The sequence below is a fragment of the Heloderma suspectum genome, chromosome 11 (genome assembly GCF_057233095.1).
Source record: "Heloderma suspectum isolate Gila_16-S chromosome 11, 16-S_ref, whole genome shotgun sequence".
Taxonomy (NCBI): Eukaryota; Metazoa; Chordata; class Lepidosauria; order Squamata; family Helodermatidae; genus Heloderma; species Heloderma suspectum.
Window position 1 is genome coordinate 34169511 of NC_139468.1, and position 72089 is coordinate 34241599.

At 45.5% G+C, this 72089-nt stretch overlaps 1 protein-coding gene across 1 annotated transcript; it reads right to left on the bottom strand.

Annotated features, from left to right (window-relative positions):
• Nucleotides 1–24038: 24038 nt before the first annotated feature.
• Nucleotides 24039–55315, bottom strand: ARRDC4 (arrestin domain containing 4). The gene is made up of 8 exons (XM_084817422.1): nucleotides 55012–55315; nucleotides 42320–42389; nucleotides 40258–40405; nucleotides 27249–27351; nucleotides 26001–26257; nucleotides 25265–25427; nucleotides 24573–24727; nucleotides 24039–24468 (listed from the first exon to the last, which is right to left on the bottom strand). The coding sequence occupies exons 1-8, from the start codon at nucleotides 55301–55303 to the stop codon at nucleotides 24412–24414; spliced, it is 1245 nt and encodes a 414-aa protein (XP_084673548.1). The 5' UTR covers nucleotides 55304–55315; the 3' UTR covers nucleotides 24039–24411.
• Between the last annotated feature and the right edge of the window lie 16774 nt (nucleotides 55316–72089).

The following is a 72089-nucleotide window of genomic DNA, read 5'->3' on the forward strand; positions in this document are numbered from 1 at the left end:
TGTTGTAGGCCGTCCACTGCCCTCGTCTGTGGCCGCGAATGGTGGACCCGGTCTGCGGCCACCATTTCCCTCGCTACTTTAGCTGTGATAGGCTACGCAAGTATTTATGTAGCCTATCATGGCAAACAGCAAGGGCACAAATAGCATCTGCTACACCATTTGCATCCCTGCTCCTTTCGTAATAGGCTATGTAAATATATTCATAGCCTATCACGGCTAACACAGGGACGCAAATGGCGTAGCGAGTGGAGCCCTTCCTCTCATGGAAGACAGACGCTGGGTCTAAGCCAATGTATTTTAGTGTGTTTTGTGAACCACCTGGACAGCTTTGGGCAGTATAGAAATGTAATAAATAAATAAATGAACAACCAACCAACCCCCCCAGTTCATAAAAACCATTACCCTGCACAAAGAAAGCTTGCATGTCAGGGAGAAGGCTACCTTGAAGGCACATGAGACAGCTACCTTGCTGAAGCTAAGCAGGTCTGGGTCTGGTCAAGTGCTTGGAGGGGAGACCACCTGGGAAACGCATGTAGCGTGAGTTCCATGATGGAAGAAAGGTGGGATATAAATGAAATAATAAAATAAATAAGAAATAAATAAATACTCATCAGGATGGGACCACTTTAGTTGTCTCCATGGTTTGGCAGCAGACTCTAAGAACAAAAGTAAAGTTCTGCAGAACTTTCTCAGTCCAGACTAGACTAAAGAGGGGACTACAGCCAACAGATGGCCCTTTCAAGGGAGGAAATCCTGGCTGAAACATTAGGAGAAATCTCCTAATGGTAAAAGCTGTTTGGCAGTTCATCGTGAGGTGTACCTTCACTGGAGCTATTTAAGCAGAGGTTGGATGGTCATACATCAGGGATGCTGTAGTTGGTTGGCTGGCATCAAGAGCAGGCATGGCTGGGCTGGGCAGGTACTGAGGACTCACACCACAGCAGGGGCCTACTGACAAGAGCACCCTGGAGTTGCTCCTCTTCTTCATCGTTGCAACCTGCTTGTTCCCCTGCCTCTCGCTCTGGCCCAGACAATCATGGTGGTAAGGAGGAAGGAGCACGGCTCATCACCAGCTCTCTGCCTGTCAAGCATGCAAGTGGTAGCAATAATGAGAAAGAGGATGAGGAGCAAAAGCAGCTGGTAACACTGACAGTGAGGAGGTAGACTCATTGAGGGAGGGGGGGCATTGAGGGTGTTTTGCCCAAGGGCCCTCAGAAACCTGGAGACAGCACCGTGGTTGCATCCTGCATTGTAGATCCTGCTCTGCGCAGGAAGTTCCATGGGTAATTCAATAGTTGTCCCAGGCCTGAAGAACTTCTTTTATGAGGCAGTTAAAATAACAGAATAAACAAACAAAGCCCATGATTGGACCTTTTATCTATTGCTTTGTCTAATCCCATTATAAAGCTACTTAAGCTCCTGGCAGCAAATTCCATCAATTATGATTAGGTGTTGTATGAAGAAGTAACGTCCTTTTCTGTGTTCTGAAATCACTAGCCATCAATTTTATTGGGTGACCCCCAGTCCAATCTAGCATTGTGAGAGAAGCAGATTTTTTTTTATCACTGTCCGAGAGCTTCGGCTATTGGGCGGTATAGAAAATAAATAAATAAATAAATAAATAAATAAATAAATATCCACTCTTGCCTGCCATTTAGCAGGAGGGAGGGAGGGAGGGAGAGAGGAGGCTCCTTAGTGAATTCAGCAAACCTCGCCCCCTGATTCTCCCCCATTTTTAGCTGAATCACCAGATTTTTAGTTGGGGCTGTCACCAAAGGTGAGGGGGTTAGCATCACTGTTGTAGGCCAAGCCTCTCATAGGTCAAGCCCTGGTCCCTATGCAGTATGGGAAAATGACTTTCCCCCACAAAACACCCATCCACTCTGTGATGTCTGTGAGGATTCTGGAGTGTATTTAGTTCACAAGTGAAGCCGGCAATATGGGTCCCATTTTAATAGTGGAGCCCTGAGCCGCTGCTTAATTCACCTGTGTGGTTGGGCCAGACTGCTTGTTCCGTAACAGAGGGTCCAAACTTGCACTGGGCCAAACATTTCTCCTACTTTCCCCCCCAGTCATTCTCGTTCATTTTGATAGAAAATAAATTGCTTTTGAAAAGAAATTTAACGAAGAAAACTTTGGAGAAATTATCAAGGGTTGGGTTTGGGTTTCTTGGGCTGACCTTACTCTGGAGGTGGCCATGGAGTGTGTGCAAGTGTCCTGTTTTTCATTGTAAAACCATCTCTCCAGCAACCTGTAGCCTGCTGGGCTTCCCACACTTCAATTAAAGCTCAGTTAATTTCTCCCACAGGGCTTTTTCAGATTGGGAAGTGCAGGCTGCCTGGGAGGCCGCAGAGCAATGAAGAGATGTGTGATGGAAAGAAAAAACACAACAGCATCACCTTCAGTTGTCGCACAGGGAATAGGTAAACCCAAGATACCACAAAAACAAACGATAAAACATCATGAGAATGAAGCAGAACAATGGAAGCTTCTTTCATGGGTGGGGAAAAAAAACTTCCAGGAAATTGGAGGACAGATTTTGGCTCACCACTAGCTCCGCCTTTTCCCTGGAGCTGGACACAACGCTGCCCCCCCATACCTGCATTGCTGTGGATGCAAAATGTTGCTGCTGTTGCCACTTGCTGTCGCCACTTGCCACACAGTTGCTGCTGTTGCCACTTGCAGTGACAGGATAAAAAGACAAAAAAAAACCCTCATGAAAAAGAAAGAAGCTTTGCTACAACTCCTGCCAGTGGCGAACCCAACCAGTGAGTAGGGGTGTCCCTTTTGGGGCTCAACAGACTCCCAGGGAGCCCCCACCTTGGCTCACCTTTGCAGGCCAAGTCACAGGGCTTTTCCTGTGATTTTCAGATTTTCAAATATGGAAACTTTTTAATTTTTTTTTTACGTAAATAGAAATGCACGGAAATTGTGGGGCACCATTTGGGTGATTTGTACAAATTTCAGCCACAAATCGCATAATTTACTCAAATGGCACCTGCAATTTGTGCAAGTTATGTCCAGGATTTGCATAACTCGCGTAAGTTTTGCCTTCAGTTTGTACATGTTTCTATTTACATAATCAATCAATCAATCAATCAATCCCCAGGAAAATCCATGAGCTGGCCTGACTCAGTGCAGATTGATCCAGTTCATAGGGAAACGAGTCGAGGTCCGGGGGGGCTGAGTTGATGAAAGCTCACTGAGCTTCACCCCCTCAGATGGATTCTTCCAACATACCTACCAGTGAGAAACTGTTGAGAATTTCTCCCCTGCCCCGGAGAAATTTGGTGAAACTGCCCCCCCCATTTCTATGCCTACAAATTGGGTGGAGAATTTCGAGAGGCCTTTTGAGTTCAGCTCTGGTACAAAGCCTGCCTTTAGAATACCCCTGATTAGGCTGTGTTCATAGAAGAAGCAGGCATTGCCAGCTTCTCACACTGTGGGCTGCCAAAATAAAATAAAATGAATGGGATAGTTGTTCTGATGGGTCTGGAGCGGCCAGAACTTTTTCGCCGAGACCGGAGTTGAGAATTAGCAGCAAACACCTGTTACCATCTGTAATGAGAACACCTTGTGACTAATGTGGCAGCGCTATTTAAAACAAAACATATTTATAAAACACACACACAATTGATAATGAATATGCCTAAAATACATAAGCTGCAATTAGGGAGTTTGCATTTTCCCTCTGAACAGTCTCTGCATGCAGAATTTTTTTTCCACCTTGCATTCAGTGAAGCTCCAGCAAATCGGAGTTGTTGATGAATGCAATTATTGTAAAATTAATCCAGTCAGGATTGAGAGGAAAGTGTTATCAGCAACAGGTGCCTGAAATCCAGGTGGACTCCATTATAAAACGTATCTCCTTGGAAGCATGTGGAGTGATGTGTTAGAAAGAAGTTATTCCATGTGTCCACACATGTATCTCTTCCCCCCTTTCAAATTATGGCTTGAATTCAAAATCACAGCATCCTACAGATGTCAGCCACCAGGCAGCTGAAGAAGTCAAAACCTTACTAACACGTCAAACCCAATTCCCCTCAGCAAGTTTTCAGCCTGTGGGGGCACAGCTAAAGCGTTGGTTTTTTGTCGCCTTGTTTCCCAGAGGATTTCAGAGGCTCTATAAACCCCTAACCTTATTCCCTGTCAGCTCCAGGCAAATTTATTTTTAAATTCCCCCAAGCTTTTCAGATAATGATATGAATCCCACTGTCTGTTTTATGAGGCTTTTGTGATTCTGTGGCTTTCAGTTTATTGTTTTTTATTGTATTTCAGTTTATTCTGTTTATTGTATTTATGTTGTGATTCTTTTTGTGAACCCAAGGGTGGCCCAAGATATCATGCTGCCTCAGGCGAAAACAAGATGGTGCCCTCATTCAAAGTATAGAAGCTGACTCGTCTGGCAGTTGAACCTTACTTCAACACCAGCAATGGGACAGTACCAGTGGAGGCTAGTGGCTCCGATGTCAGTGTGGTTGTGAATCCAATCCGGGTTTCAGTCAGAACTCTAAGGGAGCTATCCAAGGTGCTTTGCTGTCCAGAGGAGGCTGGTGGCTCTGATGTCAGTGGGGAAGTGCATCCGCTCCGGGTTTCAGTCAGAACCAGTCAGAACTCTAAGGGACCTATCCAAGGTGCTTCACTGTCCAGTGGAGGCTGGTGGCTCTGATGTCAATGGGGCAGTGAATCCACTCTGGGTTTCAGTCAGAAACCATCACATCTTGGATAGCTCCTTTAGAGTTCTGACTGGTTCTGACTGAAACCCAGAGTGGAGTCACTGCCCCAATGACACTGGAATCCTAACCCTGATATTGAAGATCACTGGGTGACTTTGGGCTAGTCACTGACTTGCAGTCTAACCTGCCTCACAGGGTTGTTGTGAGGATAAAATAGAAGAGGAGTATCATGTATGCCAGCTTGGAGGACAGGTAATAGATAAACATAATAGATGTAATTGTTGTTGTTGTTGTTGTTGAGTCGTTCAGTCATGTCCGACTCTTCGTGACCCCATGGACCATAGCACGCCAGGCCTTCCTGTCCTGCGTTCTCTCCCGGAGTGTGCTCAAGTTCATATTCATTGCATCGTAGGGATGGACGAAAGGGACTTACCTTGTCCCGCAGCTTGCTTCGCGGTGGGGGGGAGGCACTTCGGTTCTCCCCCCAAAGTTCAGCCAAGGGGGGGGAGGCGCCCCGCCTCACCCGGCCGAAATTCAGGCCGGGGGAGAGGCGCCCCATCCCTTGCCGGCGAAATTCAGGCCGGGGAGAAGCTCTGTCTCCCCGTCCGCGAAAAAAAAAAGTAAAAACAAAAACAAAAACACACACCTGTGATAGGCTACGTAACGATTTGCGTAGCCTATCACGGCTAGATTTCCAGAGTCAGCCATGATAGGCTACGTAAATCGTCACGTAGCCTATCACGGGTGACTTTGGAAAAAAAAAAAGCGCGTATGCAAATGGCGGCGCCCCATGGGCGCCGCCATTTGCATTCCTTATTTTGGCACGTCTAGTCTACGTAAAGCTTTACGTAGACTACGGTGAAAATAAGGGCAACGCAAATAGCATTCCCTTATTTTCGCCGTAGTCTACGTAAATCTTTATGTAGACTAGACGTGCCAAAATAAGGAATGTAAATGGCGGCGCCCCATGGGCGCCGCCATTTCCGTACACGCTTTCCCCCCCCCCCAAAGTCAACCGTGATAGGCTACGTGACGATTTATGTAGCCTATCACGGCTGACTTTGGAAATCTAGCCGTGATAGGCTACGTAAATTGTTACGTAGCCTATCACGGGCTTTTTTTTTTTTTTTACTGTACTTTTTTATTTTGTAATGGTGGTGGCGGCAGCCGGGCGGGAGACCGGCTGCTGCCCCTGCCCCCGCTGAAGCGCCGCTGAAGCGCCGCCGGCACCCGCTGCTGAGAGGGACATTTGCCGAAGCTAAGTCCCATCCCGGGGGGGGGCGGGGGGCCGGCGGACAATTTCCCCAACACTTTCAGGGGGCTGAATGCGTCGGCACTCGGCCTCCCGAAGATTCGTGGAGAAATTCTCCGCCATCCCTATTGCATCGGTGATACTATCTAGCCATCTCATCCTCTGCCGTCCCCTTCTCCTTTTGCCTTCAATCTTTCCCAGCATCAGAGTCTTTTCCAGGGAGTTTTCTCTTCACATTAGATGGCCAAAATATTTGAGCTTCAGCTTCAGTATCTGTCCTTCCAATGAGCAGTCAGGGTTGATTTCCTTTAGGATTGACTGATTTGACCTCCTTGCAGTCCAGGGGACTTGTAAGAGTCTTCTCCAGCACCACAGTTCGAAAGCATCAATTCTTCGGCGCTCAGCCTTCCTTATAGTCCAGCTCTCACAGCCATACATTACTACTGGGAAAACCGTAGCTTTGATTAGACGGACCTTTGTCGGCAAGGTGATGTCCCTGCTTCTAAATGTAATAGATAAACATAATTTTTGCAGATAAATTATTACTTTTGTTCAGAATAACACAAAATCTACAGTTTGGCAATATCTATATTAGGACCAACCAAAGTGCCACAACAGATTGTGCAAGCTTTTGAATTATTTCTCTTGTCTATGTTTAATTAACCTATGATAGATTGTGTTATAATGTATGTGGGGTTGGATCCACATTTAGGCACATGTAATACAGCCGGGGAAAGTGGTCTTCCCCACCCAGTCGTCCTTATGTAAGCCTCTCCAGCCCTATGGAAATGCTACATAGAAAGTTGGGGGACCCTGGAAAATCAGCCAAAGGCACCTTCTGTGAATGGAAGGCAGCCGCAGATCCTGGATCAAACCCAATATGTAGAATCATAGAATCATAGAATAGTAGGGTTGGAAGGGGCCTACAAGGCCATCGAGTCCAACCCCCTGCTCAGTGCAGAAATCCAAGTCAGAGCATCCCTGACAGATGGCTGTCCAGCCTTGTCTTGAATGCCTCCAGTGTGGGAGAGCCCACCGCCTCCATAGGGAATTGGTTTCATTGTCGTGTTGCTCTAACAGTCAGGACGTTTTTCCTGATGTTCAGCCAGAATCTGGCTTCCTGTAACTTGAGCCCATAATTCTGTGTCCTGCAGTCTGGGATGACCAAGAAGAGATCCTGGCTTTCCTCTCTGTGACAACCTTTCAAGTACTGGAAGAGCGCAATCCTATCTCCCCTCAGTCTTCTCTTCTCAAGGCTAAACATGCCCAGTTCTTTCAGTCTCTCCTCATAGGGCTTTGTTTCCAGTCCCCTGATCATCTTTGTTGCCCTCCTCTGAACCCTCTCAGATAAAGATGTTTATGTTTTTCTGTTATAATCTGAAGGTCTGGGGTGGCAGAGACTTCTATCTTGGAAAATAAATACAGGAACAACTGTAAAAATGTAGAAAAATCCATTACACACACACAGCATATTTAGCCAATTGGAAGCTGGGTCTCGGGTAGCCGGCTCAGGTCGACTCAGCCCTCCATCCTTCCGAGGTTGGTAAAATGAGGACCCAGCTTGCTGGGGGAAAGGTAGTCACAACTGGGGAAGGCAATGGCAAACCACCGCACTACAGTCTGCCATGAAAACGCCAGCACAAGTGGTGTCCCTCTAGGGGTCAGTAATGACCCGGTGCTTGCACAGGCGGAACCTTTCCTTTCCTTTTCACTTTTTTTAATGCAAGAATGCCATATATACTCTTTTACTAACTGAGAGATAACATAAATCATTCTTCACTAGCACAGTCAAAATGTGATTATATATAATATCTGCAATGCAGGAAACAAAACAAGGAAAGTGACAACACTCAAGTCCTGCATTTTTCCCTTTGCAGAGGCAACATAGTTAGGGAGGAGTTTTGATGGCTGTTCAGATTTGAGGCCTACAGAGACAAAGGGAAAAAAGGTCACTCTTAGAGGCCTGGAGTTTTCTGTTGGGAGGGGGTAACCCTGAGAGGAATAGTTTCATCTCTCCAGTTAAGTTTCAATTTCATTTCCCCAGTTTAGTTTCATTTCTTCAGGTTTGAAGCAGTACTTTCAGTATGAGGGAGGAAGGTATATAAAGAGAGCGAGAGAGCCAGTAAGAGCAGAGACAGACAGAGCCTGAAGTGAGAGCAGAGTCTGAAGAGTGAGCAGGAAGCAGCAGCTTAGAATAGTCTAAGCTAGGGATGTACGAAAGGCACTTACCTTGTCCCGCAGCTTTTTTTGCGGTGGGGGGGAGGCGCTTCGCTTCTCCCCCTGAAGTTCAGGCGAGGGGGGGGAGGCATCCCGCCCCGCCTGGCCAAAATTCAGGCCGGGGAGAAGCGCCCCATCTCCCCGGCCGTGAAAGAAAAAGTAAAAAAAACAAACAAACCCTGTGATAGGCTACGTAATGATTAACGTAGCCTATCACGGCTAGATTTCCAAAGTCAGCCGTGATAGGCTACGTTAATCATCACGTAGCCTATCACGGGTGACTTTGGAAAAAAAAAAGCGCGTACGCAAATGGCGGCGGCCCATGGGCAACGCCATTTGCATTCCTTATTTTGGCATGTCTAGTCTACATAAAGATTTACATAGACTACGGCAAAAATAAGGGAACGCTATTTTTTATTTTGTAATGGTGGCAGCGGCAGCCGGTCGGGAGACCGGCCACCGTCCCCGCCGAACCGCCGCCGAACCGCTGCCGGGACCCGCCACCGAGAGGGACATTCGCTGAAGGTAAGTCCCATCCGGCGGGGGGCCGACGGAGAATTTCCCCAACACTTTCGGGGGGCCGAATGCCTCGGCGCTCGGCCTCCCGAAGATTCGTGGAGAAATTCTCCGCCATCCCTAGTCTAAGCCCAGCTAGGGTAAAGAAACTTGCATTTTGCAACTTTTCTTTTCAGGCTTTTTGTATCACTCAACTCTATTATGTAAATACCTTAGCTGTGATTTGCTTGTTTTAATTTACTAGTACAATGTTGTGGTTAAACCCTGTGTCTGGTGTGTGAATCACCCCACGTCTACAGCCTAAACCCCACGTTACTGGGGAAGAGATTAAAAGAAGGAAGGTGGGACTCTTCAGGAGGTAAGAGATCCTTAAGAAGTTGCTCAGGGGGTCCAGGTCCTAAGGGGAACCTTGACAATGGGAAAACAGCCCAAGGGAAAGCTGGTCTCCCCTTCTTCAGGAAAGAATAATAGAACTACTCATAATAGGGGAGCTCAGATGACTCCGCCACTCATTTTGCAATTGCACTATGCAGATGTGGAATTTAGTAATGGGTGCAGAATTCACCTGAGCTGGTACCCAGCCAAGTACTTACCATCCTAGGCCTACTGTACTGTAGTGTCTGACACTTACAAATAAGCAATACTAAAATTATGAGTACTGGCAATCAGCAGAGCCAGGTGGTTGTAGTTACGGGGCTGCAGCTGGATAGCTGAAGGGTTAAGCAGGCCTAAGACACTTGAACACACACCGACTTTGCTCTCCCTCTATTCCGCTATCCACTGTATATTTATCACTTTAAATAGTTTGAGTCCCATTATAGCTGGAGTGGAATAAGAGAGCTGACCTGTCTCTAATCTCATTTCTGATCTTCCGTTGCCTCCTCTGACTGGCATTAATTTTCTATTTCCACCTTATCCACCAAGTCTCAGGCATGGTGCAGCCGTGTGCATTTGTTCTGGGGATACATAGCTTCCGAAACAAGTCTGACAAGGTCAACGGGTGAAAGGATGAACGAGAGATTATTCAGTCGCCCCACAAGGGCCTGCCCTGTCTGGAGTGACAAGAAACTATCGGGAGCAGACAGCCTGTTAGGGCCAATGGATGTGTTGCCCTGTTTGTGGGAGCTGTTCTCTCCCCCTCACCCCTCACGGCACCTGCTTCTGGGATGGGGGGAAATGGAAGGCTCAGACCCATTCATCATGAGCAAAACCTGCCATGTCACTGCAAACTTCATTCAATGCAGCTTGAACCATAGCCTGTGAGATGACGGGGTCTGTTCCTAGCAAGATACCTTAGATTACATATTTTCCACAAGCAAGGAAAAGCTGCCATGGGCTCAAGACACAACCAGTGGCAGAGCAGTAAATTTTGAAGTGCAGGCGCTCATCATGACAGTCCCCATACCTATGTCCCCAGGGAGACTCCAAAAATGCAGGCAGCTGTGTCGATCCCTCTCAACATAGCACTTCTATCAGTTTTCAACGCCATCAGAAGAAGGTCTTTTCTAAAGCGAACAGGTCTTAATTGCCCATTCAAGACCAAGCCATCCCAAAATACTTCACATTAAAACTGGGGACAATATATTGCTGCTGGGAAAACTCTCCCCCCGCCTCCAGCTTCTGTGAGGATTGCAGCTTAGCTCAGAGGAAACAGGAAATTCTGAGGTGGGCGGCAGATGACATCAGCATCCCTGCTAATCAAAAAGCGCCAGGGCGGCATCCCTGTGAGCCCTGCCTCCACTACACCACTGCACACAGCCCCACCAAACAGATCAACCACAAGCAGTGCCTTGCCAAAAGAACTCTGGCTCTGGCCCTCCAGATGTCGTTGCACTACAAATCCCACCATCTCACACCATTGACCATGTTGGCTGGGGCTGATGGGAGTTGGAATCCAATAACATCTGGTAGGACATGAGTTTCCCACCCCTGCTCTGTTGAGTCCAGCATCCTGTTTCAAACAGCGGTCAGAGGGATGCCTCTGGATGCTTACAAATGAACGGAGAAGGGGGGAGCTAATCCTCCCCAGTTGTTTTCCTAACCATCTAGCATGCAGGATTCTGTTGCCTCTGCACTTACGTATCTCTCCCCCTCCCAAATAAAGAAACTCATCGCCAAAGGAGAGGACACCGTTTATACATGTCCCTAGAGCAGGGAATGCTGTGACCAGGCGATCTGTGTTGCCACCTCAATCTACTGTTCAGCTGCTAACCGCTGACAGGCAACTTCAAGGCCTCTGCTCTCCCTTGTGGTTTGTTATGTTTAAGTCCAGCCCAGCCTAGACAGCCCTTCAAAGAGAGGCCAATTTCAAAGAGAGGGCTGACATCAATAAAGTAGGCCACATGATCACACCTTTATACATGGAGCTGTAAATGTTTTTGTTGTTGTTGTTCAGTCGTTCAGTCATGTCCGACTCTTCGTGACCCCATGGACCATAGCACGCCAGGCCTTCCTGTCCTCCGCTCTCTCCTGGAGTGTGCTCAAGTCCATATTCATTGCATCGGTGATGCTATCTAGCCATCTCATCCTCTGCCGTCCCCTTCTCCTTTTGCCTTCAGTCCTTCCCAGCATCAGGGTCTTTTCCAGTGACTTTTCTCTTTGCATTTGGTGGCCAAAATATTTGAGCTTCAGCTTCAGTATCTGTCCTTCCATGAGCAGTCAGGGTTGATTTCCTTTAGGATGGACTGATTTGACCTCCTTACAGTCCAGGGGACTCGTAAGAGTCTTCTCCAGCACCACAGTTCGAAAGCATCGATTCTTTGGCGCTCAGCCTTCCTTATAGTCCAGCTACTGAGAAAGGAGCTGTAAATTAGGGATGTCAGAGAATTTCGCCACGAATCTCGGGGAGGCCGAATGCCAACGCAAAATTGGTGGTGAAACGGTCTGCCCCCCCGCCCCCCTCCGGGACGGGACTTACCTTGGGCGAATCTCCCTGGCGGCGGCAGCTCCGGCGGTGGTTTGGCGGGGATTCTTCCAACCAGCTGCCGCCGCCGCCATTTCCAAGTTAAAAAAAAACAAAACGTGATAGGCTACGTAAAGATTTACGTAGCCTATAACAGCTAGATTTTTAAAAAATACCATGATAGGCTACATAAACATTTACGTAGCCTATCATGGCTGACTGCTACGGCCATATGCAGACCCGGCCAGCCAGGATTTGCAGCGGGAGGGATGGGGCGCCTCCCCCCCGGCCAGAATTTTTTTGGGGGTGAGGGATGGGGCACCTCCCCCCCAGCCATAATTTCGGGGGGGGAGGGATGGGACGCCTCCCCCCTGGCCAGAATTTCGGGGGGAGGGACGGAGCGCCTCCCCCCCACTGTGAATCAAATTTCATAAAAGGTAAGTGACTTTCGTACATCCCTACTAGGGATGTGCAAATCAGCAAAATTTGAGCTCGCTGAAATTCTGTGCATTCCATCTAGGGGTGGACGAAAGTCACTTACCTTTTCTCGCAGCTTGTTCGCGGTGGGGGGGAGCGCTTCGCTGCTCCCCCCGCGAAGTTCAGGCCGGGGGGGGAGGCTTCCCGCCTCGCCCGGCCGAAATTCAGGCCGGGGGGGGAGGCTTCCCGCCTCGCCCGGCCGAAATTCAGGCCGGGGAGGAGGCTTCCCGCCTCGCCCGGCCGCGAACACGAAAGTAAAAACAAAACAAAACAACGTCCCGATAGGCTACGTGACGATTCACGTAGCCTATCACGGCTAGATCTGGAAAGTCAGCCATGATAGGCTACGTGAATCGTCACGTAGCCTATCACGGGTAACTTTAAAAAAAAAAAAAGCGCGTACGCGAATGGCGGCCCCCATAGGGAGCCGCCATTCGCGTTCCTTATTTAGTTGCTGTAGTCTACGTAAATGTTTACGTAGACTACGGCGAAAATAAGGGCAACGCTATTTGCGTTGCCCTTATTTTCGCCGTAGTCTACGTAAACATTGACATAGACTACAGCGACCAAATAAGGAAGGGGAATGGCGGCTCCCTATGGGGGCCGCCATTCGCGTACGCGCTTTTTTTTTTTTTTTAAAGTCACCCGTGATAGGCTACGTGACGATTCACGTAGCCTATCACGGCTGACTTTGCAAATCTTGCCGTGATAGGCTACGTGAATCGTCACGTAGCCTATCAGGGGATGTGTTTTTTTTTTTCTTTCATTGCAATGGCGGGGGCGGCAGCCGGTCGAAAGACCGGCTGCCGCTCCCGCCCCGCTTGAACACTGGACGAACCGCCAGCCGGACCCGCCGCCGGGAGGGACATTCAGGGAAGGTAAGTCCCGTCCCGGGGGGGGGGCGTGGGGCGGGGGGGTGCGGAGGATTTCTCCCCGAAACTTGTTCGGGGGGCCAAACACGTTGGCGCTTGGCCCCCCGAAGTTTCGGGGAGAAATTCTCCGCCATCCCTAATTCCATCTCAAAACCTGTTCCAGCTTGAGTCCATAGCAGAACGTGAGCTTTGTTTTTTTCTTTCCTTTTCACATGAAAATGCAAAAAGATGTGAAAGATGTGTATTTTCCAAAAGTATGCATCGCTTGTGCACATCTTTGAAATGTACACATTCCTCTCTCACCGATTAAAGCATATTTGGGCACATTTTCTCCTCCCAATTTTGATTTTGTTTCTTAAGAGGTTTTTTTTAAAATTGAGAGGATGCCACACTGCAAAGCCAAGTGATGCTTTGCAACACCATCTTTATTTCAGTTCAACAGAGTGGTTTTTGTGATCTGGACCTCAGACCCCACCTCCGCCTTACAATTAAGTTCTTGGGAAAGTTACTTTTCTTTTAGTCTTCCCACTTTTTCTTCTGGGGAATGAGTGTTTTATGACTAGCCATGCCCATCATGGCAGCCATTTTTTGAATGAGCAAGTGCCACCCCATGGCAGCTATTTTGTGAGAGTGTCCATGACACTCTTAAAGTTTCAAAAGTGCCCACTCACCCAAAAAGGTTGAGGACCCCTGGTTGAAACCCTCATGCATTTCAGACAAATGTCAGAACAGAGCTACAACCTAACTGCTATCTAAACTAAACCCAGACTTTCAAGCTAACAGTTTCGTAGACCTACTCCCCCACTCCCGGTATCCTGTGTACGGATATCAGATGAACCTGGTTTGAGCGTCGAGCTCAGTGAGTTTTCGCCAGATCAGCCCCTCAGATGCCAGCTCATGGATATCCAAGGTTGCCCAACTCAGCACTGAGTCGGGCAAGCTCACAGTTCCCCGCATGTCTGCAAATTGCCATGTTGCACAAAATTGCAGGTAAGCTATTTACAGAAATCACAATTTTGCACAAAATGGCAGCCATAAATAGTGTGATTTATGCAAAATTGCAGACATAAATGGTCTAATTAGAGTATTTACACCTGCAAGTTTGTATAAATTGTGCTTACAGCTGCTGTTCTGTGCAAAATGGCAATTTAAATAGCTTTCCAATCTGGTCAGTTTCAGGGTTCTCTCTCCCCCCCCCCCCAATCGCTATAACTTTTCTGTGAACTGTACACAGTGTTCTGGACTATGTACCAAATGGGAAACCGTGCAAAGCAATTGAAACAAATGGGAAAATGACACAAATGGGATGGCAGTTGTTTTTCCCATTTGTTTATGTTTTTCTAGGGCTGGGCAGGGACCCCCTGATCCAACTCAGAAGCTGCTTTGTGGCTTCGTAGGTGGGTCCGATTCGGCTCGGGCTGATTCGGAGGGACCCCGACTCGACTCGGCTCTGAACCCCAAGTGGGATTCAGATGGCCCAACCCCACTTCAGGTTCCCTCCTGATGCCCCTGCACAACTCCCCATACACAACTCCCCAACTCCTCAGGCGAAGTTGCTGCCGCCTGCTCCTCCTCCTCCTCCATCACTGCCACCTTCTCCGTCGCCGCCTTCTCCTCCTCCATCGCCGCCTGCTCCTCCTCCATCGCGGCCTTCTCCTCCTCTGCTGCCTCCTCCTCCACTGCCACCGCCATCACCGCCACCAGCTCCTGAGGCCTGGACGCGTGCCGGCTCTTCTTGCAGGGAGTTGCCATTTTTTAGATGGCAACTTCCAGGAACTTCAGGAAGTTGCCCTTTTAAAAATGGCGACTCCCTGCAAGAAGAGCTGGCACGCCTCCAGGCCTCAGCTGGTGGCAGCAATGATAGTGGAGGAGGAGGAGGTGGTGGAAGAGGAGGAGAAGGTGGCAGCGGTGGGGAAGGCAGCGGTGGGGAAGGCGGCAGCAGAGGAGGCAGCGGTGGCAGTGATAGCAATGATTGCAGTGGAAGACGAGGCAGTAGCAACAGTGGCCACAACGGTGGTGGAGGAGGCAGTGACAGAGGCGGGTGGCTCAGGTAAGGACCTGAAGGGGCAGGGGTGGCTGTGCTGGGGGTGCTGAAGTTCTGAAGCTGTCAGGATTCCTTCAGCCCCCACTTTATTTCAGTGCTGAAAACAAACACAGATGAGAGGCTTCAGTCTACAGCTTTTAATCCCTTACTTCACAGGGTCATACAGATGCAAATTCTCAGTCTACAAAGGGATGCCTTCAGGGGAATTCAAAAGGAAGTTAAGAGAGTTGACCGCTGTTTGAAGAGGAAGGTGGTCTCACTAGCCTAACTTAAAGAGGGGAGGACCCTCTCTCTTGTGAGGCTTCTGAGCACAGCTTCTCATGCAAGGCCAATCGGGTAGACCGTCTATGTTCTGCCCCTGCCTTCTCTCTCTTGGGTCTGCACCTGTGCCTGGCATCTATTAAATCAGACTCTCCACCCCCCCTTCTGTTCGCTGTCTCTCACAGGGGTGTATGAAGAGGAACCCTCATCCTCAGCCAGCTGGGCATTTCTAACCTGAGAAGCTGGCCCAGTCATGTCTGGACTAGCTTGGGAAAACACCTCCCCCATGTCTGGAGGTTCTCCTGCAGAAACTGAACTGCTATCCCACCCCTTGCACTCAGAAACAACCCTGACAGAAGCACACCAAGCACTTTGGAGAGCACCCAACCTGCTCCGGGTCGCTTCGTGCCTCCTGCGCTTCGCCTCAGAAGAGGCTCAAAGTGACCTGAAGAAGCCCGCTTTGACTCAGGTTTCAGGCTTTGGGCTGAAGTAGTGCACAGCCCTAGTTTTTTCTATTCGTTTTCCGTAGTTTCTTTTTCAGTTCTGCTTTTTAATGAATCCCCTCCCCTAGGTGGCAGTTGCTTCAACACTAGGGATGTACGAAATCCCCCTTACCTGGCTCCGCCGGGTTCTGCTGGGGGGGGAGGTGCCCCGTCCCTCCCCCCAGAATCCTGGCCAACCGGCTTCGCTCCGTGGGGATTCCGCGGAGCTGCCAGCGGCTCCGCCAGCAGCCAGACATTCGGCTGCTAGCTAGCAGGGAGGCAAATGGCGGCGGCCATAGCCGCCGCCGTTTGCGTCCCTGTTGTCAGCCGTGATAGGCTACGTAAAGACTTACGTAGCCTATCATGTCTGGCTTAAAAAAAAAAAAACCGTGTACGCAAATGGCGGCGGCTACGGCTGCCGCCATTTGCGTTCCTTATTTTTGGCCGTCTTAGTCTTCATAAATATTTATGTAGACTAAGATGGTGAAAATAAGGCGGAACGCAAATAGCGGCCCCCCTAACTCCGTGATGGAACGGCCTGCCCCCCCGCCCCCCCACGGATCCCCCCCGGGACGAGACTTACCCGGGCGGATGTTCCAGATGGCGGCGGCTCCAGCGGCGGCGGAGGCGGCTGGTCTTCCAAACGGCTGCCGCCACCACCATCGCCATTTGCGTACGCTTTTTTTTTTTTAAAGCCAGACGTGATAGGCTACGTAAAGACTTACGCAGCCTATCACAAATGGGGAAAACAAACAAAAAAACAGACTGCAAATGGTGGTGGTGGCGGCGGCAGCCATTTGGAAGACCAGCCGCCTCCGCCGCCTCTGCCGCTGCTGGAGCCGCCGCCGTCTGGAACATCCGCCCCGGGTAAGTCTCGTCCCGGGGGGGATCCGCGGGGGGGCGGGGGGGCAGGCCGTTCCACCACGGAGTTTGGGGGGCCGAATGCACTGGCATTCGGCCTCACCGAGATCTGTGGCGGAATTCTCTGACATCCCTATTCAACACTGACAAAAGAAGTACTTCTTCAAGCAGCAAACAGTGCAGTAGTCTTGACCACAAGATGAGTGGTTGTTTCTAGCTCAGATGACTACAAAGCAAAAAAAAAATTAAAAAAATGAAATGAACGCATGGAATGTTGATGCATTTACAGGTAGGGATTATGAGACATTTATTTCCATTCATTTTTTATCAGGATTTACCCAGTTTGCACCTTCCGGGGTGAGCATGGACTCAGATGCAATCTGTGAGCAAACCCGTACATTTCCAAGTTTGCAGTGTGATTTGTGGACCAAAAAGCAATCTGTTTGACAGCAAGCATACCTTTGAAAAATGCATATGAAAAAATGCATACTTTTAAAAAATGTGCACAAGCACACTTTAACCATTGGGAGAAGAATGTGCACATTTCAGAGATGTACTCATCCATTGTGTACATTTGGAAAAGTACACATGGAAATAGGCATGGATTTTGATGTAAGAAGAAAAAAAAAATCCTCGTAATCCGATACGGACTCAAGTCGGAACAAGCTTTGAGATGGAATTGGGAGAACTTTGGCGAGCTCAAGTTTTGCTGAGTTGCACATCCCTAATCCAGATAGATCTGGGAATAGAGGGAAGATGCCTTTCAACAGGTCAGACCGTTGGGCCATTTGTCCAGTGTTGTCTAGTCTAATCTAATCTAACCTAACCTAATCTAATCTAAACCTCTCAGCGGCTTTCGATACCATCGACCATGGTATCCTTCTGGATAGGTTATCTGGGTTGGGATTTGGAGGCACTGCACTGCAGTGGTTCTGCTCCTACTTGGATGGCCGATTTCAGAAGGTGGTGCTGGGGGATTATTGCTCTGTGCCATGACAATTATGCCATGGGATTCCACAGGGCTCTATTTTATCCCCCATGCTGTTTAACATCTACATGAAACCGCTGGGGGAGGTTATCCGGAGGTGTAGGCTGAGGTGCCATCAATATGCGGATGACATCCAGCTCTACCTCCCTTTCTCATCAAAGCCAGGTGAGGCAGTGGCTGTTCTGAATCAGTGCCTGGGCACGGTAATGGACTGGATGAGGGCCAATAAACTGAAACTCAATCCAGACAACACGGAGGTACTGTTAGTGGGTGCTTCATCTGCCCGGCTAGGTGATATTCAACCTGTTTTGAAGGGGGTTGCACTCACCCTAAAGGATCAGGTTTGTTGTTTGGGGGTTCTCCTGGACCCAGAACTGTCACTTGAGACACAGGTGAACTCAGTGGCACGGAGCATTTTTTATCAGCTTAGGCTGGTATAGCAACTATACCCTTATCTGGACAGAGATAGCCTAGCTACAGTTACCCATGCTCTGATAACTTCTCGTCTGGATCACTGCAATGCGTTATACGTGGGGCAGCCTTTGAAAACAGTCCGGAAACTTCAGCTAGTTCAAACTAGGGCAGCAAGGTTGTTAACAGGGACTGGCCAACGAGATCATATTACGTCAGTACTTTTCCAGCTGCACTGGCTGCCAGCCCATTTCCAGGCCCAATTCTAAGCTAAGCTAAGCTAAAGCTGAGAACGAGCTGAGGTTAGCGAGGGATGCTAAAAACAACAAAAAGGCTTTCTTCAGCTACGTGCATAGTAAAAGGCAGAGGAAAGAAATGGTGGTTCAGCTATTAAATAAGGATGGCAAAACGATAACAGATGACAAAGAAAAGGCAGAGGTGCTCAATTCCTACTTTGGCTCAGTCTTCTCCCAAAAGAGGGTCTATGACCCCCCTGGCAAAGGCGAAGTACAGGCTGAAGGGGCAGGATTGCAGCTTGAGATCGATAGGCATGTGGTCAAGGAACACCTAATTACTCTGAATGAGTTCAAATCTCCAGGGCCAGATGAACTGCACCTTGAGTAATAAAGGAACTGGCAGAAGAACTCTCAGAACCGCTGTCTATTCTCTTTGAGAAATCATGGAGGACGGGGGAAGTGCCAGATGACTGGAGGAGGGCTAACGTTGTCCCTATCTTCAAAAAGGGTAAAAAGGAGGAACCTGGGAACTACAGACCAGTCAGTCTGACATCAATCCCTGGGAAAATTCTGAAGCAGATGATAAAGCAATCCATCTGGAAGCACCTTGAAAACAATGCAGTGATGACTCGAAGCCAACATGGGTTTGTCAAGAACAAGTCCTGCCAGATGAATCTGATCTCATTTTTTGATCAAGTAACCTCCCTTGTGGACTGTGGGAATGCTGTAGACATCATATACCTCGACTTCAGGAAAGCTTTTGAGAAAGTGCCCCATGATCTCCTGATGAGCAAACTAGCTCAAAGTGGGCTAGATGAAACAACGATCCGGTGGATCCACAGTTGGCTACAGAATCGGACTCAAAGAGTGCTTATCAATGGGACCTTCTCAAACTGGGGAGAGGTAATGAATGGGGTACCGCAGGGCTCAGTCCTGGGCCCAGTGCTCTTCAACACTTTTATGAATGACTTGGAGGAGGAGGTGCAGGGAATGCTGATAAAATTTGCAGATGACACAAAATTGGGTGGGAGAGCTAATACTTTGGAAGACAGAAACAAAATTCAAAGTGATCTTGATAGACTGGACTGCTGGGCAGAAAACAGAATGAAATTTAACAGGGATAAATGCCAAGTTCTGCATCTAGGAAAAAGAAACCAAATGCACAGTTACAAGGGGGATACATGGCTCAACAACACTACAAGCGAGAAGGATCTTGGAATTGTTGTTGATCACAAGCTGAATATGAGCCAACAATGTGATGTGGCTGCAAAAAAGGCAAATGCTCTTTTGGGCTGCATTAATAGAAGCATAGCTTTCAAATCTATGAAATCTATGATGGTCCAAGTCCTCAAAGTAATATTCCTTGGTGCAATGCAGATTATTGGGCACAATCTACTGGGGGAATTCTCTTGCCTAAATCACATTCAAATATATGGAGTTTAGCTCTTCTGTGCTGCAATTTCTATTCTGCTTGATGAATCTTGCGTGCGTGCGTGCGTGTGTGGAGTATCCAGTAGATCATGTCCATTTTATTTACAACACTCTCCTGTATTATTATTCTTATTAATTTAGTTATCAAGATCTATATCCCTGTTCTGCAATCAAGTTATGAGGACAGTTTACATTAGTGTATTTTATAAAATTCATAATAAACTAAAAAACAGAAAATCTATGAAGGTAGCATAAAAATATACAAGCCAGAACAATACAGAAAAGGAAAAACCGTGGGAAAAGTAAGATCTTTGCCTGGTGACAGAAAGATGCAAAGTTGGTGCCAGAACAAGCCTGTGGAGAGATTTCCAGAAGGGTACCCATGTTAGTCTCTTCAGCAAGAACAAGAAATCTTGTGGTACCTTAATGACTAAGAAATATATTATGGTGTAAGCTTTCATGGACTACGGCCCACTTCATTACATACATTTAAAGATGTAACATAGTTGTCAGCCAGTATTTTCTGCATTTAATTTCCCCATGACCTCACTATTTACATATTATTCTGACTACACCCACATGCTAACTTAGCACTTCGCATAACACTTCATAGCATAATACTTCACACCTGTGATGAAGTAGTTTTTAATTCACAAAAGCTCATGCCAAAATAAATCTATTAGTCTTTAAAAGGTACCACAAGTCTTTACTGTTGTTGTTTAGGTGTGCGGAGGGCAGAGCATTTCAAAGGTACCACCGAAAAGGCCTTTTCCCCAGTAATCACCTGTCGTGTCTCAGTGGGGGAACTCAAAGAAGAGCCTCTGATCTCTAACAGAGACAGACACATGTGGAAAATGGTGATCCTTCAGGTATTCCGGCCCTGAGCCATGAAGGGCTTTAAAAGTCAAGAACAGATTAGCACCATCCTATGCTCTGACACACAGATTTTAAAAAAATCAAGACAAGTAGATACTTAAGTTTTTATTAAGAAGCAACCCATAGGGCTCATACATTAATATAAAATACAATCTTTTTCCAGTATTTTTTTTTGCTTGGTTTTTAAACTGTTTTACAGTAGTTGAGAAAACACAAAAACAAACCCCTGTATTATTAAAGTCATCACTGTGCAACATATATGATTAAGGAGCAAATTCTGCCCCAAGTACTGAAGGCAGAGTTTTGCTTTTTCAGTTTCAAATCAGTCCCTTAGAAAGATACTGCATGCTTTCAAAGATACTGTTTCTGCAAACAATCTAAGGCCACGGTTTATTTGCAAGTAATCCAGTAAATGATCCCAAGATTAAAAACAAAAGAGCAGCAACTTGATTCTTTGCATTGAGGCCTGCTCTTCTGTTATATGACTACAATTATACCAACAGCCAGCTCTTATTGGTATTACAGTCAGTCACTGTAAGCACCTAATAGTTATAACTGTTTTGGTATTTGAAGACATGCAAGCTATACAGCCATATTATTGCTATTCAGGTAATAAAAAGGAGCAGATAAGGATATTTTATTTGTTCCTTTGTATGAGCATCCTGCACTATTTTTTTAAAATGGGCATCCCATTTCTTTAAAAAAGGCATTGGAGATACCAGTCTGAATTGGGTTTTAAGAGAAATGTATTTCCCAGAGTAAGCTGCAATGTGTGATTTTGGTTCAATTTCTCTCTCTTGGATACACACACACACACACATCAAATGGTCTAAGTGCCAGTAGTTTAAGTGCACTTTCTCGCCCCATTTGCAGAAGCAGAGCGGTTAAGACATTTGTAGCCCCTCACATCTGATAGTTAAGGAATAAGCATATCAGTTCTGTCACTCCAGTACGCCCCCACCCAGATAGGAGCACATTTGACTTTAAGTTGCTGGGACCACTATAGTGTGGCACAGGTGGAGCCATCTAAGTGTACTCCTTTCACTTCCTTCCATAATGGAAACTATTTGTGCCTAAGGGGGGGAAAGTGCTACAGCTGGAGACACTGTTGTGATGAGGACTTAACCTAGCTTCCACTCCTGATAGCCCAGCTCTCATTCAGAAGACTCCTGTTGTGTGCACACGTGTGGGGGGATACCTGGGATACAACACACCCCTCCAAAGGAGTTTGCCCCTCCTCCAGACACACCCCATGCAATCAATAATAGAAATGGGCATTTTGCTAGTATCAGATAAAAGGGAAATAGTTGCATTACACACCCTTGAGAAAGGCAGCTTTTGTTGTCCCTTTGCAAAAAGAGGGCACAAGTTCCTTAATTGGGAAGGGGGAGAAAAATATGGCTTCTAAACAACTTAGACTGGCTGCTCCATAAAGACCCACCTCATTGTTTAGCAGTGAATATCTTTATCACACCATTACATAACTCAGAGCCTTTCCTCTCTCATATTCTTCAAATTTAACCTTGCCAGATACAGTAACAGACAACAGGCATGCAGGCTTTGAACAGGTATTATGCACATTAGGAGAAATCCCCATTTAAGATTTTGGCAGCAATCCAGCTCCATATTTGTGTGGGAATTTCACTGCGTATTAACAGCTGATGGAAGCTCTGTCAGATATGAGCCTTCTCCCTACCTCATGATGATGGGAAGGATCGCTTTTTTAAAAATAGTAATTTATATCTCACTTTTCCCTGCATGTGCTCAAAGCTGTTTTGAACACAGGGCTTCACTGTATATTAGAGAACCATTTCTGTTCCCCTCTCCCAGCCACACAAATATGATCCCTGATCAGCCTCCATAAGAATGAATTCCACAGCCTGCATGAACACCGAATTATATCAAGTGACACGCTACAATGTTTTACTTCAGCAGCACCCTGCCCCTGTAAAATGTTAACAGTCCCATCACTAGCAGAACTGCCTGCTCATTAGGAAACAAAAGGCTGCAATCCTATACACTGATCTGGGATTAAGCCCCATTGTACTCAATCTCCTTTTCAGGAAGGCAGTTGGGCAAAATAAGGGCTCTTCGTACACCAGATTTTTGTATATACATTAGAGCTTCAGCGTTTAGTTGGCTATTTTATTTCAGTAAATCAAATTTAAAACTTTGGACAGATTCAAAGTGGTGCCCTGATTAAACAGGCAGCCCCTTTAATTTAATTTTTTTTAATGTAATTACTTAAAAACTGCAAGAAGCAGAAGCCATCTTAGAAGCATTCCTTTTTTCTTTGAGATAGTCTGCATGCTGCAAAATTATATGTGTATGGCACCTTACAGTGTACAAGAGGTCAAGTCCCTGCCCGGACAGCTTACAATCTATAATTGGATACAGGAGACACAACAGGGAGGGGAGGAAAGTGGAGGCAGGAGTAAACAGGAAAAATGTATTATCTCATCATCTGAAAACAAAGAAGGTATGCACAGGGTTTCCTGCCATCTGTGAAGCAGCTTTAGGATGAAATTTTATCCTTGGCAAAAGACTCACCATTCTAAATGACCCGAGGAACAAATCAAACTAAATTGCACCATAATAAAACTCAACTCAACTGAAGACTAAAAAGATAGCAAAGAACAATGTCCCAATAAATGAGCCACATTGCTGTACATGAGCACAATAGTTTAAGGGGTTCTCATTTTGCTTTTACAGAGAACTGACCTGCCAAATTATGATTCTTCAAGAACATTCCCCTTACCCCAATCTTCATAGACAAATTATATTCATGTTGGGTCTACTGACAATTCTCCCCATTTGATTTTTATTAATTACAAGAAATTAAACTTCATGCAGAATTACTTTTTGGTCTCAGTCCTGTATCCAAGAGAGGTAGTTTTTTTGTTTTTTTTTTAAGGATTTTAAATATATGGATCCATTGCTATTGATGAGAGTTACTTCCTTTCATCGTTCTATATAGACATGCCTACAGAGTGCTAAAGCACCCAGGCTATGTTCAACCCAGTAGATGCTATGTGCTCTAGGAGCAGTGGCTCAAGATGCTGAAATTAAATATTGGCTGGGTATTTGGCTGCCCTCGGCACCTTGCCAGATTATGCGCCATTGCTCAAGATGAAGAAAAACACAAGCTTGCTAAGCTGTAGAAAAACTAATTTCCCTTTTTAAAAATTAAAAACAAAACAGAAACCTGGAGTGCAGAGAAGCTACAAAAATGCAGGTTTACCACTGAAATAAAATTTCTGCTATGCACAATGACAAAAAGCTTGCACCTTCATAACATTAAATATAATATATTTAATATCCCTCAATATCATTATGAATATAAGTACCATCATTTGACTGATATCGGATGGGCATGTTTTTTTAATAAAAAAAAAAATCTTATTTTTGATGCTGAACAGAGTCAGGATCTCAGACATCCTTGCTTGGGTGCCGACATTGCCAAAATGAAGCCCTAGGAAACCAATGGAGAGCATTTTAGTCATACAAATAGTTGTTTTATCACCTCAATACAGTCATTCTATATCTGCCTGTTTCCACTCTGAAATACCCTCAGCACGACTCTTGTATTTTGTGTACAAAATGTCTATGTCTTCTTTCTTCTCAGATATGCTCCACTTTCCCCAAGTATGACAGAGGCCACTTTATCTGGTAATTTGACCTCATGGCTTCTTCTGTGACAACAAATCCACAAGGCATCCTTCCATCTCTCCCCTTTCCACAAAGAGGCACGACTTACTCTTGACTGAAAACTTCAGTTGCCTTGATACCCGCCTGTTGCAACTTTAAGCAAGAACATTGCTTTTCAAAAAGTGTTACTACAAGCAGAGGCTGCAGTAACCAAAATCAGGCCAATCCATCTGATCAAGATGCAACTTGTAAAAATCATCCTTAAGCCGTGATTGACACTGGTTGATTATCTCCTACCTCAGTAGGATGTGGGTCAATCTGCAGAGAAAAGAAATACACTTACTGCTTGGGATTCTGAAGTTAATGTAAACTTTCTGGTAGATTTAGAAGTTATACACATAAGATGTACTTGAACAGTTTACCTCTGAATAGAGAGGAGGGGGCTGAAACCGGAATTCCTGTATATAGGTAAACACAGGACAACACAGCTGTTCTTCACAGTCAACTGGATGTGGATAAACAGTAACATGTCCTGAGAATTCTTCCTCTGATACTACATCAGTATAATTGGGTGGTGCTAAGAAACAAACAAAAACACACACATCAACCAAATCAGTTCCGCAACTACTTCCTTGGTTCTCTGCTGCATATGAACCTATTCCTAAGCTGTAACTATAATAACTGAAACCATTATAGTGTAAATGATGCACTACTTAAGCAGCACTTAAACCCTATGAATGAATAAACAAACAAACAGGATACCATTTTTGTTACATTATTATACTTGGGACACATTAGAGGGATTTCATGATTTTTTAAGTTGTATTTTATTTGTTTTTCATCTTTCCTCAAAGAAGTTCACCACAACATTTTCTTCTCATAATCACCCTACAAGATAGATTTGGTGGAAAAGTAGCAACTGGATTAGGGTCACTGAAAGAACTTCATAGATGACTTGGAATTTTAGCACAGTTCTGCCCGCTTACTATACTTGCTTTCATTTTATGAGAACTTTGGAGCTTTTGCAAAACTGATCTAGCTGTTCCTCTTACTCCAAGCAAACAACCCCAGCTAAGCAAAACCACCACCTCAAAAACAAAACTACAGTTTGTACCTTCTGGATGCTCTGGCATTGTCAGTGCCAGCCAGCTCATATCCATACTGAATTGGCTGGCAAGACTGCAGCTCCTGCTGGAAAATGCAGTACATGGAATTGTGCCAATCACCAGGGGGAGTTCAAGCATCAACTTCTTAGCACCAGGAATATGAATGTATACCTACGGCAAGAAATATGACATTTCACGGGATTTCTCAGAGGGAAGCCAGAGCTATTTCAGAAAAGTCTGTTTATCAAGCTGCAGGGTCAAACATTTCCTATCAATCCAGCGATTCTGAATAAAGCATACGAGTTGATACAGATTATTTCCTTCTCCAAATACATATTCTAGAGTTCTCCAGCCTGTGTCACACTTCCATTATTACCTTCCTGTTTCTGTAGAATTGGCTTGACAATCCAAATGCCATTCTGACAACATCACTTCTGGACTCATATCTTAGATTCCAGACAAGTGCCTTATCAACAGCAGCTAAAGGTGAGCCTACCACTTCTGGGTTTGCAGAACAATTCCGAATCACAATATTAGATGGAGAGAGCTAGGCCCATCATGAGTAAGCAAATTTCTCCCCCAAACGCACTTGCACTGGCTATCACCCTGAAGTTTACCACAACTAAGCAATGCCATGAAGGATTTAATGAAAGACCTATAGGCCTGTATTCATTCAGATGTATCACTAAATGCATCACAATGTAGTCTTCTACACAGAGTTAAATGGTGAAAAGCTATACTCACAGCTAAGGAATATTCAACTCTGATAACACAGCAGTCAAGGATAGAAGGGGTTACAGGTGGAATTTTCAAAGTTTTCCCATTCCATGTATCTGTGCTCCCAGAAGCAATGTGATTTCCTCTCACATTGGCAACCATCTGACGAAAAGTCTTCATTTTTCCACTAGCCAGGTAAGTCTGTGTTTGGAAAATGGCAGCTTTTGGAACAATTAAACGAGAGGAACAGTTCTCAATTTCTGCATAAATTGGTATAGCTTCACCTAAAAAAAAAAAAACAATTCAGAAAGTGAATTAGTAAGTTACTGAACATTATGTTGTACCTAAGTGTCAAAGAACATCACTCATCACATGATGCAAAATATATTTTCCCTCTCTTTGCAATCTGATATGCCACATCCACCTTGGGACAACTTAACTGTTGTTTAAGCAAAACATGCTTTTGCACATAGTCAATGTATGTGTTATAGCTGGGACTGGGTAAGGACATGGACATCTAGGGTTTATAATGTTCATTTTTCTGAACAGTCTAATGGGGTTTTGAGGTACTTCCAAAGTTTACTGCAGAAAGAGGCACCATGAAAACTTCTAAATTTGTATACAAAACTACTATGATTATTAAAGACATTTATTTCTGTGTTAAGAGAGCTCCCTCTGACTAGGTGTTCTCTTCCCTCCTGAAGCTAGCACATTTTAAATGCAAGCACTATTTAATACAGTAGTCTTTCAATATATACATGCTTGGTGATAATACAATGTTTTGATCTCACATATATAGGCTTGCTTTATTTAGCTTTTCACTTAATCTGTTTTCTAGTTATGCCACAAAACCTGGAGCTTTTTAAACAGGACTTTCTAAAGGTGGAAAACGTTGTTATGAGATAAACGTAAGATTCCAACACTAACATAGAAGCAGAGTACTTGAAGGGAGAATTAGAAGATGGGAGGGGAGATTCTTAGTTGTCCCCCTGCCCACCAATTCTGCCCTGAGAGTGCCCTCACCCCAGGCCATTCAAATAATTTCTACCCAGCTAGGCTCTGAAAAAGGAAGTGGAAAAAGAGCTCCATGGAGGAGGAGAGAGGAAAACCAGAGGATGAGGGACACGCACGTCCCTCCCTCTTGTGAATCTTCCCCTGCAAATCCCTCACCTTCACATCCCCATTATTTTGCAAATAGATGTTTGAGGCCATGTATCTGCCAACCTAATATCTAGTTCCGCTCTGTATCTAATACAGTGAAGAGGATACACTTGCCATTACAATATCCCTTCCTCTCGATTTTGGCACTCAGGGAAACTGGGCCAGAAGTGAAAAACCAGCAGCCAACCATCTTCTCTTGGCTTTGCCTTACAGGGCTCTGAAAAAATAAGAAGAAAAATCCATAAATAGCAGCTTTTCAAATTTCTCAATAGTAGCAATTCACCTGTGACTGATGAACCAATTAACAGTTAATATGGTACTCAGAATGGCAAACAATAACATTAGCTTTGGTAGCATCCACAGCAAGGCAATGGAGGCAAAATAGGTATATCTGCCCATGTGACACACCCAATTCCATTCTATCAGATTACTACTCTATATAAGGCATGTAGGTTTGCATTCTCTCAGACAGCTCCGAGGTGACTAATTCTTTTTAAGGACGCACAACCTTTTCCCATTTCTATTCCACATGACAGCCTCTGTATAACAGTATATATACATGTCCAGCAATTGCAGCAGTCTCATTGCTCTCCCCTGCAGTAACTAGACATCCCAGGTTAGCAATTCAAATCTACTATCCAGATGTTCATATCAATTACGATTTAATTATTATTTAAATGACGTTATTGGCCACATGTGTAAAGCGACTTGTGCAAACTACCACTGTACAACTCTGGTTGTTATCATTGATCTTAGATATTTGCTGGAGCAGCACGACATGAGAGCTGTTGCTGTTCAGTCGTTAAGTCGTGTCCGACTTTTTGTGACCCCATGGACCACAGCACGCCAGGCCCTCCTGACCTCTGCTCACTCCCGGAGTGTGCTCAGGTTCATATTCATTGCACCGGTGATGCTATCTAGCCATCTCCTCCTCTGCCATCCCCTTCTCCTTTTCCCTTCAATCTTTCCCAGCATCAGGGTCTTTTCCAGGGAGTTTTCTCTTCGCATTAGGTGGCCAAAATATTTGAGGTTCAGCTTCAGTATCTGTCTTTCCAATGAGCACTCGGGGTTGATTTCTTTTAGGGTTGACTGATTTGATCTCCTTGCAGTCCAGGGGACTCGTAAGGGTCTTCTCCAGCACCACAGTTTGAAAGCATCAATTCTTCAGTGCTCAGCCTTCCTTACAGTCCAGCTCTCACAGCCATACGTTACTACTGGGAAAACCATAGCTTTGATTATACGAACCTTTGTCAGCAACGTGATGTTTCTGCTTCTTACTATGCTGTCTAGGTTTGCCATAGCTTTCCTCCCAAGGAGCAAGTGTCTTTTAATTTCATGGCTACAGTCACCGTCTGTGGTGATCCTGGAGCCCAAGAAAATAAAATCTGTCACTGCTGCCATTTCTTCCCCTTCCATATGCCAGGAAGTGATGGGGCCAGATGCCATGATCTTCATTTTTTTTAATGTTGAGTTTCAGACCAGTTTTTGCACTCTCCACTTTCACCCTCAACAAGAGGCTCTTTAGACCCTCTTTGCTTTCTGCCATTAGGGTGGTATCGTCTGCGTATCTAAGGTTGTTGATAATTCTCCCGGCAATCTTAATTCCAACCTGTCATTCATCCAACCCAGCATTTCTCATGATGTACTCTGCATATAAGTTAAATAAGCAAGGGCGACAATATACAGCCTTGTCGTACTCCTTTCACAATTTTGAACCAATCGGTTGTTCCATGTCCAGTTCTTACTGTTGCTTCTTGACCCTCGTACAGGTTTCTCAGGAGACAGGTAAGGTGGTCTGGTACTCCCATTTCTTTCAGAATTTGCCACAGTTTGTTGTGATCCACACAATCAAAGGCTTTAGCGTAGTCAATGAAGCAGAAATACTTTTTTTGGAATTCTCTTGCTTTCTCCATGATCCAGCGAAAGTTGGCGATTTGATCTCTAGTTCCTCTGCCTCTTCAAAACCCAGCTTGTACTTCCGGTAGTTCTCGGTTCACGTACTGCTGAAGCCTAGCTTGTAGGATTTTGAGCATAACCTTGCTGGCATGTGAAATGAGCGCAATTGTGCGGTAGTTTGAACACTCTTTGGCATTGCCCTTCCTTGGAATTGGAATGTAAACTGACCTTTTCCAGTCTTGTGGCCACTGTTGAGTGTTCCAGATTTGCTGGCATACTGAGTGCAGCGTTTTAACAGCATCATCTTTTAGGATTTTAAATAGCTCAGCTGGAATACTGTCATCTCCACTAGCTTTGTTGTTAGTAATAAATTAATAAATTTAATAAATAAATAAAATAAAGTAATGCTTCCTAAGGCCCACTTGACTTCACTCTCTAGGATGTCCGGCTCAAGTTCAGTGAGCGCACTATCATGGCTATCAGGGACATTCAGATCTTTCCTGTATGGTTCTTTTGTGTATTCTTTCCACCTCTTCTTAATCTCATCTGCTTCTGTTAGGTCCCTGCCTTCTTTGTCCTTTATCATGCCAGTCTTTGCACAAAACGTTCCCTTGAGATCTCCGATGTTCTTGAAAAGATCTCTAGTCTTTCCCATTCTATTGTTTTCCTCGATTTCTATGCATTGTTCATTTAAGAAGGCCTTCTTGTCTCTCCTTGCTATTCTCTGGAAATCTGCGTTCAGTTGGGTATATCTTCCCCTTTCTCCCTTGCTTTTCGCTTCCCTTCTTTCCTCAGCTACTTGTAAAGCCTCATCAGACAGCCACTTGGCTTTCTTGCAGTTCTTTTTCTTTGGGATGGATTGAGTTGCTGCCTCCTGAACAATGTTACGGACCTCCGTCCATAGTTCCTCAGGCACTCTGTCTATCAGGTCTAATCCCTGAAATCTATTCGTCACCTCCACTGTATAAGGGATATGATTTAGGTCATACCTGAATGGTTTAGTGGTTTTCCCTACGTTCTTCAATTTAAGCCGAAATTTTGCAACAAAAAGCTCATGATCTGAGCCACAGTCAGCTCCAGGTCTTGTTTTTACTGACTGTATAGAGCTTCTCCATCTTTGGCTGCAAAGGACATAATCAATCTGATTTCGATATTGACCATCTGGTGATGTCCATGTGTAGAGTTGCCTCTTGGGCTGTTGGAAAAGAGTGTTTGCTATGATCAGCGTGTTCTCTTGGCAAAACTCTATTAGCCTTTGTCCTGCTTCATTTTGTACACCAAGGCCATGCTTGCCTGTTATTGTTGCAGAACCCAGAGTCAGAGAGACCACGGAGTGAAGGAAAAAGAGATTCTTTATTTAACGCGCGGGCTTAAGGCTGGAATCATTTCCAAAGAGCCAGAAGCCCCGATTTACATTAGCACATTGGTTTTATAGACATTGTGACACATATGAAACGGCTCCTCCTCCCCCTCCCGCATGGGGTTGCAATCCTCAACATTTCTTCTCTTAGCACTATTGTTTATAATACAAGAACTGGGTTATAGGGTAGCCATGATAAGGAGAGAACAGAAGAGAACAGCAGAGAACAAGATATACAACTGTATGACCTTTGACAAGATAAGGAATTCCTGTGTCTCGTCAGCTTACAACAATATATTCAAGGGAGAAAGAGCTCAGCAAGAACATGAAGCATGAGACTGCATGAGGCTACTTAGTCTGATCCCCGATATGGCTGCTACATTCCCCCCTTAAATGCATAATTTTATTACAATTATAGCATTTCTGATAACCATACAAAGCTTTTTGTGACATACATATTACTTAGCCTCTTGTTGGGCTATTAGAGCGTAGAGGGCAGCAGTTTTACTAGCTGAGACATAAACCAGATTGGTTAAACAGCGCATAAGACAAGGAACGCAGAGACATATTACAATTTTTAGTTAGTTGGAGTGCTCGAGGCTGCCGTTGACGGATTTTCTCGGGCTACAGGGGAAGAATTGGCACCAGTTCAATTGGCGGCTGAGGCAACATGGGTGGTTATCAGACAAGTTGGCAGGAATGAATGACCAAGTGCGGGAATTACATGTCTAAAACCATCCATGAGGCAAAAGTATGTGGGCATCATTAAAAGATATGTTTTGAATTTTATTACAGTGGAAGGGGGCCAGGGATAGCTTTGTATTTTCTGGAAAAAATTTTGACAATTAAGCATTTGTGCACACGTAGCATTTGTTTCAGCAATGATGGGGGTGCGTAGAGTGAACTCTGTAGGGGGTAGGATCTTTGCAACCATGCCCCAATTAGCATTTTGGGAATAAGTTAAACTTACACCATAAACTTTTAACATGGTATCTTTTTGCATTTTCCCAGGATGTCTACAGACAGGTATTAGGCAAGAGCTAATAAGCCTGTTTGCAGGTATACCTCTTGGCAAACAAAAATGTTTTATTTTCATGATGTTAGCCAGGTGAAGCCAGTAATTATCAGCAAATCACTGGGACAAACTTCTTTTTCCAGGGGCAGACCCCCCTTTTTGCACCTTATTAAGGAAACACAATGCAACACTACTAACACTACAACACGCATGTTTGATCTTCTTTGGGATCTGACCGTACGCTGGGCAGCTATTCACCTGGCAAGCTGCAGTAGGGTCTAGTCCCCTTCTTCAATTCTCCAGTTGCAGGTCTGACCGTACGCAGGGGGACAGTTTCCCGGTGTGTCCACAGTAAGGTCTAGCCTGAGTCTTCTTACTGCTTTTTCAGAATGATTTTTAAAGGATTTTCAGGATTTCTGTTTACAGTCTACTCTCCCCCTCTCGCTCTCTTGACTCGTGTCCAATGTATCCAGGGTTTAATTTTAGCTGCTTTCATAGCTGCGGGGGTGGAAAGTATGACAGTTTTCAGTCCTCTCTATCTGGGAGTCAAAGGGTTATTTTTCCCTCTTTAACTCATACTTTAACTCTTGGTTGGAAAGGATGAGCTTCTGTGATGGGAATGGCTTATTTTTTTAAGACAAAGCGGCGCTGGGCTTGAAGAACTTTGCTCAGTGTTTGAACTTTTTGTTTAAGGCTAACGTTTGCTTGCTTTTGATGCTGCTCCAGTGTCAATCATGAAGTCAATGTCACTGCCCCTCACAGTCAATGTCACGGCCCCTCTCAAGCTGTCTCCCTCTTTGCCCATTCTGGCCCCTTTGGTTTTCTCCTTTGTGTATTTGATTTATTTTATTTGGGCATTCATGCCACTAATGTCCATCTTGTCCACACTGGGCACACTGGTTCTTTTTTAAGAATCTTCTGCCTCTGCTGGGTCTTCTTCTTTTCTTTTTTCGTTTACGTCTTCTTGGGCCTCTGGGTCGAGGGGGGTATACTGGTGATAGGCATTTGAAAGACGCTCCAAGTACGCTCTGGGGCCTCGGTGGCACCTTGCAGCACTTTAGACACTTTGGTCATATTAATTGACTTCTTTATACCTGCTTTCATGGCTTCTAACAGCAGGGTTTGATACTGGGTGAGGCGCTCTAGCCCCACGTGTTTTGGGATTCCAGCAGGGGGGGATTTATTTACAAGGAGACTTTATTGGGTAACTTACAGCACACAGGCGTACTTAATTTTTGGATCAGACAGCTTCTCTGAACCACGAGCTATTGCGCTAAATGGGTTTTATACCATACATGTTACCCATAACACTAGCAAGCATTTTCAGCATAGGCTAGAAGTGTCTGGTTCTCAGGCACAGCTTCCTGTAAACAACTTCGCTTCCCAAAGTGCTTGATAACACTTTTTATTTATTAGTATGGGAAGACAAATTTTTTCTTTCTTTTGCTTTCTTTTTCTTTGCTGATCTGCCTGTATTGCAGATCATGTTTCAAACTTTTTATATAAAACTTTCTGCTCCATGCACCAGCCTTGTCTCTTTATTTGTCTTTTTCAAGTTAAACTCACTCACTTAAACCTTTCTGCCTTACACTAGTCCCAATGACACACATTTGGGATAGGCTCTTCTTCTCCTTCTAGTTACATTTTCTTTATTTTAAAGAACTATTACATTATTGTGGCTACTTTACCCCAGGTAATAAGCTCCAGGCACAATCAGCTGCTTTTAATTTACCATGGGGGCAACTATGGCCACGCTTCTTTTTTATAAATGTTTTTTCTTTGCCTCTTGCCTTTTCTTTCTTTTTTTTTTTCCTCTCTTCTCTATCTGTCTGCTACTTTCTCTATTCCTTCTTTTCTACTTGCTTTTGTCTTTTCTCTTCGTCATCCATTGGGAACCACACTTAGTATCATTTGGAGTTGCAACTAACACTAATCTGCAAATATCACATATATTTTATGATATTTAAGAAATCATAAAATATACACAACAAACTTTTTCTGCAATTTAACACAATGAATGGAAAACACTTCTTGCATGGTAAGGCATGATGGAGCAGATCCAGCAATTATACTGCTCTTCTGGCTGAAAGCTCAGGGCTCATCAAAATCAAGGGACAGGCATACCCACACACACAAAGAGTTCTAGGTCACCATTTTTGCATCGGCAACTCTATGCTGCATGAGTTCTGGCAGAAGGAAATTTAAAAGTTACAGATCAAACTCAGCCTGCTGTACACTGAGCTGACTACAAACACAGACACATGGTCTACAGCGATGAGAGTTCAAGTTTATCAAAAGCTTCACAGCACTGTCCATGGCAAGTCTTTGACAATTTAAAATTTTAGTTCATGTGCAGAGTGTCTCTAAAAAGCCCAGACATTGATGGAGGCAAACAGAGAAGGCTCTGGGCAATGAAGATGCGAAGTTTCCAGCAAAGGCTCTCCACTTTTGCATTAGTTTAAAAAGGGAAAGTGTGGCCCTACACCCCTTCTGACAGACAAGGGCCTTTAACTTTTTTGCAAGGCTTCTGTTTAAACAGAGCGGCACAGCTCAGCTCTCTAGCCGTGACGCTTTAACCTGGGCAACTCCTCTGTAAATTTTATTTTACTTCTGTCAGGTTCTCTCACAGACATTTTAAAAACTTACTCTTTTTTTTTCTCTTCTAACCTGGTACACGAAAGCACTGAAACACTGAGTGCCGAAACTCAGGACGCTGGGGGGTGATGGGCATCGCTTTATACTTGCATTTTTCAGGCAGCCATTAATCTTCGGGGAGGCGGTGGGGTGATTTGCAGGACTTCAAAGGCAAGCTTCTCAGTTTGTTTGTATTTGTAAATCCCAAGCTTAAAACAGGACACGATGAGGTACAGGGCCACCAAATTCTTGCTTTGGCACGGGCAACAAATAACTCGGGTTAGCTTTCTTCGCTGGGGTCTCAAACAGGAAAACAGTCTTAAAGTTGTAACATCACTGACAGCGTCAGCCAGCCAGCTACACAGATCTCATTGTTTTTCAAGACAGTTGCTCCAATATCTTCTTCTCAATCAGGTTGGGTCTTTCAGCTTACACAGTTTATTGCAGCTTTCAGGAGCATGGCAGTAGCGTGATTTTGGCTTGGCCAGGAACATGCTGTCTGGTTTCTCGGTCTCTTTAGCACACACACTTAGGCAGTGTAACACTGGACACTCAAATCAGTGAGATTTCTTTATTGCAGGGAATCCCATGGCAAAAGCTTAATGGTTACGCTCTTCAGAAATCATATAGCTGATGGTCAGTAGCTACAGGCTCTATGCAATTTTAACACAGTTCAAAGCTAAACACGGTTACCTTGACAGAGATCTTCAACGTGGTCTTTCCACTTTATTCTGCTTTGGGACAGTCTTATGGCACACTTTTTACTCGAAGAGGGGTCTAGCCTGTGCTCTGGGGGCTGATTCTTCACCTTTATTTTCTATTTTGCCTTCATCTTCTGGGTCTTCATTTTCAGTTTCCATTTCTTAGGGATTTCATCTCAATTAGGCGAGGTGATGATGTTGCACAACTCAGAACGTTGTGGGCAATTTTCCTGCCCCCCCCCTCTCGGCGCGCTAGGCTAACAGCTACGTCTTCGGCCTTACACTCCCACGCTCCCACGCTTTGTTAAAAGCCAGACTGTCCTGCAACATTTTTCTAATTAACAGCCTCAGATCTTGTTTTTTTTCCTCTCAGCTCGACCTTGAGCTTTTTGCTGTTTTCTCTCTCTATTCTGAATCTTTTTAAAAAAACCTTTTTCCTTCTTTGTTTGACATACATCTCAAGGGGGTGCAAGGTTTGCTTCCCCCACCACCCATAGCCTCCCTCCTAAATTGAAGACAGACACAATTAGGGAATGGGAATTGGTCAGTGAGTAAGGGGTCTCACTGGCCGACACAAGAGGATTTTTCACACCACGCACTTTGCTACTGGCCTGGGCACCCGGACGGTCAACGGTATGCGTCAGAAACCGCAGTAGCCACTCACACAATCATCAATCTCTCCACTACATCCATATGTCCCTGCCACCCACTTTTCCCACTTTTTACCAGAGCGGAAAACGGCTTCCCCAGCTTCCTACTGAGTACTGGCGTGCTAGGTACTGGCGCCCACTCGGGGGTGTGATCAGGCCCCCCTTCTACCCGCAAGGAGTAGGTTCTTTTGTATACGTATACCACCAACACTGACCTTCTTCATAAGGCGGGGCCCTCTTTTTTTCTGCCCAGTGGCCTTTCTCCCTAAAGGCGGGGCCCTCTTTTTCCCATATACTTGCCTTTCTCCTGAAGGCTTCCAATGTGGGTTTCAACTCAATTGCAGCTGCGATACAGGCAGGGCTCAAGTTCCTTCCTCCGCTTCCCAAGGTTCTCTTGCTGCTCACTACCGTTTGGGCGATCCCGGTGCAGGCTTTCTCCCATTCACTCGACAAAAAGGTCGGTGGCGCCAAGAAAGGGAGGCATGCGCCGAGCTCGTCCTCCCGGTGCGGCGATCAAGAGCAGGCAACTGCCACCTGTCTGGCTCAGAGCCTGCCACATCCGAGTCACGGCACCATTTATGTTGCAGAACCCAGAGTCAGAGAGACCACGGAGTGAAGGAAAAAGAGATTCTTTATTTAACGCGCGGGCTTAAGGCTGGAATCATTTCCAAAGAGCCAGAAGCCCCGATTTACATTAGCACATTGGTTTTATAGACATTGTGACACATATGAAACGGCTCCTCCTCCCCCTCCCGCATGGGGTTGCAATCCTCAACATTTCTTCTCTTAGCACTATTGTTTATAATACAAGAACTGGGTTATAGGGTAGCCATGATAAGGAGAGAACAGAAGAGAACAGCAGAGAACAAGATATACAACTGTATGACCTTTGACAAGATAAGGAATTCCTGTGTCTCGTCAGCTTACAACAATATATTCAAGGGAGAAAGAGCTCAGCAAGAACATGAAGCATGAGACTGCATGAGGCTACTTAGTCTGATCCCCGATATGGCTGCTACATTATCCCGGTGATTTCTTGACTTCCTACTTTAGCATTCCAATCCCCTATGATGAAAAGGACATCTTTTTTTGGTGTTAGTTTTAGAAGGTGTTGTAGGTCTTCATAGAACTGATCAACCTCAGCTTCTTCGGCCTCAGTGGTTGGGGCATAGACTTGAATTACTGTGATGTTGAATGGTTTGCCTTGGAGTCGTACTGAGATCATTCTATCGTTTTTGAGATTGTACCCCAGTACTGCTTTTCCCACCCTTTTGTTGACTATGAGTGCTACTCCATTTCTTCTCAGGGATTCTTGCCCACAGTAGTAGATATAATGGTCACCTGAATTAAATTCGACCATGCCTGTCCATTTTAGTTTGCCGATTCCCAAGATGTCGATGTTCATTCTTGCCATCTCATCTTTGACCACCTCCAGCTTACCTTGATTCATTGATCTGACATTCCAGGTTCCTAAACAATATTGTTCTTAACAGCATCGGATTTTCTTTTCACCCCCAGACACATCCACAGCTGAGTGTCCTTTGGGCTTTGGCCCAGCCGTTTCACTCTTTCTGGCGCTACCTGGTAATTCCCTCTGCTCTTCCCCAGTAGTATATTGGACACCTTCCGACCTGAGGGGCTCATCTGCCGGCGTCATCTCTTTTAGCCTTGTGATACGTTCCCTGGGGTTTTCTTAGCAAGAATACTGGAGTGGTTTGCCATTTCCTTCTCCAGTGGACCACATTTTGTCAAAACTCTCCGCCATGACCTGTCCATCCTGGGTGGCCCTGCACGGCATAGCTTATGGCTTCACTGAGTTACGCAAGCCCCTTTGCCACAACAAGGCAGTGATCCATGAAGGGGACAACATGAGAGTAACCCACTGCAATTATGTACATTTAGGACTTCTTCACTTAGCGGGCAGAGCTACAAAGTAACAGCAGTTCCACTGGCTGAAAGGCACCTCCATTCTCTATGGTGAGAAGGGATACAGGTTCTGCTAACACCCAACAGCATATTGTTGTTATTTTAATGAATTATAGTCCGTTTTCTCCATTAAAGTGGACCCAAATGGGAAAATACGTGAGAGTCTCTGCAGATAACAGCTATGTTTGAAAAGGAAAGTGACAGCATCCCTCAACAAAGGATTGGAAACTCAAGCCTTCAAAAAGGAAAAACTATTTTGGCTTCCACAATGTATTAAATGCCACCGTATGCTACAGTGCAAAATTTGAGAGCATTGTTTCACATTCCTACAAATACCATACTGAGGTAGTCAACTGGAGCCAAAGACTACTGAGATTTGGTTGCACACTGAAGTTGTTTATTTGAATGTTATCTGAACTAGCAACAAGCTACAAATAATGGATTCAGTACACTACACACTGCATAGATTAGTGTATTAATCTCACATAATTTCAATTGCAAATGATCTAACATCCTCATATCAGTGGATTTTGTGGTTTCCTAGATCATACTTATGCAGACTACCATGGATGTTTGGATGTTTTTTGTGCAGCTTTTCTGCACTGGTCCATAGACTGGGATCGAAAGAGTGTTTGGGTGTGTACTCTTTTCCCTTTCCAACAGTACCTTCTCAACACCTAAATGAGTGCTGTTCTGGAAGGTCCACCTCCCCCAACATCCAGGGGTGGCTTTTGAAGGAGTTGCTTCCAGAAAGGGAGGGCTGAAAAGCTCCAAAATGGTAGCTGGACTCTCCAACAGATATGAAATAGACAGGGCCAGGATACATAGAACCATGTATCTAGTTTCACTATGCCCAAGGAGGCTTTTGGGCCTGTGTTTCTCAAGCAGGAGCTCCTCTGCTACATGGTAAGCTACTTTTGAAACAAAGGAGAATTCTAAAAACACTTTGTGGTATGGCATGGGTGGAAGGTTCATGGTCTACTGTTCAAAGCCAAACTTAATGGGCACAAGCAAGCCTTTGGGCATACCTAAAATAGCTTTTTTGGGTCCTGGCCCAGCAATTTATGCAAAAACACAAACACTTTTGGAAACAAGGTTGTACTTAGCCTACATCATACATTAAAAAGGCAACATCTCAATTTATTTTTTTTTTATTTCCACTCAGATAATTTGGATCCAGATATTGTTTAGGCAATAGTAAACACTACAAAACTGCAGGTCTGTTTTCAATGTTATCTGCTCACTATTAACAAACAGGAAATAACTTCCAGAATGGCTCAGAACAACTCTCCAGCATGCTTATAGGCCTTAATTTTTTTTAAAAAAATATTTTATTGGATTTCTCAATTCAGGGGTGATCAAATGCCCATCAATTATCAAGACAATACTTTTGCTCCAGAAGTTTCATGCTTGGTTTTGCAAAGTACTCTGGTGTTCTATTACTTTTTATGTCAGTCATGGCCAGCTAAATTAAGAATCAGCAGGTTCTCTGCAAGGGGTGAGGTCTGTTTTTGAAAGGAACAGTTAGTTATCTCTTTATATTTATATTTTCCTTGCCCTAAGATCAAGTCATAGATAAAAGTATGAAGTGAACTCTACTAGCTGTTTGCATTTTCTGCATAAGCAGCAGCTGTCTTAACAGACAATAGGTTGGAAGTTGCTTAGTATTAAGTTTGAGGGCTATGCAAGATCGCTTATGGTTTACTTGGTGAGTAAGGCACTTTCTTAATGCTTAGAGACTATTACTTCACATGTTCTTGGATGAGCCTAAACAGAAAAAACAACAACTTCTGGTGTCAGTTCTAGCAAGCCCTGGCTCAAATAACAGGTGGATGGAGAGTGCGTAGAAGACAAGTAGGTAGGTTGAAGATGTACCACAGCTAGACCATATCATGCAACCCTAGTCTTATTGCAAATACAGGGATGAGGAGAGGAGACACAGGAAAAATAATTTGTCTTGATTAGGGTCATTTACAATCTTTGAAGGGGAACCATGAAAGGCTCCTAATGTGACTGTAGCCATGATTTTCCTACATGTTCCTTTGTCTTCCATCAGATTCACAAGATAAAAAGGGTAAGCAACCCCCAGATATTCCCCTCTTCTTTGGGGGGTTTCATTTTCTTTAAACAAATTTTTTGTAAGCCAGCAGTTGCGTTTCTATAACCTGTTTTATATCGCAGGAACTAAAACAATACAATGCTACAATACTAGAATATTTTAAAAGACTTTAAAAGCCTTACAAAGTCTGGGAGAACAGGAAAGTCTTAGCCTGGCAACAAAAAAGATAGCAGGGTGGGCGTGAGGCAAGCTTCCCTTGGGAGAGCATTTCAGAGCTGGTTGGGGGGCATCACCAAAAAAAGCCCTCTCTCTTGTTGCCATGCTCCGAGTCTCAGAATGAAGCAGGGGGAGTCCTTAAAGAAGGGCTTCTGTGGATGACCTCAAGGTAGGTACATATCGGAGGAGACATTCCATTATATACTGAGTCTCAAGCCATGTAGAGCTTTATACATCAAAAACAGCACTTTGATTTAGGTCTGGAAATGACTTGGGAGCCAGTGAACTTATTTGGAAGTCTGCACTAAGTATTAAATTCTACCCATGATTTGACAAAAGTATACACAAATTCTATTCATTTAATCTGATTTGTAGAAAGCAAGAATGCTACCCTTTACACTGTATGGGCAAAAGACACATGTCAATCCTGCCCCAACTTTTGGCAGAACAGCTGTGCCAGCAGGGTCATAATCAATGGCATTAAAAAAAAACCCCAAACACTGTTTGCAGTTCACACAACCTAAGGCTAGTTATTTATAGAGAAAACTTAGAAGAGAGCTTACATGCACTGAAAAGTCAGCAAAGTGACAGACAAAAATATCACAGACCTGGCTACAGCTGAGGGGAGAATGAACACACGTACAGCACAGCTAGATCTGTTCTTACCAGTAGAACTGGTGAATTGACATCAATGTGGCTGATAACCTGGAACTCTCTCTTAACAGTTTGATTAGGGGCCACTGGACTTTCCAGGATTGCTTTCACATAGTACTGAATGCTGCCATACTTTCCTGTGAAAGAGGTTGCCAAGGATCTGAACACAAGACAAGAAATTCCCATTTATAAGTTTAGCACATTTCTCTGTTGTAGACTTCACATACACAGCTGTTTACAACATTCTTGCTAGAATGCCAATGGCCTGATAACTAACCATGCATGCAATGCATGACAGAGAGTCTTACGATAGGCTGCATGCAATCCATGTGACTGTGAGCAAAATTTTGATTCTTGCATATCTTCAGTACCATTAAGACAGTTTGTAGTAGGGTTGGCATGCCCATCAATTGACTGCCTATTTGTCTGTGGTTAAATATTCCATGAACCTAGTAATACTATTATTTAGGTGGTGGCTTTTATTTATTTATTACGTTTCTACACCACCTAATAGCTGAAGCTCTCTGGGTGGTTCACAACAATTAAAAGCATAAAATACAATAGCACTTAAAAGTTTAAAACTATATTATAAAATAGAAATAGTAACTTTGCAACAGTGCAAAGATTTAAAATACAGTAACATTTAAAACAGCTGAAACTGAAAGACTAAAATGCCCGGGAAAACAAGAAGGTATTCATCTGGCACCAAAAAGAGCACAAAGTAGACACCAGGCAAAACTCTCTGGAGAGCTTATCCCACAGCCAGAGTGCCACAACAGAAAAGGCCTTCTTCTTCGTAGCCACCCACCTCACATCCTTTGGTGGAGGCTTCCAGAGACCATCTTAGGGTCTGGGCAGGTGTATATGGGAGGAAACGATCCTTCAGGTAACCTGGCCCCAAGCAGTTTAGGGCTTTGAATGTTAATACCAGCACTTTGAATCGGGCCTGGAAACTGACTTTTTTCACGATGGGTCCATTTGTTAGCAAGGAGGACTGCTTGCCCTCTAGCCCTGAAGTAGTCAGGGGGTAAACCTAGCAGTTCTAATGGCAGCCTACTATAATAGCAGGTATTTCCAAAAAGAAATGTAAGTAGTTATCAGTGACAAAGGTCACTATCTTAACTTTGGGGGGGGGGGGGGATTTTGCAGACCAACCCTGGTGTTCAGGATAAAAAAAAACTATGAGAAGAACTCTTCAGTGAATCATTCACATTTATTCTTTAAATGATTAAAGTATCTTTTTTGTTTTTCTAATAAAATTATCCAATACAAAAGTCACCCAATACTTGACCATTATTTGGCTGGTCAAATGCCCAACCCTAATTTGTAGCCCTCACGATTGTGAAGAAATGCAATAGCATTGCCTGCTAAAGTCATGTGGTGCAGAAATGTCTACTGGTAAGGGAGAAGGACTTTTGCAGCAGAGCTCCCTTCTCATGTCATCTAACCACTGTCCAAGCACTCAGATTTCTCTTTTGCTCAGCCCTCAATCAGCCTGGTCCACTCAAACAGTATTCAGAGTTTTGTGAAAAGTTACAACTATGTTATTCAAGTAAGTTGGAAGTCTTTGAGTTTTATCTTTACTCCATTTGGAAAAATCAATCAAGCTGCTCACATGGGCCTGCTGCCTTCTTGCATTATCCCCTCCACCATGAAGTTATTTGAGATTACAGCTGATAGGAACAGAATATAGCAATATGGAAGGCACATTCCCACAGGGTATCCCATCACAGCTTTCTTGCATTTCATTTTGCCTCTCCTCTGCTGTTTGCATCAATCAGTCCCTGCTTGATGCAATTACAGGGGACAAAGTTGGAAGAGGCCTAAAGCCCCCCCCCCTTTTTTTTTTTTTACTCTCAAGGGCTTAACAGTTCCCCACTACTGGTGAATAAGGTGCTATCTTCAAACTCTTGATATGATGCAAGAAAAATAAAATCAAGATCTAGGTAGAATTTGGGGGCACAAAGTATAATTCATTCTGTTCACAGTTGTCTGTTATTTTTAAAGTACCTCTAGATATTTTTTTCAGTAACATTTATAACACCACGATTTCAAGCTATGTTACAGCACTTACTGCTGGGGGAGATGAAAGCTGAAAGGGAATTCATGTTTTCCAGCTTCTAATAGGATTAAGCCCTCATCACCTATAGGAGAAAGAAAACGTAATTATTTTAAAATAAACTCACACATTGCAAAATTATAAAAACAAAATGTGGAATCAATAGAATTGATTAATTATGTGCCATGTTGAAAAGGGTACTACTTACTTAGTTTTGTCAGTGGCCGAGACCTACCACAGACCTAAGGGTAGCTATGGCTGGATACAGAACATAGTTTCTGAGAGTGTTTAAAAGTGGTGGCTTGGGGAAGGGGGAGGGGTCCACCTCTTACTGTGTTCACACAAACCTGATTACCAAAAAAGGTGAAAGGCTGCACACTACAAGCAGCAGTTCTTGAAAACCACCCTCAACTCTGAACAAAATTATGGCCTGCCTCCAGAAATATGTGGCGATTATACTTTATTTAATTAAAGTGTGATGTTAATATACTGTAGCCAAACATCTTCATCATAGAGCTTTGCTTTTATCTATTTATTTTTGGTAATCCCCATTTTTATGGGCCGATTCATTTTTATTATATCAACTTTATATGGTTTTTATCTTATATGCCGCCTTGAGAAGATTCCATCTTTAAAAGTGGCCTAAACATAATTTAAAATACACGGAGGGAGGAAAGACAAGAGAATTTCTATTTTTAATGACTGCGCTAAACACAGGCCCAGTTCACACATCGCTGCTACCCAGGGTTTAAGCCTAGGGTGAAGAACTTCCAGCTCACGGGCCTAATCCAGTCCACAGTGGCTTTGGACCCAGTCCACAGAGGCTTGTGCCACCTCTGTCAGTGCTGCCATGTTGGCACTCCAAGCCCCACCCATCCATAAGCCCTGCCCCTGCCAGGAGTTGGGGAGGAGGTGGGAAGAGGAATCCCCAGTTACCTCCAATCTGTGTTCACAGATCGGACGTAACAATGGTGACTCCCCTGTGCTACTTCACTATGCATGGGCTTTCTCAGTCAGGGAAGCCTGTATGCAGCGAAGCCAAGCAGGCCATGTCACTTTCACTCTTCTAGAGGAGTGACCGGTATCCAGATGGCTCTACTTCGCTTGTCCTGCTTCCTTTCCCCATTGCAGGAGGAGAGAAGGGAACTTTGACAGCTTTGATGCATGTGGGCTTTCCTGATTAAAGAAGCTCCACAAACAGCAAAGCCAAGCTGGCTGAGTCCCCTTCACTCCTCTGGAGGAGCAACTGGGACAGCATCTAAGTCTTCCCTATTGATATGGAAAAGCATGGTTTACTGTTGTCACATCCAACCTCAACCCATTTCTAGCTTGCATGAAGTCTTGAACAATGTGATTTAATTCCTACCACAGCACATTGCTCCAGCTATTATACTGCACCAATACATCACGCCTTATGATGCTGCACTGGCCCTACATACAATCCTGTGTGTTTCATGTTTTACATAGGGGACCAGAGGACTAGGCATAATTCACACACACATTTATAATTAACCATTGTAGAGCTGCTGACAGCAAACGTTTCTTGGAAAGGTCTTCCCCACCTCCAAAAAAATAAACAAATCCATAGACAAGATCTATTCTTACATTTATGTTCCCCCAAAATGCTTCTTTGGAAGTCTGGCCTAATTTACTTGCTAATACTTGGCAAGCTCAGGTTTTATCACTTTTTAAAAACACCATTATTTAACCATGTGTACACTTTCAGCTAAAATATAAATGCAAGTCAGGTCCTGGGTTTTGGGAGGAGGGGAGCTAGAATCATGGAATAGTAGGGTTGGAAGGGGCTTATTAGATCACTGAGTCCAACCCCCTGGTCAATGCAGGAATCCAAGTCAGAGCATCCCTGACAGATGGCTATCCAGCCTCATCTTGAATGCCTCCAGTATGGGAGAGCCCACTACCTCCCTAGATAATTTGTTCCATTGTTGTATTGCTCTGACAGAAAGTTTTTCCTGATGTTCAGCCGGAATCTGGCTTCCTGTCACTTGAGCCCATTATTCCGTGTCCTGCACTCTGGGATGATTGAGAAGAGATCCTGGCCTTCCTCTCTGTGACAACCTTTCAAGTACTTGAAGAGAGCTATCATCTCTCCCCTCAGTCTTCTCTTCTCAAGGCTAAACATGCCCAGTTCTTTCAGTCTCTCTTCATAGGGCTTTGTTTCCGGTCTCCTGATCATCTTTGTTGCCCTCCTCTGAACCCTCTCCAGCTTGTCTGCATCCTTCCTCAAGTGCGGTGCCCAGAACTGGACGCAGTACTCCAGATGAGGCCTAACCAGTGCTGAGTCGAGGGGAACTAGTACTTCCTGGGATTTGGAAGCTATGCTTCTATTAATGCAGCCCAAAAGAGCATTTGCCTTTTTTGCAGCCACATCACATTGTTGGTTCATATTCAGCTTGTGATCTACAACAATTCCAAGATCCATCTCACTTGTAGTGTTGAGTCAAGTATCCCCTATCTTGTAACTGTGCATTTGGTTTCTTTTTCCTAGGTGCAGAACTTGGCATTTATCCCTATTAAATTTCATTCTGTTATCAGTTGAGAAGTAAAATTGGATAGCCAGCTTCTAGATCTCTAGAAAAAAGGGGATTAAAACCCGATCTTTGTTTGTGAGTGGCAAGCAGCCCTTGAGCTATTGAGAACAGAAGCCACACTATGAGGGTACAGCAGGAAACACTGGGCTGGTTCAGATATTATATTAGAGAAATAAGCCATGGTTTCATTAAGCAGAGAATGAGCATCAGGCCCACAGATTCACAATCTTCTGTGCACCAGCTCCAGTGTTTCTATTGTGGTTACTTCAAACCAATTTCCTATTACATCTGAACTGAGAAATGGGAGTTCAATATTGGCTTAATAGCCAGGACCAATTGTTATGCCTGTTTCCACAGCCTTACCAACAGAAACTGTACATGCTGTGCAATCCTGTAGGTCTAGCCGGTATTATGGACAGAGCTGCAATGGTACAGGTTTAGGTGTAAGTTGTTCCAGATTCCCTCTTCCCAACAAGGAGGAGAAGGACAGACTTTTAAAACTGGTTTTGAAAAGTCCAACTGGCATTCACCAAAACATTTCAGCATGGTGCACTTCTTAAGGTGCTTCCAAACTGCAGTTTTTCAGTCACTGTAGCACTAGCACTACAGGAAGTCCTTTTAAAAGGATCACCTTGGAATAGAAGGATTCAGCATAACATTGCATGATACTGTTGCATATGCCTCAGTCTTGACGTGCCGTAATTACTGCAGTGAACACCACACTCTAATGTCCAAATCCACTCCCCCACATATTAGAAAATGCTACTCTTGCTTCAAGAAGCAATTAGAAAAAAGACACCGGCCTCTGAATCAAAGCTGAACAATGCAATTATAGGATCTGCCTCATGTGTGCGCAAGCAGGCAATTCCACATACCTTAGGAATCTGCCCTTTGGGCAACACCTTGTCATACCAGTCAAAGTAGTTCTGAGCTGAAAGCAAGCTGATCAACCCTTGTGACCTCATCCAGGAAGATAGGTACAATTATTTCTGTGGCAGCTTTTAGGATCAACAGTGTTTTCTACTTAAAGGGCACAGAACAAAGATGGGACTGCTTTGGAGGCTGTAGAGACAACTGGCCGGAGGTTCAAGACAATGAGCAGGGAGGTGGCCCAAGGTGCCTCAAGGCCAGCAGCAGCATGTTCACCAAAGGCTTTAAAGAAGTCTCAGGTGCCCCACGCACTTCATTCTCCTCAAGATGCAGCATGGGGCAGTAGACAGAGAATTGGATTTGTGAAATCAGGATCCAACTCTCATCTCTACTATGGACCCATTGTGAGATCTTAGTCAAGCAACTCCAACAGCCTCACACTACATACAGAGGAACAAATATTTTAGTTTAACAAATGTGCTTTAAGTTCTTAATGTCCTTTAATTCCTGTGTTGTTCACAACAAATGAAGCATTATATGAAAAACTGAAGAGTTGACACCTTCTAACACTCAGTAATACTCAATGTTACAATGTTTCTTCATGATAAGACCTGCTTTTCTTCTTTTCAGAATCTGGAAAGGGTATGGCCATTTGAAGTATATAAAGCAAACCAAATAGATACTATGACATATCTTGCATTAAGTCATTTGATGTGATATTCAGAGGGGAGTGGATGAAGAACAGTATTCTATATTCCTGTGAACAGGTTAGAAATAAAGCCTTAAAGAAAGCTTTACGACTGTTTGACTTATGCGAACAATGAAAATTTTAGTACTATATAAATAACAGATGTACACAGGAGATTAATTGTTGAATTATGTGAAGATGTGACACTGGTCATGAACTTTGATGTGAGGTGGAAAATTTCCCCACATGGAAAAAGTTTCACTATATTTTTCTATGGAAAATGTTCCACTTCTAGAGATGCACCATTTCATAAAATTAGGGTGGAATCCTATACACGTTTATACAGAAAAAAGTCCTATAGCTCCCAGTATCCTCCAGCCAGCATAGCTGGCTGGGGGATGCTGAGACTTGTAGGACATTTTTCTATCTAAACGTGCATAGGATTGCACCCTTAATTAGTAACATAATGGACACAACTGAAGTCAAACTGGGCAATTGGAACAGATACAATTCTACCCAAATCTAAAATAAAGGTTGTAATTAACCTTTTCCCCCCTCAAGTGATTATCCCTGGGAAGCATGGATGTTTATGCACATAACTCTTGAGGCATGCTAAAATTACCATGTTAACAGTGATCAGTGCCTTCATTTTAAAAGCTAAACAATACAAGGCACATGCATGCTATTTGAAGACATGTCATGTCTAAAAGATAATTTCCAATGTTTGAACTTGTTTGAATGTAACATTTAAACCACACTAAGAGAGCAATCCTATAGCCACTAGACACCATCTAGAGAGCCGTAGGGTTTTTTGGTTTACTGGCTCCGAGCTTGCAGACAGTGCTCCAAGCTTGGAGTCAGGAAACGGCACTCCCTGCCCCCTCTGCCTTGTTGCTTATGCAGGGAGAACTCCGACGGCTGCCTCTCCATGCTCGTAAAACAGAGCGTAAAGAGGGTGAAAAGGGGGCGTTCACGGGGGCAGGGTGGGGACCATGGAAGCCCCTTTACATTGCTTCCTATGGGGTCTCCGGGTCTGTTCCTACCCCCTCTCTGAAGCCCTGGCTAGACATATGAAGTCGCACGTCTAGCCAAGAATGCAGGGTGGGCAGAGCGTGGAGGAGAGGAGCCCTCCATGCTCCACCCAACCTGCAGTGGATAGGCATCAGCCTCCAAATTCGGAGGATGATGTCTACCTTTTTTTTTTTAATATCTTTTTATTTATTTTATTTTTATAAATGAAATAAACAATACCAAAATTATCAACAACCTAATCAATACTTCAATTTCCCAACAGTACAATATTCTGATGAGGACACCACAATAACAAAGAGAGAAGAAAAAAGAGGGAAAAAAAGGGGAAAAGGAAAGAGGAAAGGAAGTAAAGAAAAAAAAACCCTCCCCTTCCCTCCCCCTCTCCCTTAACGAATTGAGTTTAAACTCCAGCACCCTCCTGCCTCCGATGCCATTCTATTTTAAAAACTATATCTATAACCTTAACAATCTTACAGTTTAATAAACAACCTTACATTTCTATATCATATCATCAATCTTATATCAAAGAAACGGGTCTACAATTCATTCCCCAAAGCCTATATTAATAATAATATATATTATATAATAATAAAACTTAATATAAACCTTCAACCATCAGTAATATATTTTATACTAGATAAAATAAAATAAAACATATAAAGAAAAGCAAGAAAAAATAAAAGATGAAAGCGAGTAAACCAATATAAACATAATCATTTATCTTCTGAATTAGCCTAGATCATGTAGACTAAACTCAAACAGTTAACAAAGCTTGTTTAAAGATTCTAGGTCATGGGGTTGTAACAGAATTCTCATGCATTTTTACGTTGAGCCATGCCTTTGCCATTTCATGATTTAGAAACTTCTTCACCTGACCTTCAGACACAATACAAAGTGTAGCAGGATATTTTAAGTAATACTGTAAGTTTATTTGTTTTGCCATGTTCTTTGCTTTGATAAATTGCCTTCTTTTATTCACCACCTCTTTGATGTAGTCTGGAAATAACATAACTTTACCTTGTTTCCAGGAAAGGCTTCCAGCCTCCCTTGTCAAACGCAGGATATAATTCTTTGTGGAGACTTTTGCAAATTGAGCTATGATCGTGTAATCAGTCCCTTTTGCATTTGGCACACGAAATGCCTGCTCAATATCAAGTAAATAATCAGATGGAATAGGGATATCTCATGCAAAAGTTTATCCATAAAAATAGGCAATTTTACATCATTAGGGAGGTTTTTAATCCCAATAATACGTACATTGGATCTTTTCGTGAAGGCTTCCAGTTGAGAGATTCTATCAGAGATATTTTTTAAACAAATTTGAGTCATAGTTTCATTTTCTGCCACTCAGTCTTCAAGCTCATTAATTTTCGTCTCCATTTTTTGCCGTGATGCATTAATTAAATCTACAGCTCCTTGCAGGGCGGTGATGGAATTTTGGATTAAATCCAACCTTTTGACTTTTTCCGTAAATTGCGAAGATAAAGCCTTTGTCAGCATAAATAATTCCCCTGTATCTTCTGTTTTCGACACTTTTGACACAGAGGATGCAGGGGGAGTAGATGCCAGCTCCCTTCTTCTCCTCGGCACAGACATATTTCTCTCAAACAGATCTTACAGGTCCTCAGATGTTCTCAAATATTGTTAACGTTTCTTAAATCATCCCTCAGAGATTGTTGATATTTCTTAAAGCATATATTAATATGGAACACGTCAGCCCTGTTTTCTCCTATAAAATAGGAGTCTCAGTACAGCTTTTTGCATTGGTAAAGCTCTGGGAAGATAATCCTGGAACCCAGCCCCCCCCCCCCCCATATCTCATGTCTCATGTGGGTTACTTTTCTCCAAGATGTTGTCTACAGCATGCCTTGCCCCCCCTTCAATTCCAGGGGGGAGATGAAAAGGTTTTTCAACCTTTTAAAAAGCTGTTTGAGAAAGCTCCCACGGAGATCCGTGGGAAGCTGCCAGAGCGACATCGGTCCCAGCCGGAAGTCCCAGGATGACGTCTATCTTGATAGGATTGTGCCCTAAGTGAACTTTATTGACTTTCCCCTTAATGAAGTATTTCAGTTCAATTACTTTGGGCTATTGAAAAAAAAGCTTTTCAGAGATTTATACAGCATATAAAATCAATATGGCATACATTTAGGCTGCAATCCTATGTGCACTCACTCGGGTAAATTCCACTGAACTCAATGTATAGACATGTATAAGATTGCACTGTTAGTAAACAAAACATTAAAAGTCAGTCAAATAAACTTTCTAAATTAGATCTCCATCAATGTAAGAAAGAGCAAAAGTTTCATATTTAAAATGTTGCAGAACTGAAAAGATTGGGCAGGAGGCAAAGCTGGAAAAAACAAAAGTGATAAGAAGTCAGCAGTTTGCTGCATGAATCACCTACTGTTTTTTTTTTTTTTTACTAGATAATCCCACACACAGTCAAGTCCAACACAATAAAACTGTAAAGCACTTTGCAATATTAAAAGTGCTATGAATATAACAAAATACTATAACAGGGCAGCTTCTATTGCTAAGGAAATCAATTAGCTATATTTCTTAAGTATGGATATTTTCCTTTTGATTTTATATACTGATTTTATAGACTGTTATAGCTGTCCATTGGGATGGGGCATTTTGGCAATAACACAGTTACACAAAGGCTTGTTTGTATTTACCTTTTCAAATATCAGCAATTTGCTCCCATACCTAAGCCTCCTTCAAATGTTTTACTCCACATCATATAGGAACATAAGAAGCTGCCTTGTACTAAGTCAAACCATTGGTCCACCTAGCTCAATATTATATTACTGATGCTGACCGGCAGCAGCTCTCCATGGTTTCAGGAGGGCATTTTTCAAGGTCTACCTGGAGATGCCAGGGATTGAACCCAGGACCTTCTACATGCAACGCATGCGGTCCACCACTGAGCCAAAGACATTAGAAGGGCAGTGAAGCCTTCCATGTTGAACAGAAGGTCTGCAGGGGGAGCCTATGCAAAGCAATGTTGGGGGCTGGGCCAACAGGCATGACTCTACTCCCCTTCTACATATTCTTTGAAAGTGTGGAATAAGCAACTGAAGGGTGCTGAACTTCAGCAGCCAGACACTTCCTTGCTGAATAGTTAATCTTTCCAGAGGAAATTACATACATTTCTTTGGCCCCATGCAAAGCTATTCCACATTACTTCACCATGAAAAAGGAAGTGTGCTTTCTTTGAAAGAAAGTTTTTGGGGAGTGGGTCTGGGGGAAGAGTTCCTTCAATCGTCTTCAGTAATTTAACACCAAGCTACTGCTGGTTATGTATTACCCTCACAACAGTAGTGGGACGTGTACAGCCCTAGTTCTAGCAGAAAGAACTGCTGGTAGAAACACAACCTAAAAGTAGAAGTCATTCTCAACCAAAGCCCTGTAAGTACTGTCTTGTCCCCTCTTCTCCCGCCTGTCAGTGGGAGTCATATTTCTTCCCCTGGCTGTCTTTCTCCAGTCCAACCAAATATGTAGTTTACAGTACTGAGGAGAAAAAGAATTCTCATAATGTATTTATTATGTATTGCATTATGCCACCTTTCTGATCGTAAACAAATGAAGACATAGTAAAACATTAAAAACAACCTTAAAAACCCTAACAATTTAAAAAGCAGTTCCACAACAAAAACACATAATGGCCCAGAGCTTGGATTGCCAACTTTTTTTCTGGCAGGAACTGTTAAGAGCAGCATAAAAGGCTGAGATTCATAACCTGAAGTTCCCTGCACACCACTTAATTTATATACTGAGATCCTATCTTTTTATCAGCTGTTGCCTGTGTCGGGGGCCAAAACTTAGCAGATGCTGCTTTTCCTAGTGCAAAGATGAAACCCTGGACAAAAATCCATTAAGGAAGTCATGTTAACTTGAAGCAAAACCAAGAATCTCATGGCACCTTAGAGACTAACAAATTTAGTCTGGCAGAAATTTCCATAGATCAGAGCTAGGGTGACCAGATGGAAAATACAGGACAGGGCTTCTGTACCTTTAATAGGTACAGCAGATATTTATTTCAGCAGGTATAATTTTTCATGGAAATTCTCTGTTATATGCAAGGCTCCAACATCTTGGGAGTCATCAGCCCACTGCTGATGCCTGACCTGAGCCCCTGCCCTTTAAGTCTAGTTGCCATTTTAATTTCTGACATTGCTCCTGATGTAGTAATGCTATGGGGTGCTGTGAGAAATTAAAGTGCCAGTTAGAGTGGGATACTCAAGAGTGCTGCTGTCCTCTGCTACCAGGTATTTTGTGTGTGTGTGTGTGTGTGTGTGTGTGTGTGTATGGGGTGGGGGATGACCCACCAGAAGGCATTTTGCCCACAGCCTGAGACCCCCAGTGACTCTACTCAGAACTTAGAAAAAATTCCAGGGCTTGGCCATGCTGCCCGCCAAATCCTAGGCAAGCAATTCCTCTTCCAGTCGTCTAGCTACAATCACTTCCAGCTCCAGCTATCCTGGCACTTGCTCAAGTCACTTGCCCTTCCCTCTTGAACCCAGGTTGTTCTCCTAATTCCAGGCAATCAACCCCCCCCCATACCTGAACCACACATAGGGGACATACTAAGAAGAATGAGCAGCCTTTGGGTTGTATTGTTTGTTTTCAAATGGCTCTAGTTTCTGAGCACTCTAAAAAGCATTCACCACTGACTTAATGTATTCCTAAAGCAATTCAAAAGGAACCAATGCATTACAGTAGGTACTGCATATTTTCCCTTTTTGTACATCCTGGCTTCAGCCACTCTCTTCCATTCAACCAAGATACCTGCCCTTCCTTCTTTATGACTCCAGAGCTCCTTTCTCTGTAATGATGCCACAGCTTTGGAATGGCCTCCTCATGTGTGTTTTCTGCCTGGGCTCAATTACCTTCCAGAGGGCTGTAGAAATTTTGAGAAGTGCCTTGAGAAAGATACCGGCTGAGTGGTTTTTATTGTATGATGTTTTACAACATTGTGATTATTTTTATATAATTTTATCATTATCAGATGTCCTGGGGGCCATTTGGAAGAAAGGAGAGGCAAAAACAACTGATTTCAATAAATCAAAACAACACAACTCCTTCAGCCTCCCCCCGTCCCTCACCCAAGCCATCTGGCCTCGCCTCTTAAGCAGAGACCTTTCTCCCATTGCTAGGCTAGGGGCAAGTTTGGACAATCAGCAGAGGAAATAATGCAGCGTCCCTTGTTTCCCCCACCCCTGCCCGGGATTACCCTAATTACCCACGTCAGGGGTTGCTGTGTCATCCGAACGCGGTGCAGGGGTAGTTTATTTTCACCCACCCTACAACCCATGCTTTGCAGTCTGGGACAACATGGCGACTCGCAACGCGGTGCAGGTAATTAGGGTAATCCCATGTTTATGGGCAACAACCGACGCTGCGTTGTTTCTTCTGCTGATCAGCCAAACCCGGTCAAAGGATTAAGTCCTGAAACCCCAACACCTCAATCCCCACTGATCTAACCACCAGCCCTTCCGTTTTTATTTTCTAAGACGAATCTGTTCCCCAAATATCTCCTGTTATATAACGGTTCTGTTTTCATCTAGGGCCTCTTTTGTTGTGTTTAATAATATTGCAATTTTTAAACGTGTTGTGAGCCCCCCCCCCCCCAGTAGCACATACATACTATAAGTATGGGGTTGAAGCATAAATAAGAGTTATTAAATTTTAAAAGCCAGCGTGGTGTAGTAGTTAGCTAGAGTGTTGGGAGTAGAATCCCATATGTGCCTGCCTGGTCCTTAAGATATTCTGGAGTGGCCTTTTTGAGACTGCAGCCTTCGGAGGTGTGTTTGGTGATGACCCAAGAGAGGGTTTTTTTGGTGGCTAAGGAATTCCCTCCCAAGGGTTTGCTCCCTCTTTGATGTCCTTCTACCGCCAAGCAAAGACCCACTAAATTTAAGAAGGCCTTTCATCTGTAAGTCGATCTGGTGGGTTGGGTGCTGTCTTTAATAATGTATTTTTTCTGTCGTTATGTTTTTATTTTATTTTAATGTACTTTTTCAGTCAATTCTAATCAATTGTGTAAGCCACCTCAAGTGTCAGTTTTTGATAGAAAGGCAAGGTACAAATCAAATAACTAAACAGGAGTGGGAGCTCCGCGTTCAAGACCCCCCACTCAGCCATGAAGCTCACTGGGTGACCTTGGGCTAGTCCCTGACCATTCAGCCCACCCTACCTCACAGGGTCGTTGTGAAGATAAAAAGAGGAGAGCCATGTCCGCCACTCTGGGTTCCTTCCAAGAGGAACATAAGCAGTATATAAATGTAATAATTAATGATAAATACATACGAACAGCCCCTCCCAGCACACCTACCACACCCAGGTCATGACCCCGCCCCGAATCCTGCCATTGGTCTTCGCCCCCCTCCTTTCCCAACAGCCCTCTCGGCAATCCCTCAGCCTACCCTACCTCACAGGGTCGTTGTGAGGATAAAAGGAGAGGACAGCCGCGTCTGCCACTCTGGTTCCTTGCAAGAGGAACACAGGCAGGATATAAACGTAATAACTAATAATACATAAATAAATAAAGAGAGCCCCTCCCAGCACACCAGCCACACCCCAGTCTCTCAGCTCTCCCTCAGCCTACCCGACCTCACAGGGTCGTTGTGAGGATAAATGGGGAGGAGGACAGCCACGTCCGCCACTCCGGGTTCCTCGCAAGAGGAACACAGGCAGGATATAAATGACATAATTAATAATAACACATAAATAAATACCGAGAGCCCCTCCCAGCACACCTGCCACACCCCTGTCTCTCGGCTCTCCCTCAGCCCACCCGACCTCACAGGGTCGTTGTGAGGATAAACGGGGAGGGGGACGGCCGCGTCCGCCACTCCGGGCTCCTCGCAAGAGGAACACGGGCAGGATATAAATGACATAATTAATAATAACACATAAATAAATACCGAGAGCCCCTCCCAGCACACCTGCCACACCCCTGTCTCTCGGCTCTCCCTCAGCCCACCCGACCTCACAGGGTCGTTGTGAGGATAAAAGGAGAGGACAGCCGCGTCTGCCACTCTGGTTCTTTGCAAGAGGAACACAGGCAGCATATAAACGCAATAACTAATAATACATAAATAAATACGGAAAGCCCCTCCCAGCACACCTGCCACACCCCAGTCTCTCAGCTCTCCCAAAGCCCAGCCTACCTCACAGGGTCGTTGTGAGGATAAACGGGGAGGACAGCCGCGTCTGCCACTCTGGTTCCTCGCAAGGGGAACACGGGCAGGATATAAATGACATAATTAATAATAACACATAAATAAATACCGAGAGCCCCTCCCAGCACACCTGCCACACCCCTGTCTCTCGGCTCTCCCTCGGCCCAGCCTACCTCACAGGGTCGTTGTGAGGATAAAAGGAGAGGACAGCCGCGTCTGCCACTCTGGTTCCTCGCAAGGGGAACACGGCCAGGATACAAACGTAATAACTAACGGTGCATCAACAAACACGGGCCGCGCCCTCCGCCCCCCCACCCGAGCAAGCGCCCCGACGCCACGCCGCCCCCTGCCTCGCGCCCCTCGCCCCCCCGGGCTCACCCGCGCGGCGCGCCTCTGGCCCGAGCAGGCGCTGCCGGACGTCCAGGTAGGGCACCTCCGCCTCGAGCCGGGCGGCCGCGAGGGGCGGCGGCGGCGGCGCGGCGGCGGCGGCGCCTTGGCTCCAGGCGGCTCTGGCGCGGCCGGCGGCCTCGAGGCGGAGGGCGCGCAGGGGCAGCGGCGCCGCCAGCTCCAGCAGCACCCGCCCGCGCACCGCCTCGCCGCCGCAGTAGCCCAGCGCCCCGCCGGCCGCGCCCGACAGCGCCACGGCCAGCGCCGGCGCCGCCTCCGCCATCGCGCGCCGGCGTGCCCCGCTCCTCGCGGCGGCGGCGCTCGGCGCCTTCTGAGGGAAGGCCCGCCCGCGCCAGGCGCGTGACGGCGGGCGGCGCGTGCCCGGCGCCGCGATTGGGCGCGCCGCGGCCGGCTGGAGCCGCGGCGGCCAATCGGGGAAGGAGGGAGCCATGTGCGCGGCTGCGTGAGTAAACAGGCGGGGAGGAGGGATGTGGGAGGAGCCGAAGGGTGACGTATGAGGAGGGGCGGGGAAAGGATGGGGAATCCCAGCTGAGCAGAACTGGAGGGAGGGAGGGGATTAAGTATGAATTTTCTATCAAAATTAAAGGCACGTGTTTTCTTGTTGGTTTTTTTTTTTTTTTTTTTTTTACTTTTTCCGCGGAGTGTATATAGGCCTGTGAGTTTGTGTTGGGAAGGGTTCCTCCTGTGCAAGCACCGAGCCATTGCTGACTCCTAGAGGGACGCGGCTTTCGCTGGCCTTTTCATGGCAGACTGTAGCGGGGTGGTTTGCCATTGCCTTCCCCAGTCGTGACCACCTTTCCCCCAGCAACCTGGGTGCTCATTTTACCGACCTCGGAAGGATGGGTCGACTTGAGCCGGCTACCTGGGACCCGGCTTCCGCTGGGATCGAACTCAGGTCGTGGGGAGAGCTTCGGTTGTGATACTGCCGCCTACCACTCTGTGCCACCTGAAACTCTGAGCTCCTGTTAGTAGTAGCAGTAATAATAATTTCTCATTGCAATTATTATATAATTATTAATATTTATTTATTTATTTATTATTAAATTTATTAATCGCCCATCTGGCTGGTCACCCAGCCACTCTGGGCGATGTACAACATACAATAAAAACAGTTTAAAACAATAAAATTCTACAATAAAAACATTTTCTAAAATACCCTAACCCACCCCAAATGCCTGCCTGAACAACAACGTTCATCATTAACAATTATGTAATAATTATTACATTGTGACAATTACAATTTTGTCATAATTATACTAATTTTATTGTTATAGTAATTGTTATAATAATTATAATATTATTATAAGAATTGTATTATTATTAGGTAAGCATCAGAATGGGGCCGCGGTGGCTTAGTGGTTAAGACGCTGAACTGCAGACTGGAAGGTTGGTAGGTCAGCGGTTCAAGACCCGAGTGCTGCGTGACGGAGTGAGCTCCCGTCTTCAGTCCCAGCTCCTGCCAACCTAGCAGTTCGAAAGCAAGAAATTGCAAGTAGATAAAAAGGTACCGCCTCGGCGGGAAAGGTCACAGCGTTCCGTGCACCTCGGTGTTCAGTCATGCTGGCCACATGACCACGGAAGCGTCTTCGGAGAGCGCTGGCTCTTCGGCTTGGAAACGGGGATGAGCACCGCACCCTAGAGTCGGACACGACTGGTTGGGGACACCTTTACCTTTACCTTTAAGCATCAGAATAAAGCGTGTGTGTGCTCTTGTATGCCCCTGCAGTCGGCTTCCAAAATTTAGAGGTGCTAAATAGAGGTATCAAAATTTAGAGAGTGATAAGCCAGATCCAGGTTTGCTTACAAGGAGACTTCGTTGAGTACTTACAGCGCACAGGCGTACCTGATCGTTGGAGCAGACAGTTTCTCTGAACCCAGAGCCAAGGGGTACAATGGGTCTTATACCATTTGTGTTAGCAGTGAGGCAGCATGACAGCAGCAAGAGTGAATTAGCGTTCATCTGCAACTTTCCCAACATCGCCTAACAGTGCTTGGTTCCCAGCACAGACATCTGTAGCTTTAAGACAAACAGAGCTCCACTGCCCAGGCACATCTGAGACTCTGATAAGATAAACCGTAGCAGACCTCCTTAGCATAGAATGTGCTGAGGCAGCAATATCGATCTCTGACTCATCTTACAAGCTAAGAGGCCCACTAGCAAGAAAACTGCAGCTAATGAATCAAAGCAGAGAGCATTATGGATCTCTAAGTCTCTCTAAAACTACTGGTAACTTGGTTACAGGCCTGGGGCCTTACAGCTGTGCTCTGTGCTTATTGGGTTGTATCAAAGATGGACTGTCATGCTTAGAGTAGACCTATTGAAATCAATGCAGCAAGTCAGTCATGAATCGTTTATGTCCTGTTATTTGATTTCAGTGGGTCTGCTCTAAGCATGACTAAGGCTGGATGCAACCCCTTGTTATTATAATTAGGTCATTATCGTCTTCATCGAAATACAATGCAATATAGAATGCAAACTACTAAACTAGAAAACATCAGCCAAGCTAAAACACACTGAATGAAACACACCGCTTGACCTTTGGTGGGAGGGTGGAAGAAACTCTGAATGCATTTGTCAGGGTGGAGATCGTGAGTCATTGTTGTCCACTCGGACAGCCCTTGAATGGCAACTAGTCCGTTCAGCAACTCTCAGGGAGATAGCATGGCTTGCTGTTTGTGTCACCCAGATTGTGCTGCGAGTCTTCATCCCACGGGTCAGCTGCTGCCAGAAAGGCCCAGCACCAGCTGGGGACTCTCCATACTCCTGGAACACTGTCAGCTTCAGATCTTGTGGGCTCCAAGGGCAAGATGCCCTGAATGGGTCCACCTCTTTGCTACTGTCACACCCATGCCCTCTCACTCTGGCCTCAGGCCCTGCCACTGCGCGGAGGAGAGGGCAAGGTGAGAAGAGACTGCTGCTCCTTCTTGCTCTTCCCTTTGCTTGCGTGCTTGGAGAGAGCAGGTGAGCAAGCAGCACCAGCAAAGAGGAGAAGCAGAAGGAGCAGGTAGGCTGGCCACCACCATAGTATCCCCAAAGAAGGAATGCATCACCCCAAAAAGGGCAAAAGAGGACACCAAATTTGTATAGCATTTACATAGGCTAATGCATAGGTGACGGACTCAACCTTGGGGGAGCTGGGGGTGGCGATGGCCGACAGGAAGCTCTGGCGTGGGCTGGTCCATGAAGTCATGAAGAGTTGGAAGCGACTGAACGAATAAACAACAATGCATATGTATCATTCATTCATTAATTTATTAATTAAATTCCTTAATTGCCCATCTGGCCGGTCACCCGGCCACTCTGGGCGATATACAGCAATATAAACATTTTTTAAACAATACAATTCTACATTAAAACATCATATTTCTAAAAATACTCTAACCCACCCCAAATGCCTGCCTGAACAACCACGTTTTTAATGCGTGGCAGAAGTAGGGATGTACGCAAGTCACTTACTGTTTCGCGGATCTGCTTTGCGGTGTGGGGGGGAGGCGCTCTGTCCCTCCCCCCAGAATCCTCGACGGGGGGGGGGAGGTGCTCCGTCCTTCACCCTGGAATCCTGCCCGGCTGGCTCCACTCCGTGGGGATTCCATGGAGCTGCCGGCTGGCTCCGCCTGCAGCTGGACATCTGGCCACTGGGCAGCAGGGACGCAAATGGCGGCTGTAGCTGCCGCCGTTTGTGTCCCTGTACTTAACCATGATAGACTACGTAAATATTTACGTAGTCTATCACGGCAAAGTAAAAAAAAATGCGTATGCAAATGGTGGCGGCTATGGCCGCCGCCATTTGTGTTTGCTATTTTTAGCCGTTCTAGGCTATGTAAATATTTACGTAGGCTAGAATGGCTAAAAATAGCGAACGCAAATGGCAGCCGCTGTAGCCGCCTCCATTTGCGTTTGCTGCACCCAGCAGTGGCTGCCCCCGCCCCCACCGCACCCGCCGCCGCACCTTCCGCCGCTGCCCGCCGCACATTCCGCCCCGCCGCCGCAGCTGCCGCTGCCGCAGCTGCCGCTGCCGCCCCTGCCGCCGCCGCCCCTTCTGCTGCCCCTTCCGCTGCTGCCCGCCACCGCTGCACCTTCTGCCCCTGCCGCCCCCACCCCCACCCTTTCCGCTGCCGCCCTTTCCGCTGCTGCCCCTTCCGCCGCTGCCCCCGCCTCTGCCACACCTGCTGCCCCCGCTGTCGCACCTTCCGCCGCTGCCACACCTCCCGCCACTGCACTGCCGCCAAAGCTGCTGCTGAAGCTGCCGCATCCACCGCAGGTAAGCTTCGTCCCAGGGGGTTCCGCGGGGCGGGCGGGGGGGCAGGAGGCTGTTCCGCCACGGATTCCGGGGGGCCGAATGCCAGTGCATTGGCCTCACTGGAATCCATGGCAGAATTCTCCGCCATCCCTAGGCAGAAGCTCATTAAAGAGGGGGCATGGTCGAGTTCCCTAGGGAGGGAGTTCCACAGAGTGGGGGCCACCACAGAGAAGGCCCTCTCCCTTGTCCTCACCAGCCTAGCTGTCCTGGCTGATGGGTCAGAGAGAAGGCCATCCGAGAAATGGCCATTTGCATTATCAATGCAAATTTAGAAATAACTAATTTAAACAGATATACAGTGCATCTCACCAGAGTGGAGGAGACTGAGCAGGTGACTTCTGTGCCTGCTCAGTCTGTTGCCCAGGTATTACCATTGGTGGGCAACTTCACCCAGCCCCCGCCCCCGTCCCCTCCCACTCTCCCTTCTTAGGGTTCTTTTACTTGAAACCCAATTTGGACTGGACTGGAGAATCCATCAAACAGAGGATACCTTCAGTTAGGAGACTTTCCTCTGATAGCTCTCCAAAACAGAAGACTGCTCTCTGTAAAGTAAGACACCTGATCACTTTAGGAGTAGGAACGGGGAGCTCTGGGCGTCAGCAGTGCCCCTCCCTGGTCAGATATGGGCCTTGGCAGGTGCCCAACAATTCTGACCCCTGACACTAGCTCTGGACTGGTACAAGCCAAGTTACATCTTATTACAGCTTTGAAAAGGACAATCGCATAAACTGTTTCATTTGGTGTATTATGCAGCTGTTAAAAGGTACAGAGCAGAGACGGCTCAAGAGAATTTGGTGCCTGAGGTAAAAAAAAAAAAAAATCCAAATGGTGCCCACCCCTGCAGTAAAAATAGAACCTAAATAATTGACAATTTTCTGCTTATATGGATGCCGCAAAATCTGCCTCCTGAGGTGGAGGCTATCTCACCCGCTTAATGGTAGCGTTGGCTCTGGAACAGAGTGTTTGTCATGGAAAAAGGTGGGAAACCTATCTGAGCATCTTACACCTGGTTCTATTTTATTTTCAAATATATCATTGTCACTCTTGGTCCCAGAGGATACTAAAAAAATGAAACAGATGCGGTGATATTGGTTAGTTGGCCAATAAAACTATATAATTGCACAGAATTGGAAAGATGAGATCTTTTATTGGTCTGCTAAAATATATTACCATGTACCATATCTGTCATTAGCAACTTATGCTTATCTGTACTTACATGCTAAGTGGCACGTAGTGTTGCAGGAGCTCTGGCACGCCTTTTTTTTTTTTTTTAGAAAGCAATCTGACACCGATTCTAAAGTTGTAATGTTTACAGGACCGCTCAAGCTGCCTGGCCCTTTCAGTCACAGGGTGATACCAGCTGAGGAAAAGCAGCACTGCTCATTCAACTCCATTTATTTAAAACATTTTAATCCTTCCTTTTGGTCCAAAGACCCTCTCAAGGCAGTTCCTAACATAAACTGAAACAATCTGCCGTGTATGTTTAATGATATACTACAGTAACAGCAACAACACAATTGTAGGAGGAGCAGAACAAAAGGTCTTAACAGCCTGGCTAAACACCAGCATTGAAGGGACCAATGGGACCACCTGAGGGAGGGAATACCACCCGAGGGCCACCTCAGGTAATGCCCTGCCTCACATCCCAGCCAATTGGACCTCCAATGGTAAAGGAATGCAGAACAAAGCCTCTGATTATGTATGCAGTGAGTGGGCTGGTTTGTGTGAAAGAAGACTGTCCTTCAAGTTTGCTGCTCCCAAACCATTTAAGGCTTTATAGGTAATGAACAGCATCTTAAATTGTACCCAGAAATGGGCCGATAACCAATGCAGGTGCAACAAAATCAGATTTGTATGCTCTCTAAAATGGGCCCCTATGAACCCAGCAGTTTGGTGGTTGGCTCAGAAGAAGGTGTCTGGCCTCTGCAAATTTCTCAGTGTATTCACAGTAGGTGAACATGATTTCTAGGGGGAAATTCTGGAGGAATTTTCTAAAGGAGAGAGAGACAGGCGATGTGGGCGACTCCTGCAGGAAAGGCTGGGTGATAGGTCACGGGGGGGGGGGAGGGGGCGCTTATGCGTTGCCAAAAAAGAGTATGGAAGAGGATACCAATTTGCATAAAAAGTGCACATGCTAATTTACACAGTCTTCCCTGCAAAGAAATTCAACTGAGTGTAAGGACTGCAACAGAAGTAACGAGCAGGATTTGAACTAGTATCAGCAACTTTTAATAGTGTAACACGAGACAAAGACAGAGAGAGAGAGAGAGAGAGAGAGAGAGATTCTAACTAAAACGATCCAGAGAGCCTCTTGAAAGAAAAGAGATGCAATTTAGATGCATGCAAAATGAATTCATTGCAAAACGGCATAAATTTGTAACATTTTCCTCACATTTAAGACAAATTGGCAGCATGAATAAAAACAAGCAGAAAGTGGAAAAACCACAGAAACAGATGTGTTGCAAGCAATTTAAACCATTTTCTGAAAAGGAAAAGAAAGGGGTGGGGTGGGAGGAAAAATATGTTGCAAAAGGATGCTCATCTTCTATAATATTGATTCTATCTGTTGATTATCTTGGACCTCTCACTGGCTTTCAGTACCTTCAACCATAGTATCCTTCTGGATAGGCTATCTGCACTGGGAGCTGGAGGTGCTGTACTACAATGGTTCTGTTCCTAATTTGATGGCCAATTCAAGAAAGTAGTGCTATGGGATTACTGCTATATCCCTTGGCAGTTATACTATGGGGTTACACAGGGCTCTATTTGATGCCCCATGCATTCAACATCTACCTGAAACTGCTGGGGGAGGTAATCCAGAGATATGTGGATGACATTCAGCTCTATCTACCCTTTTCATCAGATCCAGGTGAGATAGTACCTGGATGTGGTAATGGACTGGATGAGGGCCAGTAAATTGAGACTCAATCCAGACAAGATGGAGGTACTGTTAATGGGTGGTTCATCTGCCCAGCTAAGTGATGTTCAACCTGTTCTGGAGGGGATTGCACTCCCCCTAAAGAATTTGGCTCATAGTTTGGGGGTATTCTTGGATCCAGCATTGTCACTAAAATGGACTTGGTGGACTTGGTGGCATGGAACATTTTTTTATCAGTTTACCTGGTATACCAACTATGTCCTTATCTGGACAGAGATAGCCTAGCTACAGTTATCCATGTTCTGATAACCTCTCGTGTGGATTACTGCAATGTGTTGTACGTGGGACTGTCTTTGAAAATGGTCCAGAAACTTCAGCTGGTCCAATAGGGCAGTGAGATTGTTAACGGAGACTGGCCAATGTGATCATATTGTGCCAATACTTTTCCATCTGCACTGGCTGCCAGTCCATTTCCAGACTCGATTCAAGGTGCTGGTATTAGCATTCAAAGCCCTGAATGGCTTGGGAACAGGTTACTTGAAGGATTGTCTCCTCCCATATACACCTGCCCAGATTGAAGATCGTCTTCAGCAGACCTTCCCCAGGAGCCCCCATCAAAGGAAGGGAGGTGCACGATGAGGGCCTTTTCTGTTGTGGCACCCTGGTTGTGGAATGAGTTTCCCAGAGATGCTCACCTGGTGCCTACACTAAAGATCTTTTTATTTTCCCAGGCATTTTAGTTTTTCAGTTTTTAAATCTGGTACTGTATCTTAAATATTTGCACTGCTGCTAGAATTCTATTTGGTTATTATTTTTTATTTTTTTACTATAGTTTTAAAATGTTAGATTTTAATATTGTATTTGATTGTGTTGCATTTTATAGTTTTAATTGTTGTGAACTGCCCAGAGAGCTTCGGCTATTGGGAGGTATAGAAATGTGATAAATAAATATACATTAAATTAAATATGATAAGATTAGGGTTCCGAAGATAAACTTGCATCAAGTAGACCAAACATGCCTAATAGGTCTGTGGTTGAGTTACGGTTTGAATCCAGGCTTAAGTGTAATAGCACAATCATGTTTACTCAGAATGAAGGGCCGTTTTCTTCAGTGGGAATTACACCCAGATGCTGGGTTGGATGAATGACAGGTCGGAATTAAGATTGCCGGGAGAATTATCAACAACCTCAGATACGCAGACGATACCACCCTAATGGCAGAAAGCAAAGAGGATCTAAAGAGCCTCTTGTTGAGGGTGAAAGTGGAGAGTGCAAAAGCTGGTTTGAAACTCAACATTAAAAAAAACTAAGATCATGGCATCTGGCCCCATCACTTCCTGGCATATAGAAGGGGAAGAAATGGAAGCAGTGACAGATTTTACTTTCTTGGGCTCCAAGATCACCGCAGACTGTGACTGTAGCCATGAAATTAAAAAACGCTTGCTCCTTGGGAGGAAAGCTATGGCAAACCTAGACAACATAGTAAGAAGCAGAGACATTTTATTTATTTTTATTTATTTTATTTCATTTCTATACCGCCCAATAGCCGAAGCTCTCTGGGCGGTTCACAAAAATTAAAACCAAACACACAATAAAACTTATGACATCACCTTGCCAACAAAGGTTCGTATAATCAGAGCTATGGTTTTCCCAGTAGCAACGTATGGCTGAGAGAGCTGGACTCTAAGGAAGGCTGAGCGCCGAAGAATCGATGCTTTCGAACTATGGTGCTGGAGAAGACTGTTACAAGTCCCCTGGACTGCAAGGAGGTCAGATCAGTCCATCCTAAAGGAAATCAACCCTGAGTGCTCATTGGAAGGACAGATCCTGAAGCTGAAGCTCAAATATTTTGGCCACCTAATGCGAAGAGAAAACTCCCTGGAAAAGACCCTGATGCTGGGAAAGATGGAAGGCAAAAGGAGAAGGGGACGGCAGAGGATGAGATGGCTAGATAGCATCACCAATGCAATGAATATGGACTTGAGCACAGTCCGGGAGAGAGCGGAGGACAGGAAGGCCTGGCGTGCTGTGGTCCATGGGGTCACGAAGAGTCGGACACAACTAAACGACTGAACAACAACAACAACAAGCATGGATAGGCTTGCAACTGAAGACCCTTAATTGTGAAAATATAGCAGCTAGCTTTGATAGGATGCACACTGTTGAACTGGAAGAAGTAGGGTTGTAGAAGAAGCTGGTGCTGTAGGTGTGGGCAACAGATGGCCTGCAGGCTGCACGCAGCCCCCACTGCCCCTGTTGTGCCCCCTGTTACCACTGCCATGTCTCCAGATTAAAACAAAAGTTTAAAAAAAAAACTGTGGCATCCATAGCGTGATGGAGCGCTACAGGGGTCAAATTTAGCTTGCTTGCTTGCAAACTGTGGCGTCCATAGCGCTATGGAGCGCTACAGGTGTCAAATTTAGCTTGCTTGCTTGCAAGCTGTGGTGTCCATAGCGCTATGGAGCGCTACAGGGGTCAACTTTAGCTTGCTTGCAAGTTAAATTTGGGCCCTTTTGGCACTCCATATCTGCTACAGAATGCCCAGAGGGGTTAATTTTAGCTTGCAAACAAGCTAAAGTTGACCCTTCAAGTGCTCTGTAGTTCTATGGAGCAGTTTCGCCCCACTTTTTGGGCGTGAATGTGTGTGTGTGTGTGTGTGGTTACGTGGGGGACAAAAATTGCCCCTGGGCCTCCTGCAGTTGCCCAGCCTTGGGCTTGAGAGTTGGTCTCCCTTGTTCAGCGGTACAGTTTAGTAAGACTGATCTGTGATAAACAGCTATAATAAATTGAAGATAGAAGTCAAAACATCACATATTTTTGCTGCTCCGTATATTGATTACATTTTTCTCCCAGCCTTCAGCCAAAGAGTTCAGGGCAGTATATAAGGTTGTGTCCATGCTTTTATCCTCACCACCGGGGGGGTGGGGTGCTCCGGTGTCAGTGGGGCAATGAATCCACTTCAGGTTTCTGTCAGAAGCAGTCAGAATTCCAAAGGAGCTATCCAGTTGGGGTAGCTCCTTTAGAGTTCTGACTGGTTCTGAAACCTGGAGCAGATTCACCACCCCAGTGACATTGGAGCCACCAGCCTCCACTGCTCACCATAACACTCCAAATCTCCAAAAAGATTTGGAGCCAGGCCATAGGACACAGATCTGCATAAAATGTGTATCTGCTAATTTATATCTCTATCCGCAAATTTAGAAATGATTATTTGGGTTAATTAATTAATTAAGGGTGCAATCCTATCAGGATAGGTAGCTGCCTCCAGACTCGGAGGCGCCCACCTACCCAATACAGGGCAGGAGCAGCACGGGGGGGATCAGCTGTCTAGCTGCAGGAAGTTGCGGGGGGCGGGCGGATGTCAGACGACACATAGGAAGGGTCGTACCGGCACCTTCGCCCCCCCTGCCCCTGCCTGCCCCTGCCTGCCCCCAGGAACACCCCGTTTTCGCCGCTCTGCGCTCCTTCTACGAGCGCAGAGCGCGGGGTTGATCCACACTGCCTACGAGGCAGCATGGGAGGGCGTAGAGGTCAGTTCTCAGGGAAATGGCCTCGGAGTGCGGGCTCTGAGGTCACTTCCCAGGAACCGACCTATCCTATGGCTGTCTAGCTGCTGACGAGCGGCCATAGGATTGCGCCCTAATTTTATTTATTAATAATATTTATATACTGCTCCACATCAAAGTTTTCAGAGTGGTGAACAACAAGACTGCAGAATAAAAACCCAGAATTAAAACAATTAAGACATTTTAATTGAAATCTCACAGGAGGTAAACCTCGCCAAAAGTCTTTAATTCATATGCACCCTGATATGGGGTGCAAATTAATTAAATCACTCTAGTACGCCCAGGCCCATACGACACAATAAATAATCTAATATGCCCGAGCATATTATATTAAATAACCCTAAAGAACCCTAAATATAATAACCCTATTATATTAAATAACCCTAACCCTATATTAGGGGCCGCGGTGGCTTAGTGGTTAAGACGCTGAACTGCAGACTGGAAGGTCAGCAGGTCAGCAGTTCGAGACGCGAGTGCTGTGTGACGGAGTGAGCTCCCGTCTTCAGTCCCAGCTTCTGCCAACCTAGCAGTTCGAAAGCAAGAAATTGCAAGTAGATAAATAGGTACCGCCTCAGCGGGAAAGGTAACAGCGTTCCGTGCAGCGTTCAGTCGTGCCGGCCACATGACCACAGAAGTGTCTTCGGACAGCGCTGGCTCTTCGGCTTAGAAATGGGGATGAGCACCACACCCTAGAGTCGGGCACGACTGGTTGGGGACACCTTTACCTTTTTTAACCCTATATTAAATAACTCTTAACCCTAATATACCCAGGCCCATAGTTCACAAATCTACATAAAATCTGCTAATTTATATCTATATACCCAAATTTATAAATAATTGTTAGGATTAATTGAAATCTCACAGGAGGTAAACCTAGTGAATGAATTTCTTATCCAAATAATCTCAGTTAAAAAAGCATTTAATTAATTTGCACCCTGATGGAGATTGTCCCAAGCCAATGGAAAATGTTTTCCCCCCCAGTTTAATTGCCATTCAAGGGAAGATTTGCAGGGGGGTGGGTGGGTGGGTGGGGTGGGGCAGTCAGATTAATGAATATGGGAAGGGGAGAGTGGACCCCCAACTGCAATCACTGTTGAAAATTGCTCCCTGCATGGGGGAAAAATTGTGGAGAATATATGAAGAAAATTCTGCAAAGTCACCTTTTTGTAGGGGCTTGAGAAAAAGAAAAATCTCAGACATTTTCTCAGAAAAAAAAAGTATTCTGATAAATTTTGGCTCAGCTCCAGCCAGAACTGACCAGGTTACTATCCTGCTTAGAATTCTATTAGCTACACATGGATACTTTTAAGGATGTGCATAGGCCTTTTTCCTCCTTACTGCAGAATAACCACAACCTGCCCCCCCCCCCCTAATCTGAGATCAGGGGTGTACAGCTTTCAGGCAATTATTTTGAATCCGCGTTCCACTCTTTTTCTAAAGTGGATCACTGATCTTGGCTATGCAACTCACCTGTGTCTTAGAAGGCCTTCTAAGGCTGATTCTTAGTTTGCAAAGTCGTAATAAATTATTACAACAATATGTGCCCAAAGTCAATTTTTATACACTAATATTTTAATCTGATTTTTGTTGTTGTTGCCCTAAATCAAACAACCAGTACCAGAGAGATATGTTCCACCTGGCACACCATTCATGCAATTAGTAATTGCACGATTTATTTTTCCCAAGCAAACAGGAGGTGTAGGACCTCCAAACTGTATCATGATCCTAGGGGAGGGAAAGGTTGTTTTTAACCCCTCCCACTGCAGTTTCTCTCCAGTTATGACCCCTCCCCCCCCCGGTCCTACTGTGGCCAGATGTCTAGGGATGTACGAAAGTCACTTGCCTTTTCACGGATTCTGTTCATGGTGGTGGTGGGGAGGCGTTCCATCCTTCCCCCCGGAATCCTCGATGGGGGGGAGGCGATCTGGTCTTTCCCCCTGGAATCCTCGACGGCCGGCTGTGCTCCGCGGCGGCTCTGCGGAGCAGCCGGCCAGGGCCAGGCCAGGGCTGTCCAGAGCTGGATTTCTGGCCATGGAGGGCTCTGGATAAAAACAAACAAACAAAACGTGTACGCAAATGGCGGCTACAGCCGCCGCCATTTGCATTCCTTATTTTTTGCCGTCCTAGTCTACATAAAGATTTACGTAGACTAAGACGAAGAAAAGAAAGGGGAACGCAAATAGCGTACTGGGTGCTATTTGCGTTCCCCTTTCTTGTCTTCGTCTTAGTCTACGTAAATATTTACGTAGACTAAGATGGCAAAAAATAAGGAACGCAAATGGCGGCGGCTGTAGCCGCCGCCATTTGCGTACACGTTTTTTTTTTTACCCAGACGTGATAGGCTACGTAAGTCTTTACATAGCCTATCACATCTATGGGGAAAAAAAGAGAAAAAAACACAGACTGCAAATGGTGGCGGCGGCAGCCGGTCGGAAGACCAGCCGCTGCTGCCGCCGCCGCCGAAGCCACCGCTGGAGCTGCTGCCAAACATGTTTCCGCTGGAGCCGGAAACATCCGAAACATCCGCCCCAGGTAAGTCTCGTCCCGGGGGGGGATCCGTGGGGGCAGGGGTGTGTGGCAGGCCATTCCGTGATGGATTTCAGGAGATCCATTGCGGAATTCTCTGACATCCCTACAGATGTCCTGTTTTAGAGTACAGTCCTCTGTTTGAAGAGCTGTCTGGTCCAATTCCAGTTAAAACAGAACCAGAAGATCTGTTGCCCATCCACAGATAGTACCTGGTCACAGTCTTCCACACTATGGTAAGATGTTCCGTATTTCAATTTCCATTATAATTATTATTTCTAAATTTGCATATCTACATATAAATTAGCATATGCAAATTTTATGCAAATTGCAGTTCTCTTTTGTCCTCTTTTTTGGTGATGCCTTTGCACTTTTTTTTGACAATTCATAAATGGCCACCCTATTTATATTGGAAAGAAAGCTTAGATTGGTACAAAAGAGAAGGCTGTCAATGGCCACTAGTTATGATAGTTATATATTACTCCCAGTATGAGAGGCTGTCAGCCTCTCTATGCCAGTTGTTGGGGAACATGAGCAGAATGGTGCTGTTGTGCTCATGTCTTCCATGTATGCTTCCAATGGGCATCTGGTTGGCCACTATGGGAACAGAATGCTGGACTAGATAGGACTTTGGTCTGATCCAGCTTGGCTCTTTTTGTGTTCTTATAAATGGGATAGCAAATAGCAGGCTTGCCCCCACCTGTTCTGGATCAAGACTGCAGTGTGGGGGGGCAAAGGGTAGAGCCCCCTCCCACCCACAAGTGTCATGATCCAGATGGTAGACCTTGTGCCAACGGTTACTTAAAAATGACCATTCACGCTGTTGCTAATTGCATGAATGGTGTCATTGTCTAGCTTGGCCCTTGAGTTGACTTCATTTTGACCCCCAAGCAGAAAAGAATGAGTACTGGTGACACATTTTCAAATACGAGTTTTGCTCCCCTTGTTTTATTGAGTGCTACCTAAAAGACCAGTCAAGAGTTTCTCAAAGAAGCAAGGTGACATTTCAATGCGGGAGGCAAGGGGTGCCATTTTCAAAAGCGGGGGCAAACACACCATGCCCACAGACTCAGATATCTGCCCATCAACAACATGCCCAATATCAGAGATTATGCTGCTAAGTGGTAGCGGCGTCTGGGACCTTTCAAAAGTCAAATATTGAGCTAATGGTCAGGGAATTTACTTGCTCCCATTTTAATCTTGGCAGGTGTTTGTTCTCAGGGCACTTGTGACAAAGTGGGGGTGGGGAGGGGAATAAAACTGACAGACCTTGCAGGCCCGTTGTAAGGTAGCGGTGTCAAACTTCTTTCCGCCCAAGGGCTAAATTCTATTTTGAAGAAGCTCTTGGGGGCCACATCGTCAATGAAAGCAAAAGAGGTGAGACCAAAGGCAAAAGGGGGTGGGGTCAAAAAGACCAGAACGTTCTATCTTCAAACTCTTTGTCCTGTCCAGCTTGGTTCGCCGTTCAAGGCACCCAGAGGAGCTAAAACTAGCAAGGTACATACAAGTAAGGACCTGGCAAGTCAGGCCAGGCAGGGTCTTCTAGGACCTTGGCTAGCTCCCAGTTAGCTGAGATTCAAACAAGGAAAACTGTAGGGATGTCAGAGAATTTCTCCACGAATCTCCAGGATTCTCCGGGAATGCCAACGCATTCGGCCCCCCGAAATTGGTGGAGAAACGGTCCGCCCCCCCGCTCCCCCCCGGGATGGGACTTACCTTGTGTGAATATCCCTCGCGGCGGCGGCTCCGGGCGGCGGTTCGGCAGTGGCGGCAGCGGCCGGTCTTCCGACCGGCTGCCGCCGCCGCCATTTCCATGTAAAAACAAAAACAAAAACAACAAACATGATAGGCTACGTAAAGATTTACGTAGCCTATCACGGCTAGATTTTAAAAAAACACCGTGATAGGCTACGTAAATGTTTACGTAGCCTATCACGGCTGACTTTGAAAAAAAAAAAAAAGTGCATACGCAAATGGCGGCGCCCATGGGCGTCGCCATTTGCATACGCGCTTTTTTTTTCTCCAAAGTCAGCCATGATAGGCTACGTAAACATTTACGTAGCCTATCACGGCTGACTGCAGGCCAGGGACGCAAACGGCGGCGGCTACGGCCGCCGCCATTTGCGTCCCGGCAGGAGCAGAACTTTTGCAGCCGGAGAGGCGGGGCGCTCACCCCCGGCCAGAATTTCGGCGGGGTGGGATGGGGCGCCTCCCCCTCACCCAGAATTTCGGCAGGGAGGGACGGGGTGCCTCCCCCCCTGCCCAGAATTTCAGGGGGAGGGACGGAGCGCCTCCCCCCAACCGCGAAGCAAACTTCGGGATCAGGTAAGTGTCTTTCGTCCATCCCTAGAAAACTGTTGACCCGGATGTAGCCAAAGCCCTTCTGAAGCTTTATAAAGGCCAGCAGCTCAAGACCTGCAGTCAACCCCACCCGCTTAGAGAAGTAGTTTGTTTCTTAAAGGTGCGGCGGCGGGGGTGGCAGGTGCGGTGGCAGCAGCAGAAGGTGCGGCAGCAGCAGATGCGGCGGCGGGTGCAGTGGAAGGTGCGGCGGTGGAAGGTGCGGCAGCGGCAGATGTGGTGGCGGCAGCAGAAGGTGCGGCGGCAGTGGTGGAAGGTGCGGCGGCGGTAGGTGCGGCAGCAGCAGGTGCGGTGGCAGCGGCGGAAGGTGCGGCAGTGGGGGCGGCAGCTGTGGCGGCGGCAGGTGCAGTGGCAGGGGCGGCAGTTGCGGCGGGGGCGGCGGGGGTGGGGGGTGGCTGGTCTCCTGGCTGGCCACGGCTGGGCACAGCGTACGCAAATGGCGGTGGCTACAGCAGCCACCATTTGCGTTGGCTATTTTTAGCCGTTCTAGCCTATGTAAATATTTATGTAGGCTAGAACGGCGAAAAATAGCCAACGCAAATGGCGGCCGCCATAGCCGCCGCCATTTGCATACACTTTTTTTTTACTTTGCTGTGATAGGCTATATAAATATTTACGTAGCCTATCGTGGTTAAGTACAGGGATACAAACGGCGGCAGCTATGGCCGCCGCCATTTGCGTCCCTGCTGCCCAGCGGCCGGATGTCCAGCTGTGGGCGGAGCTGGCCGGCGGCTCTGCAGAATCCCTGCAGAGCGGAGCTGGCTGGGCAGGATTCCGGGGGGAGGGACAGAGCGCCTCCCCCCCCCCCCGCGAAGCAGATCCGCGAAACGGTAAGTGACTTTCGTACATCCCTAGCCATTTGGGGAACCACGGAAGGCCAGATTTTTCCTGTGGTTCTGAGGCCCAACGCTGCTGTGGTAAGGAGTGCAACTAGATTATGCACACAGTGTGCTCTTCACAGCCAACCCTCTTATGAACCCCTGGATGGCTATTTGACCCAAGAGGAAAGGCAGCAATGGCGACTTCTCTCCCAGGGGAAAAAAAGGATGGGGTTGGGGATATGGACTGGGAGCAAAGGAGGGGCAAAGGGTTAAAAACCCCCCACCATGGTTGTAATCTGGATCCCCCCACCCCTGCTGCTGCAAGACTGCTCTTTAGACAAGAAAAAAAGAATCACATGATTAAAGTCACATCTAATTTGGCCTTTATGGCCCAGAAAAAGTAGGAGCATATCTACTGGAGCTCTATTCAGAAAGCAAGAACAATGCAGGGAGGAGTCAAAAGGATATGGGGCTGTAAGGTAAAGAACAGCCCCCCCCCCCCACACACAGAAAAGAGATACAAATGAGTGTAAATGTATATATATATGTTTCCCATGGCAATATGCCTCCTTCAATAGCTCTCTATTCTGGGGACAGA

Excerpts from the sequence above, each read along its gene's own strand:
- ARRDC4 (XM_084817422.1), bottom strand. The coding sequence starts at position 55,303 with ATGGCGGAGGCGGCGCCGGCGCTGGCCGTGGCGCTGTCGGGCGCGGCC. Across the intron at positions 42,390-55,011 it reads GCCAGAGGCGCGCCGCGCGG|GTGATGAGGGCTTAATCCTA; the intron begins GTGAGCCCGGGG and ends TTTCTCCTATAG. Across the intron at positions 40,406-42,319 it reads AGCTTTCATCTCCCCCAGCA|ATCCTTGGCAACCTCTTTCA; the intron begins GTAAGTGCTGTA and ends TCTTGTGTTCAG.